Here is a 72,089-nt window from a genome sequence, read left to right on the forward strand (position 1 = left end):
TAATTAACATTATAATAAAATAATATAGTAATATAATAATATAATATTTATTTGATAATTTAATAGACTTATCAATATAAATTGATAAGTTTTAATTAATTACTTATTATAGAAAATTTAAAGAAGTATGTAAAATAATATAATTAAATATTTAGTATTAGCTGTTGCATTTTACTGAAATGCAAACTTTTCACTTCTCGGGTACAATACAATATTTAACTAAATCTAATGCACTGTTATTATTTACCCACTAAACCATATTATTTGGGGTTATGAATTTTTTTAATTTAAAATTTTATTTTTTTATATAATATATTATCATAAACTTTTATTAAATAATTTTATTATTAATTTACAAATCAAGTATTTTGTACTAGCAAAAATTTTATTTAAGGAATATGCAAACTATTTAATGAATTATTAGTTTTTCAAAAAAGAAAATAATATCGTAATGAAATGATGTTATCAATTTTGAAAACGCTTTAAGTCTTTTTTACAGTTGTATCGACTGTATTATTTATAAAAGTAATATAATAATATTTTTTTATACTTTTCAAAGATATCTGTAAGAAATAAATATGACTTAATTGATGTTTATAATATCAACTAAGAGATATTTATCGATTTTTTTTATTTACTTTTAAATGATTTTTTTATTGTATGAAATTGAAGATTAGTGTATAATGAATGAAAAATAAATTAGAAGACTTCAAATATTATTTTAACGGTATTTTTTATTTTAATTTCGAATGTGATCGAAAAATAAAATCGTTTATCGGTACCGTAAGTTTGTCGATCAAGTATCGCTTGGAGTTACTTTCTTATAAAAATAGAGACGTATCAATTATTTTTGTAGACATATGCATTACATAAAAAATATATCAAATATTTATTTTTAACTTTTCTTTTTAACTGTGAGAACGTTAAACATAATATGTATATATATATGACATAATTTTGTAGAATTTTCAATAAGTTGCAAATATTGATTGGTCATTAACTTTATTTTCTTTATAAATGGGTTGGTTATCTTTTATAAGTGCGAAGTATTTGATAATATATCGTACATTTCAATCCAAATTGAATCCTAATTTCAGAAAGCAGAAAGTACACTTCATTTTTCCATATCAATTGTATATATATATTTATTTATTTATTTATTTAGTTATTTATTATATATATATATATATAAATACATAATCGAGAATAGTGTTAAAGATTTTTTAATAAAATTGTCATAATTTTTATTCAATAATATTTTTATCTTTAATTCTAATTTATTATTTTGTTGGGCTTCGCGTTAAAAATAATTTTTACTTCATCTCTATTCACTCTAAGGCATTTTAAATGCATTTTAATAATTAATTAGCATTGTGTGCGACGACGTAAGTTTCATACAAACTTTTGATTTAAACATGTTTTTAAAAATGTTATGTATTTCGCACTTAATATCTTTTTAGAAGCTAGGATTAGACTAATAAATAAATAAATTCTAGTCTGATGTATGTCAAAATATTCGTAATTATGGTATGCATCTTTAAGTGCCAATTGAATCCAATAAGCTGTTGTAAAATCTCGTAAAGTCATAATAAGATATATATCGAATTGGAATACCATTGTCGTTGTTAATGTTACTTTGGCAAATGTTAAAAGACTAAAGATAGAGTTGTCGAGACGTGGGTTTTTCGCACTAAAGCAGGTGTGACCACTGGTCGATAAACCTTCTCGTACAGGCATATCGTAGACGACGACACAAACGCGTGGGTCATTCGCTCGACTAGAGGCAACTTCCCTATCGATCCGCTTCGCGTCACCGTGATCGCATCTAGTTCCTCGGCCCCCACGTCGCGCATCCGTCCTCCTTGCTCCGCTGTGCAAGCAATACGTTGTTAGTGCTGCTATATTAGTAAAGAAAGGGACGTAGCTTCGTAGGGATATTAGCCATCAGCACGATGGCAAGCCGTTCACAACAGTGACCACCTTACAACATGGCAGAACAATTGGTGTTGTATTGTCATGTGATGAACTCCGGAGAGCGATAGAGCAAGGGAAGAGATAGGTAGATAGATAGAGAGAGAAAGTGAGAGAGATTTGTGGTGATACTAGGCAGGTAAGTAGGTAAGTCTCTAGAAAGACCAGTACCAAACTCTTGTCGTTGAGACTCCCCGAGTCGTTTAAATGGCTGTCGTGAGCATACACTTGTATGCTGACACGAGTGTAAAGGAGTTTATGTGACGCGGCACAGTTGCTGCTGCTCGTCTTGGATTTTTTATTGTTTCGAGATCCGAGATAACGTTCACCATCGTCGTTGTTATCGTCGTCAGGTGTCGCTCCCACACAACCACTACGAGACGCCGGCATCCAACACCCACCCTGTGTTCCTCTACAAGCCCTCGCGGCAACGAGAACTGGAAGTCTACTGAGAACGAAGAAACCAGCAGAAGCAGCACTCACAGCTTCGACAGTGCCTCTGTGCATGCGTTTGTGCTCTCGCGTCGTTGCACTTGTGTGATAAAAGTATCGCATGACAGGTGTGCGTTAAATCGCGGTGATAATAAAAATATAGTTGAATAAAAATAATAATAATTATCGACGATACAATAGCGAAGAGAGGTCACGATGGCGGACATAAAGTCCCCACCATTTAGTGATATAAAACGTCCTGAGGACGTGGTGGCGATGGCAATGAACGACAGCCTCAAGTTCGCCGTTCTTATCGGCCTTATCGAGGTTGGTCAGGTGTCCAATCGGGAAGTCGTTAATACAGTCCTTCATCTGGTAAGTAAACTCATTCGTTCGAGAGCATTTACATGTATGAAAGCGAACTAAATGCAGCTGGTTGTCCGTTAACTTACAGGAGTTAGTAAGCCCGTAGTTTTAGCTGTCAAACGAAATTGTCCCCTCCTTTTCCTCAGCCCTTGATATCAACGCTGCATGAGCTCTATCGGGTAACAAACACCTTTAACACACTGCGCGATTTCATATGCTAGCTATACGGTTTTTCTGAATTAATAACAGATGAAACACTTTAAGGTTAATCAGTACATAAACCAAACTTTATTCCTTCGCTTATATATTGATTTATTAACGTTAGGCTATCTTAAACACCGGATGTGTCATGTATATTATTTCTTGCATAAAATATTATATTTGTAATTATTAATATTCCACATTTCAATTTTCATTTATGAAATGTACTTATTTATGGTAACGACAATATTATTAATGATTTTAGTTCAATCTGTATTATTAAGTTTGCTAATAAACATTTGAACATTTTTAAACAAATTTAAAAATGTGTATAGCTCCCATTAATATAATTAATAAATTTTCTTCCATTAATAAATTTATTTTGTACCACGGCCTCTAGGGAATATAAATTTTGGTATTGCTGTCCAATGCATATATTTGCTCATTTTGGTAAATACTTTAACACTATTGAATGGAACTCATTAGATTAAACAACGTTCCTTTATGATAAAAATACTTTACTTTTTTCTGTACTGCATTTAGACATCCAAGTGTATTTAATATTATGTAAAAATTTGTAATTCAAAAATATTCATATTAAATCTTTAAAAATTAAAATTAATTCAAAATATATAATTCGATTTTATTATAACATTCTTTATAAACATATAATATCCCATAACTTTGAAAAATATAGAATTCATTTTTAGTAGTTTAAGGATATATTATTATACATTAAAAATTGCTTTCTTACTCAAAATTAGTTATTGTCGATTAGCTTATTATTTTATTATCAAAGCAGAATTTTCTAAAAATCTGAAAGATAATAAAATACACTATTAAATAAAAAAATTAGATTAAATTAGTGAAAAGTAGATATGTCGCTATAAATTGATCATTTCTCGTCAATTAAATTGATGTACAAATAATAATACACAGTAAATAATAAAAATATTAAATAAATAAACAATATCATATTAAACAATGTGCTCGTTTATTATTATTATTATTATTATAGTTTTTGATCATAAATGCACGAAAAGTAATTTATAATTTATATTCGTTAATAGTTTATTTTATTAGTATATCTTCAATTATTCTAAATTTGTAATTTATTGAGTGTAAGCACAATTTAGTACAGGAAATGTCAGGGTAAAAGTAATGCGTTAAAATATTTATGATATTTGTACATGCTGGTTTTATGAAATTTTGTTAAATATTGCATTAACCTTTAATTGTTAAATACACTTCATTATAGTAGTATTTATGTTTTTTTGAACTTCAATAAAACAATTCGAATCACACCTAATATTTCATTAAACTTTTATATTTAAGACCTATTAGATTTATGTACATATAACAATTTTTGGTTTACATTAACTAGATTTTAATTTAACTCATGTCACCGATATATTATCTATTGATGAAATTAACAATTGCAATTTTTTAAAACATTTGATTTTAAAATTTTATTAAAGGAACTAAGCGCCGTATGATTAAAAAGGACTGTAAACTGGCCTACCATTTTTAATATTAATTCAGTTTTGTTATTTTTAAAATATTTTTTTTTTATAAAAGTAATTTTACATAATGTAGAAAATTAATATAACGTAATACATTATATATGTGTGAAGTATCAGATCTTCTTTATATACTTGGATAAATAGTGGTAAATAAAAATAATGGTCATTGATTATTCATATACAAATGCATAAAATTTATTAAGATAATTAACTGTTATGTATCTGTTACATATCTATTATTTCAGGTAATATAAACTGACTTTTAATCCAAAAAGTTAATATTATTTTAAAAATTGTTAAAAATTAAAGTTTTTTGTTATAATCAGCATTTATGTTATTTTGAATTGTTTTAATTTATTCGCTAAGATGTTAACTAATTCAGCATTATTTGCTATCATCGAAGAACTATAATAAAAATTTTAAGTTTGTGTAGAAGTTATAGAATCGGAATGAAACTGATTTTAACAAATATTGTTATTACACTTTTTATAAATAAGAGCTTCATTTTTTATTGTATAATATGTATTAATAAAAACAAAAAGACAAATTGTCTTCAGTGAGTTAATTGTAATGTCAAATTACTTTAATATGAATTTCAAATTTATTATTTAATATAATATTGCAATGAATCACTATTTTGAATAAAATTATTAATTAATATTAAGAAATATGTTATTATAGTATGATGTAATGGAATTTCATTTTTAATGATCAGTTTCTCATCTTTCAGTCGATATTTGTTCATCGTTGATGGTAGACTGTTTTTACACGTTTTGAATGTAGTTGAAGTAAAATAATAAGACATTGAATTAGTAATAAAAATACAACGAAAGATTGTTTATAGAATTGGATATATTTTAATTGGTTTTTCCTTTGCCTGATTTTATTTTCGTATTGTACATACATTAGATTAGAGAGTACTAAAAACTCCTGTAGAATCAAAATATTATTAGTATTTAACTCCTTAATCTACCTGTTCGATGTAATTATAGTGTTTCGAATAATAATATTTCTGAAAAATGTGTGATATTAAGTTATAATATACATCTTGAAGTGTGCCATATATTTAATTCTTAGACACATGTTTAAAAATTTATTTTCTCTTCCGAGGCCGAACACTATATTAAGCTATACACTATACTAAGCTTCTATGATATTGTAAAATACCATCTTCGACTTTACATTCTTTGTGATTATTCTTAGAATTTCATGTATTTTTTATTTTATTATAGGAATGGAATACGTTTGATCTACTGTAGGTATTATCTGAGTTTATCTTTTATCTTAAATGTATTGTCAAGAAGACACGAAACATGTTATCTAGATGCTTAGAAAAATAACTCTGTTCATCCTGTATGAGCAACCATATTTGCAAAAATCACTTATTTTCAAAAATATCTTTGCTAAATGAATAATTGTAATTGAAAGAACTTTATTCTTTTCAATTATCCATATTTATTAATAATCGTCGAAAATATGAAGTTTGTATACAAAATAACCAAATAGATTGTCATTATCCATTCATATGAGTTATTAGTAAATTACTACTAACTCATCCTCCAACTATGTTAGAACTGATGCTGTACTGTCGGTTGTCGGTACAAGTAAATTAATAATAATGAGATTTGAAATCGATGCCAATAGATAGACCTGTCTATTCTACTTAGCTTCGACAAAGAGGTTTATGAATTTACAAAAATACAAAGTAATCTGGATTGTAGTTGGGAAAGAAAAAAATTTGTTTAAGAATTAATAATATGAAAAAGTTACAATAAATTTTGGAAAATACCATATGTAAGCAACTTCAGAATTAAAATTTGATATGCATTAAGGTTTGGTCAGTTTTATACTTAAATATTTTGGTTTCTTATTGTACTTATCAATGTATTCTTCAGTTTAGGATCTTCAGCAGAATAAATTAAAGATAATTGGATTTTTTACACACTATTTTATTTATAGGATAGAAACACCTAATTTTAGTAATAATCGTTACAAGTCTGCCTGCTTTATTACTGTACAATAATGATTTTAAATTATTTTCTTAGGTTTAATTAATTTCAAGTGTAGTGATTACACAAAATCAGTTGATAATTAATAGTTTTCGATAACGTACATATTTTAAACTGTATGATACAATGTACAAAAAGTGTGATTTACTATGAATACACATTTGATGATATCAATAATATTGATTCGTGTTACATATCTTTTAGCTTTTCATGATTATTAAGAAGTTACTATGTAACAATATATTAACCATTTATTACGACTTCACTTATATCGTTGTTGAATACGTTAGAAATATATTTAGTATTTTTATTCATAAATATTCCTTTATAATTATTTAAAGATGTCTAAGATCTTATATAATTATTGATGATTTTGATTTGATATACAATTTTCAAATTTATGTGACTATTTCTCATATCATTAGTTTTTAGACAGAATTCTTGTGAATTTTTATACTTTGCTTTATTTTCTTATTTCGTATATTACGTAATAACGTAAAACGTAATGTAGTCTTCTTAGTAATGAGTTCAAGTTTTAGGTCAAGAGTCTTTTCTTTCATCATGTTTTATTTAAAGACAAAAATTTCGCGGAAATGATGTACATACTAATATAAAAAGATTAAACCTGTAGAAGAAAAAAAATATTGCTTTATCCACGTCATAATTTCAGGGGGTATAGAATAACATATCACACAATAATAATAATTATAAAATATGAAGCTTTTTGGTATTATATAAGTTCTACTATACAGATCAGTAATACTGGAGTAATTACTTTAGTTTATTTGAATCTTATGCCGCAATACAAATCTGAAAAGTGAAAGTGTCAATTTGTTTAAATTAATCCAAACATACTTTTTACTTTTTCAGATGCCACAATATTATAAATATAATTGTAATACAAAGAAATTAACATTATTTGTTAGAAAAAAACTTATTTGAAGTATAAATGTATTGAAGAATCAAAGAAAGATTACGTATTGAACGACGAAAAAAGAAATGAATATATGTTTTTAACTTCTTACGTATATTTATATAAATTTTACCCTTTCTTTTTTCATGTGCTAGCGCAAATTGTACATCCACTGAATGGTCTACTGAATCTAGTTCAAATTTCATTAAATTATTAATCTTTTAAAATTACTTACAGAAGCTTTCTTAATAATTAAAAAATTATTTTATAACAATAGCATATAATATATATATAATTCAATGTTTTTATGAAATAATTTTATAACATGAAAAAATGAGTTGCATCTGGAATATCTTAAACTTTTTTGTATATTCATAATAGTGAGTCAAAGTATACAATTTTTACTAACATTTTTTATTAAAGAATTTTTTCTTTATTAAATGTAATTTGTATATTAGAACGCATGGATGTCTTTTGACAAGTGTACGGAAGACTATAATGAAGTAATTATAATAATACCTATATTCGTATAAAGTCACCAGTATAAATTGAAAAATTCTCATACTGTTTCTCCATTTTATTTTTGTTTTTTTTTATGTTTTTATTGTTATTTCTTTACATTCATCTCATTGCTTGTTCGTTCTTTTCTTTTGACAAAACAGAGCGACATATACAGAGAACACTTTAAGAATTCGATATTATATTAATTATTGACGTTGCCGTCTCGGCAACAATGGTATCTTATTTTCTTTGTTTTGAAAACATTAGTAATAGTACTAGCGCTAGCTCTCAATTTTTATCAAATTTGGTTTTAATTATTTACAAATATTGAGTGCTACTCCAGAACTATGAAAAAACACCTTTTAATTTTACTAATGCACGTCCCTGATAAAATATGTTATTATGCATTTTCAGATTCATATATTTTTCAATTAAGTAATTTTCAATTATTTTAATTAAGCATTATTTATATATTTTATAAAAAAATCTAAAATAGTTTTATTTATTCAAAAAAATTTTGGATTATTATTTTAAATAAAATTTTCAAGAATATTTATTACAATTACATTTTTATAATAACATTTAAAAAAAACTTTACTGCATTTTTATATGAACTGATTTCTAATTTTTATGAAGAACGTGGATACAATTATAGTCCATAAATATAAAATAATAGATGTGAATAATATATAAATCTTTCTAAAATAATCTATTAATTTGATCTTTTTTGTGCCTTAGATTTCTGTGCTTTATTATTTTAATCAAATTTTATTTTAAACCGAGGAAAAATTCTAATGAATACTTTAATTTCTTTAAAAAATCTAATTTTTTATAATTTTTTCATTTTTATATTCTGAAAATATTTACTGTTGGTCGATAAGTTTAAAACTTAGTTTGGAATATTTATAAGTTGTTAATTTTTCAATGAATGTCAATTAAAATTATTATATAATAACTATGTTTTAATGTTAAAAACCTATTACAACCTCAAAATAATATAAATGAATGCACTACTACTCTCAAGCTTATACGAAAAATTTAATAAAGTAGAAAATGAATATCTGTCCGTAACGTAGGATTTTATGAATAAAGGTGAACTTATTATTGTGATTTTAATATATTTCTATAAAATATTAATTTATTCAAATATATATATACAATGTGTAAAAAATTACTTTATATTGTTTATTCAGTACCTAGAGATAAGTTTTGAATGAATAAAATCTAATATTATTTTTATAAAGTTGAAAAATCTTTGATTTTTTTTAAGTAAATTGTTTTGAACGATTTTGGAAGATAATTTGAATATAATTTGTTTTTCCCTTTTGATCAAACAAATTTAGAAAGTTATATTTTAAAAAACAAATAAACCTTTCTACTCAAGGGAGTTTGTTTTTTTCAGTTACGTATATTTCTATACGTTAGTGTTTGTTTATAGATAGTTTTAAAAAAGTATATATACTTTAGAAAAGTAGAACTAAATATTAATTGAAAACAAAAATAGAAGAAATACAAGGTTTATAAGTTTGCTGTTTTGAAGATATATATTTATTGTCATAGGTTTTTTTAATTACATACATACGAATGATAAGAATACTGTTAATATTTAAACAATGAAATTGTAAAAATATTATTTTGTGTTTACGTAATAAAAATAGTAATTTTTTAATCCCTGATGTAAAAATCTTCATAATCAACTTTCTAGAAAGTTCATGAAAAGTAATACTAAACTTATACTATATCATTTTGATTTAATAATTATTTAATGTAATTTCAAGCCATGCTATTGAAAAGTATTAAATGACTTTAATACTTATAGAAGAATTTATAATGCTATATTTCAATTTTAAGATTAATCATCAGTTTTTCATACATTTTTCAGATATTTGTATTAAATAAAATGGTATATAAAAAAATAGACCCAAGCTTGCTGATCTTTCGAAATCTGAGAAACAGCAACTCTTGTCTAATTCTTTTATTACTGTTGTTATTACGATGAGTAAAGTGTGTGTACGTTTACAAAAATGATATTTGCTGCCGTAATATCGAAATTCGATTTTTTAAAATGCTTATTTATCTTTTATATCATAAGAAATAAAAGTATATAAATGTAATTTTAAAAAATATTTTATATAGCAGTTTTATTTTTAATTATTAATATAATAATGATCTGTAATAGTTAAATAAAGAAAAATTTTTAAAAAATATATCTTAAAGAATATCTGTTTTTACCTTATTGAAATCCTTAAAGTGAATGCGAACAATACCAACCATATTCCATTAATTATTTTTAAAAACATTAAATTAAGCTTTACAGATTTATACAATACTTTATCTAGAATATTTCTAAATTCCAAATTTCTCATTAAAGTAATAGTAGAATATCTTTTGCGATATTTTATATTCTTAAATATTATCACATATGCATGTGTCCACACGTATGTATGTCTTATTGATTTATTATCGACTATTGCTTATAAACATTTTTATCAGCATATTTACTATTTTTTATATAAAAATAAGTTAAGTATTTACATGTATAAAATAATATTATGTAAAATTATGTTTAATTATATTAATAACTATGTATTATAATTTTTTTCGATGATTTAGGATCTATTTTTATCATTATCTATTTTCACAATCATTAATGTATTCGTGTCCAATTTTGTAAATATTAACTATATAATAATAAAATTTTTTAATTAAATTATTTCAAAATATATTAATTTTTTTCATTATGTGTATTTAAGTTATCGAATACATAAGACAAATTTCAATCTAAATGATAATTATCAACAACCTCACCAATCCAAGCTTTTCACGTGTTTTCATTACTGCGTGATACTAAAAGACATATTTTCGTAAATCGGCAGTCGTAGCCCCTCCACGCATATCTTCACAGGTCTATATTTATTGAAAAATTTTGATTTTCTAACATAATTCTATTCTTATAGATCTTCGAATGCGACATTCAACTAGATTATAAAGAAGAAGGAATCGTTAAAAAAATGGAGAACCTTTAATGTCTTGATATAAATTTCAATAAATTAATACATTCTTCTTTATTCGTCTAAGAATTGTCTTTACAAACACATTATAATTTGGGTCAGAGACTAAAAGTTAACTTTAGGAGTAATTGACAAATTATATCATAAGATCATTAATATAACTGATTTTAATTCGTATCCCAAATAAAATAGACTAGATCAACTTGTACATCAGTTATCAATAAGTTAATAAAATAATAAATTATTTATAATATGAATTTAAATGAAATAAATCAGTATTATAATTTAAAACATGAAGCTTCATATATTAAAATTGAATTATGTTTTTGAACATTTTGCATTAACAATACAAAATAAATAATAAAAATATTATAAAAATTATAAATGGTTGAACGATTTTTAAAGTAGATATTAGAAAACTTATTAACATCAATTATTTTAGTTATTTCAAAACATTGTTATTACTCATGTATTAATGAAATATTTCTATTTAAAATTAATTAGACCAATAGTCATTAAGATTAAAAAAATTTTAATTTTATATTTTATAAGTCAAGCTTAAATCTATTTGTTCTTATGTCTATGCAAAACAATTTAACCTTATTTAATTGAAAACTTTTTATATTTTTTATATTTTGTTTTCAAGAAAAAATAGTAATTTAATCCATAAATTATAACTCCTAATGTTTTGTGGACTAAAAATAATGTATAACATGTACTTAAATTCCAGTAAATATATTACATAAATTTTTGAAACTTCTTAGTATTCCAACAACAAATATTTTTTCTTATTATTGAGAAATTCTAGTGGTTGAAAATAATGCACCAACTCTTTAAAATAAATTTAAAATACCATAATACTAAAAAGAGATTCAAAATCTTTGTCTTGAGAATAAATGTGTTTTTGAAAATTTTTATTGACACCAATATAATTAACATTAAATTCGAGTGTTTCAGAAAAGTACAAAAATTAGTTCGATACACGGATTTGTACAATTTTATAAAATAATTATTTATTTAGGTAATAAATCTATAAAAATATCTGTTTTCCAAACTATTTAATAAAGCTAACAAATATAGAATAGTTACTTGAAATTAAATCTAATGAATAGAGAGAGTGTTCAAATTTTTAATTTTTATCTCACTAATTACTATCGAATGAACTATAATAATATTTTAATGAAAGAGAAATTTAGTTTCTTTATTTCAAACATGTTAACTTTTTTCATTATTATAATTACTATTTGTTCTTAAAAGGGTATGTTTTGTAGTTAAAAATCAACGCAAATATTTCTTCAAGTTTTTATTAGAAAGATTTGAGATAATAGTGTGAATATTTTGTTAACGATATTTTTGATCGAGAATAAATAAATATACTAGAATTAAATGTATAATTTATTTGCGATGAAATTTACATAAAAATAATTACGCAATTGAAATACTTATAATTGAATTAAATTGCTGATTTTTATTTGTTAATTTTCGTAAAAGATTTTCCTTTTATGTAGTTAACATTAGTATGTAGTCAAATGTTTCGAACATTGTGCTTCTCAGAAATTAATTGTTACATTTGATGAACAGGAAGAGTTTAGTATCGGATTAATATTTGTTAATTAATTATATTAATTAATAATATAAAACAATTAATAATATTTTAGCGTTTTTAAAACAACGTGTAATGTCAATGATCATAAATTCTTTAAAGGTTCGATTACTTTCTATTGGATTATTAGATCTATTTCTATTTTAATCCATTATTGTAGGGATAATCTAAATAAGAGATTCATACAATACCACTTTATGTTTGGCGCTCGTTTTGCAAATATATATAACTTCGAATTAAAATTTTGAATATAGCAACTATATAGTGATTTAGTTCGTATGAGCATATAGTATCCAAAAAAGTTTTCATTTTTACAACCGAAAGTTTATATTATCATTCTTTAGAAAATATACTTTACTATTTTTACGACTACGACAATTACCTTCGTCAGTTATTTTCTCCAATACTTATATTGTTATAAATAAATCTTTTGAATTTCAATTTTTAATTATAAATTAACGATGATTTATATATATTATTAGAAATATTTAATATTTAAATTATGGATAAATTAATTGAAAGATTTTCAATACTCTTTCAAATGTTTTGTGATATGGACGCTATTAACAAATTTTTTTGTAATATATATCTAAGTAGTGTTAATATATGTTTCAAATATATGTTAAATTCAGTAATTTTACAAATAATTCATAATATGAAAAATATCAAAAATATTTCGATTATTTTCTACTAGCTATAAATACTGTGCTTGGTATCTTTGACAACAGAATCAATAATAATTTATTACAAATTTATAATGAATTCATAATTGCATAAAACCTACATATCTATAATTTTACAAATATATTATCATTATATATATACAGTGACGATTATATCTTTATACCCTTATTATTTTTTAAAGAACTATAAGCCAATTCATTTTATTTAGCACAAAAAATATGACAAACTCTATTGCTGTTGTTCATAGTTGCAATTTAAGTGTATGTATTTCACATATCATAATTATATCTTCTTAATAAATCGAAAACGACTTGACACATCAATTTAAATTATTTCATTTATTAATTATTTATAATTGTACATGTGACTATTACTGTATAATTTCATAACGAAATGAAGCATCTCTACATTTTCTATGTTATATTGATTTGAAGCCATAGCTACTGAACAATTTCAAACAGTTCATCAATTTCACTAGTTAAATATATAAATATGATGGATTTCACAGTGTGCAAAATTTCAACTATCTTTAAGAATATTAAGAATTTCTATAAATATCTTTATACCTATTAATATTGAAGCTAATAATATACACTATACTTTGGAAGGTAATAAATTTATTTAAAATATTATTATCGATATTACTAATTTTTTTTAATATCTAAAAAATAAAAATTTATTATATTAAGCATTGTAGGTTTTATATTATCCTTATGTTTCTATCTTACACTTATAACTATAATATTATATTTGTTTTACATTGTAAATATATATATATATATTTTTTTTTTTTTTAATATATTTTTATTTATAAAATATATTTTTAATATATGGAATTATAATTCGGGATATAATTAGGAAAAAGGATGTTAGATTTATCCAATTACACTTAGTTGTCTCTCAACAGTCTTCTGCTGATCTCATTTGAAAATATCACAAACAAAATATATTTATTCATTTTATTTAGAAGGTTTATTCTCAGTGCTCTAAAAAAAGTAGTCTGGTAGAAAAAATGGATTTGGTAAGGAACGAGGGGTCAAATGAACGGCGAACTTAAATATTTTTCATAATCGGAGTAATGAGGTATCGCAATAATTATGGATTTTCTGAGACTAAAACGCAAAAAAAAATCCCTTCTTATAAAATTATGTAAAATAATGTTATAATATATTGTTATAAATATTTTCTTACAACAACAATATTTGCAAGATATATATTCAAAAGTTACATTTATTTCTTGTCATTAGATAATTTATAAAGTAAAATATAAATTAAAATAATAAATTATAAATAAATATAACATTTTTTAAAAATACTTACAAATTCTATAATTATTTAATAATTTAAATGGTTTAACATTTTTTCCAGCTTGTAGGAGGTGAATTTGATATGGAACTAAACTTTGTAGTACAGGACGCTCAAAATATCAGACACATGTTGGAACTTCTCGATCACTGTCCGTCAAACTTACAGGCACGTATAAGTTATCATTTAATTCAGTTTAGGTTCATTACCAATATATATATATATATATATATATATATATATTCTATACATTTGCTATTATCTTATATTTGTATGATACGACTTCAATTAATAATTGTGATAACATACTGATTGGTTATGACCATGACTTCTAAAAGATGTAGAGTTTCAGGCATTACAGACGCATAACTATAGGTGCGGAACTAGTAAGTTTTCATACTCTGATTATCTAGGTACTTCGTTTCGAAAATCTTTTTTATCATTTTTATCGTAAAAATTAAATATAGTAATTATTAATTTCAATCAGTTCATTACCAATAATAGTCATTTAGCAAGGAGCAAGAAAATTTTATAGCACGTACTAATATTCTAATATAATATGAAATATAGTTCTAGTTTATTACTACATATTCAATTATTTGATAAATTTCTAAATTTATTTAAATTTCATAATTTAATTTTTTATTTCACTTTCTTTGTTTTGTTTTTAAATTTAATGCAGAGCATTAAAAAGTAAGTTTTAAATAACTGACTTAAATGTAATAACGTTTTATTAATTTTTTTATTTTTAATCATCTTGGTGTATAGCTGATAATAATTAACGTTTATATTAATATAAGATTACATATGAAATAAGTGGCCAGCAGTATACACTCATAATTCAGCGAGTATTTCAGAAACGGTGGATTGAAATGACGTTGATCGTAATTGACTGCTTATTTAATAAAATTTTTGTAAAAAACATAGTGGTAGTTAAACAAGTACTGTAAAATTGTAGTTATTATTCAAATATATAGTTATTTTTTACGTCCTCGGCTTAACTATATTCATCAACCATTCAATTTTGGAATAAGTTTTTTCCATCAAAAATGTATTTGGTTATGTTTTTAGATGACCTTAATACTAATATTATCGCTGCATGTTGCAATAAAATAAATTGTTAAACATTATTTTTAAAATTATTGACAATTTTTTTAATAAAAACTGTCTTTAATATGAATCTGAAATCAATAACAGTTGTTCAGCTGGAAATAGTAGAAGAGCCCTCGTGTTTGAAAAAAAACAGAAGTGCAAAACCTATCACTATATATTCATGAAACTTTGGTTAGTTATTGCAATAAATATAGTAGTATTTACTACATGGAAATTCATAAAATATTTTTTAATTTCGTACGAAGAGAATTGTTTAAATAACAAAGCTGAAATCTTGTAAAATACAAAGTCTAATATTTATTTAATTATAATTGTACTCTAAATATTTCATTTTAAACTTTAATTTGAGACTAATATTTTTAATATAGTTATTTGTAATGTATGAAAACGAAAATAATGTTCACAGAATATTCGTATTTAGTAAATATGAGAAATTTGATTTCTAATGCATTGTTTGCTTGACTTATATTTTTATTTATGTTAATCATTTTTTCACACACTATATTTCTGGTTAATCGTAATTTAATTTACTTCTCACATACAACTTTACAAGGAAAAGTACTTTTTTTATTAAATGAATTATTTAGTGACGAAAATTGAAATTTAATTGAACTGAAACTTAACACAACTATAAGGTTCTTTTTATCACATGTTTTTACCTTATGATCAATAATTTTTGGAAATACATCTTCCGTCAATTGTTGTTTATAACGCTTTGTCTCAATATAAGTAAAAGGTAATGGTATACGTGGAATAGTTCATTTTTTCTGAAAAGAACTATAAAATGCTTTTCACCAATAAAATAGAATTTTTAATTAATTATTTGGGCAAAGTAACCCGTTTAAATCTATGAATATTGGAAAATCGTTTATTTTTTAACAGTTTTTACATCGTTTATATTTGATTCTCATTCTTCATATATGCACAAATAAAATAAAATAGCCTAAAGTAAATAAAAATGTTATTATCCAGCTTCGGTAGTAAAAGCAAGACAGTAAACACTCTGACTGAGCATACGAAGAAAGAGATGGTTACAACTATTTCACCTTTACTACTTTTTCATTTAATGTTTTTACATGAATGAATAGAATGCAAATTGATATATTGAAATAGAATTGAATTGAATAAGATAAAATTAAAATAGAATGAAAATCGATTACACAAAAAAGTGTGAAGCAGAGTTGATAATATACTCAACATTTTCTGTTCATAGGCTAATATATATTTTTCATAAAAATATCAAAATTTTGTTAATGAAATTAACTCATTTGATGTAATACATATTTATTATTTTGATTAAATCTATTTCGAAATACTATTGTGATATATACAAAATAATAAATGATAATTTGACTAAAAAAATTCAATTATCAACAAAAATGTGTACTTAATTTTTATGTAGTAAAGTGTAAGATAAAAAGTAAGTTAAAAACGACATAATTTTAAAAGTAGTCAACAAAATATTATAATCATACAGTCAATATATACACTACAAAATATAAAGCAAGTAATAATATAATTAATTCACCAATATTTTTATTATTAAAATTTATATTTATGATTCAACCAACTCTTTCGCATTCTAAATAATAATAAATTTCATTTATATATTATGATAAGTTACATTTAAATCATAACAGATAATTTGTATATTAAAAAGAAATTATATATTTTTGAAATCTGTATTTGTCGAATGTATTGGTACAACAACAATGATTAAATATAATTTTAATCAATAAAATTAATAACTTTTAAATTAATTACAAACAATTATGAAAATTTGAATAATAATTTTAGAAATGAAATTGAATATCTTATTTTAACATCTTTATTTAATTTCTATTTAATAATTAATTTAATTAAACTTATTAAAGTATTTTTATGTTGATTTGTAAAAAATTGATTTTTATATTTTTAATTAGCTAATAAATTCAAATTTAGTAATAAACCATAGTTAGTTGTATATCTTTCAACCAATATATTCAAAACTTCACGAAAATAGTCATCTTAATTTATATACCATTATAAGTTTCTGAAAATAACTTTTGACATATAATTTAGAGAAAACTATATGATTGTTGTAAAAAAGAAGTTTAGTTTATAATAAATCGTAAGAAACTATCATTTATAAATATTACTGCCGTATAAATGTTAATCCATAACTTTTAATAAATAGCATATTACTAATGTTGTTAAAAATATGATTGAACCATGGCATTACTTGTATAAATATTGTAAAAACCTACAATTATATCAGTTACATCACAAATTTACAATTTTCATTTTCTCATTAATATTTTGTAAACTATATTGAATTTATTATAATTAATTAATATATCATGCATTAATACATAAATAAATTATTTAGTTTACTCAATTAATTTTTTAATTTTTTCTTAATTGTAATAATATATAAACCATTTAATAGCATAATAAGATTTTTATAATGAGAATAACGTATATCTAATTTTTATTATTACATATGGAAGAATACAAATTATGAAATTCTCATGTATACAAATTATACAAATATGTACAAATATATACATATAACTTATATAATAAAGAAAAATGGATAAAAAATCTATTATAAACAATTTATATTAAACTTCATATTCATACCGTATTTATATAGTATATCATAATATATTTTTTAAATTTCGAAATACAAACAAATGAAGAAAATGACTAATCTGTAATTTTTATTAATTAAAATTTTCTGACATAATATTATTATGATAAGTTATTATGATACTCTTTTATATATGTGATTGTTTTTTTATTACAGGCTGAAATTTGGAGTGTCTTTATAGCCATATTGAGAAAAAGTGTTAGAAATCTGCAGGCTTGTACAGACATTAATCTTATTCAACATGTTCTGCATCGGTTAGCGAGAGCAGAAACAATTGTTGCGGGTTTGTAAAAAATTGTTCAATAATTAAAAATGTAGATATTTATATATCATAGTTAATAGGAGTATATCATTATTTTTTATAAATAGATCTGTTAATTGACATGCTGGGTGTGCTGGCTAGCTACAGTATAACAGTGAAGGAATTAAAGCTATTGTTCGGTGCAATGAAGACAATCAAAGGAAAATGGGTAAATCTTAAAAGTGTATTTAGGGTTTTAAGGCATTGTTTGATAAAAATAAAAAATTTATAAAATTTCTTTATGTAATCTTTTTTTTTGACAATTTTATAATTTGTAGCCAAGGCATTCTGCAAAACTTTTAAATGTTTTGCGGCAAATGCCACAACGAAATGGCCCCGACGTCTTTTTCAGTTTTCCTGGGCGAAAAGGATCAGTAAGTTAATAAATTTGCACATTTTTATTTTTTCATTTTATGGTTATTATAGGAATTTAGAAAATATGTTTGAATTGGAATTTTAATGTAATTTAGAATCTCATATTGATAATTCTAAAAATAATATCGTTTAGATAAATATAATTGTTGTAGACCATTCAGAGTAACTTATAATTAAAATATTTTTAAATTTAAATATTTAATAAATTTTTATGTTATTTATATAATAGTGCTATGAATTACTAAGAATTTAGAACAGATAAATTTGAATAATATTGTAGTTATTATAAATATACTAAGTCTGTTTACTTGATTATTATCATATTCAATTTTATAAAATATTTTAATTTTTGCGTGCAAGAATTATATATTTTACAAAAATAATTACAATTATACGTCCTTTTACTACATTTTGAAATTTTTAATCTCTTTCAAATATTATTTAATTCATAAATTTATTTAATATAATAATTAAATCTTAATTAAATTAATTATTTAGGCAATCGTCCTTCCACCATTAGCGAAGTGGCCGCATGAATGTGGTTTTACATTTACAACATGGTTTAGGTTAGATCCTATTAACTCCGTTAATATTGAACGTGAAAAGCCATACCTATATTGGTAAGTATATTATTATTATTATACAGTATATCAGTCGAACTTTTATTTTCCATTTAAAATAATTTTTGTAATGCTTTATTAAATAGGTGAATATTTTTCTAAACTTATAAAATTGAAAATAACCGTTTATAACAGAATAATAGAATTATAATAGCATTGTAATAGAATGTGGAAAATTATATCGAAGTTTCTATTAAAAATAATATTTATAAACTAATATATATATACTATAATAGAATATCGATAAGTCTTTTTTTGTAAATAAAATTAAAGAATAAATTGTATTAATTAAACATATGTAACAATACTATAAAATTATTAGCGGAAATTAGTGTCAATATTCGTATCGATTGAGATATGTTTTATTGAGGTAATAATTTAGTCCTTCTTTTACTCTGAATAATCGTAGGTTGAATAGGGACTGGATGAATGGTAAAAGAGACACTTTTTCTCAAAACAAAGAGAAAATTTTGTTAGGCGTTTAATTTATATATTGGCAAATAATCAACACTTATAATGACGATGGAGTTATGGTACATTGATCTTAAAAATTATTGGTTTTTCTATTTTATAATTATATCAGGCTGCGTTTATAATGTACAAGTCATAAAAGATTTAATAATTATACAAATACTTGTGTATAAGTAACTGACGGCTTTAAAAGCTTTTAGGTTAATAATTTTATCACTAGTATCACGAAAGTTGAAAAATTGTGTACTTCGTGAATGGTTAGTAATACTATGGAAAAGGCAAGGAGATTTGAAGATAATAACGAGAGGGGTGGGAAAAAAATTTAAAGGTAATGGCAAGAGAAACAGAGAGTAAGTCAAAAGGAACGTCAAGAAAAATGTAAGGTACATTGAAAGAGAGTGCTTGGAAGTAACGGAGAAAGTACCCAGAGCCAATGCTTAAAAAAAAACAGGTTAACGGATAGCGACGTTGAGCAGCACTCATGTTCTTTAAGGGGTGTTGCGATTGTGAGGTAGCAGAGATTGTACGAGGGGTAGTAGCTTATCGCAGCTTATACGGGGAGCATTTATGCAGGTTATAAGAGGAATATCAGAATGTATAATGAATCGCAATCAGGTATGGGTATACAAGACAGGAGCAGTACTTATGGGATCTTTACAAAGTGATAAAAAAAATGATAGTAACTAGTTTGTAGATTTGTATTTTTATATTGTTTCTGCATTATGTTTATTTAAATCATGGTAACGAACATTGAAAATTTCTTTTATAAATTTTTATTTTTATCGTATTATTTTTCTACACTTTATAATATTCTTTAAGGAATGAAATCAAATAGGTTAAGTAAATACTGTATTATTATATATTACCAGCTAATTTATTTATATGAATATACATTCTATCTTCTTATAAACACTTGTATTTTGCACTGAGTAGCCGTTCGAAGTGTATTTTTACACTTTTTTAATTTTTACCGCCTTAAGACAATCATTTACAGTATAATGTATCCGTACAACATTTTAAATAATAATTATTTATTAATATATGTATATATAATAAATTATATATTCTATTAATTTATTTAAGTTTTAAGCCTATATAATAATTCTTTTTTAATTAAATTTTAGTTTTAAAACTGGTAAAGGTGTGGGATATTCGGCTCATTTCGTTGGCAATTGCTTGGTTCTTACATCAATGAAAATAAAGGGCAAAGGCTTCCAACATTGTGTCAAATACGAGTTTCAACCTCGAAAGGTATCTCAATGTACACTTGTTAAGATTACTTTTTTACTAATTTTACCATTATTTTATTAAAAATTTACTTATAGATTATTGTTAGAGTTGAAAGTTATATAAACGTCAATTAAATTACATTTTAATGTGCACATTTGTAAGTGTCGATTAAGTCGATTAAATTAGTTAGTAAAAATTTATGAAATAATACGCTTTTTTCTTAGCATGTTTATGTCTATGTGTAATAAAAAAATCAGAAATATTAATTATTTGATTTCATCATATATTTTGACATTCTCTTCATAATTTCGTCAATGATAAATATATAATTTTACGTTCTTTTATTTTGATATATGGATTAATTTTCGTATAAAAATGATTACGATTTTAATATGGTTTGTACATTTCTCCTCATTCGCTCTTCTTTTGTACATTAAAATTTTATTACCATGTATCATATATATAAACTCATAAATTTCATTTTAAAATTTAATGAAATGAGAAATTTAAATATAAATTATATAAATTACAATTTCAAACAATTTCAAATTGTTCACATTTAACAATTAATTTTTACATACAAAATAATATGTATGTTATATATAAATTAATGATAATATTAAAATACATTGAAAGAAAAATAAATTTGTTTAATTGTATAATATATTTTATCTACTGTGAATTAATTGCATATATGATTTACAGTGGTATATGATCGCTGTTGTGTATATATATAATAGATGGACGAAGAGTGAAATAAAGTGTTTGGTCAATGGTCAACTTGCCTCAAGCACAGAGATGGCATGGTTCGTTTCAACGAACGATGTGAGTACATTATATATAAATACTTCATGCACTTAATAAATAATGCACTTCTATTTATTCTTATATTTTTTAATTTGTAATGTTCAATAGCCTTTCGATAAATGTTATATCGGCGCAACGCCAGAACTGGACGAGGAGCGCATTTTTTGTGGACAGATGAGCGCAATTTATCTCTTCAGTGAAGCTCTAACAACCCATCAGATTTGTGCAATGCATCGATTAGGCCCTGGTTACAAGGTAATACGGGGCCGATTATAATTATAATAATTTAAATTTAAAATACTTATAAATTTATTAAGACTATATAAGATATTCTATGAAAAAAAAATTTTTTAACTTCGAAATTGTATTTCTGTAGTTCACAAATTTTACATAGTAAAGTAATAAACATTGCAGCGAATTTTCAAGAAAAGTTACAGATAAAAAAAATCATCTTTCAACTATTTTGAATAGACGATTCTACATTATTTAAATCTTTACTAAAAATTATAAATTTTATGATACACAAATAGACTTTAGTGAACCGGTATTCATTTTTACTATAGTTTCAAATACTATTATATGAATGTTTTATTTATATTATATGAAGTTTACAATTTATAATTGGCATTCTTTGAAAGTAAATATATATATATATATATATATATAAGTAAATATTTTATAATTCGAAATATTATTAATTAAAATAATTAATTATAAATTATTATAATGAATGTCTAGAGAAAGAAAATTTTCAATTTTAATTGTTGATATTTGAAAAACATATTTTTATTATTTTATTAATAATATTGTCAGTGACCAAAATTATGTTAAGAAAGAGTAAATAAAATTTGAAAATTTTTAAAAATGAATAAAATCTTTTAAAAAGCGCTTTAATTAAACTAAAATATATTTAAAATTATTTTTTAGATTTAATAATTTGTCGCATTCGATATTTTAAAAATATGTAATTAAATTATATTTTAAATAAATAAGAAGTCATTATATTAATATTTTTTCGTTTATAAATTTTTGTATAATATATAAGCTTTTTTTCAGAGTCAGTTCCGGTTCGATAATGAGTGTTACTTAAATCTTCCCGATAATCATAAAAGGGTGAGTGGTGAGCAGGAACTCACAAGCATGGTGGATCAAAGTATAATGACTGTAAGCATTCTATTTTTGTTTTTGTTTTATTTTACATTTTGACAATTACTATTATTTGACATTTATTTTTATTAATATATCTGTGTCTGTTTACTACGTTCACCTTCATTAAAGGTAAATACTCAACGAATAAAATATTTTATTTTTAAAATTTTTTTTTGATGTTTTTTTAAAAACATCGTTAATTTGAGCTACGTGAAACGTATCATTTTTATATTTTTATTACCTTTATACATATTTAAAAATTATTAATTGATTGATTAGTTTTTTTTTTTTAAATATTATTTCTTATTATTACTTATTTTAAGTGGCTTAGAATAGCTAGAGAACTATGTTGATGTACTGTAATATAATAAGAGATTAGGCTAACGTTGGTTGTTAATTTTTAATTTGCTATTCTTACTTTTATCATTTTTGTTGTAATTATATATTTTTTATGTTTATAAAAGCCTGTATTATAATATCAGTTTAATGTATTTAGAATGGTTTGTTCATTTCAAGCATGCATTTATATATTTTACATGATTTATTTTTAATCTTTTTGTTTCTTTTGCTTTACATATTAGAATCCTTTGATTTTTTTATTACTATTTAATATGTTAATAGAAATTACTTTACTGCAGGTACTGTATGATGGAAAATTGTCTAATGCGATTATGTTCATGTATAATCCGGTGGCAACTGACTCTCAATTATGTCTTCAGAGTTCACCAAAAGGAAATGCATCTTATTTTGTACATACTCCACACGCTTTAATGTTACAGGTCTAATTAAGTTTATTGTGCTTAATAGTAGTAATCAATACATTATTTTAAACTATTAATTAATACAACCATATAATTGAAGAAATAAATTTTAAATATTTGCATTTAAATAATATTTGTAGAAATTTATATCTTTTAAATAATATATTATTATAAATGTATGAGCTATAATAATACATAACTACCAAAATATTTAACTTTTTAATGATTATTCCTTTTTATTCTACTTAATTTGATTTTAATTTTTATAAAATGATTATTATTCAAGATAATTAATATATTTTCAGGATGTTAAAGCTGTAATAACACACTCCATTCATAGCACATTGAATTCCATTGGTGGAATTCAAGTTCTTTTTCCGTTATTTTCACAGTTAGATATGCCTTATGACTGTATTGCGTCTAATGATATAAAACGAGATCCAACTTTATGGTAATAAAGACTTAAAAATAAAATCTATAATATGAATTTACAAAGATAGTTTTTTTTCTTTCAATAAACTTTTTATTTTAAAGTTATTATTTTATGCAATTTTAGTATTGATATATTTTAGAGTAAAAAAAAATTAAAAATTGATATTGTATAAAGATTCTGTAATGTAGATTCATAAAATTCTTTAAAAAAGTATTTATCACCAAAGTAATGAACATATTTTATTTAAAATAAATGATTTTTTTATAGTTCAAAACTATTGGGATTTATTTGCGACTTGGTAGAAAGTTCACAAACAGTGCAACAACACATGGTGCAAAATAGAGGGTTCCTCGTAATTAGTTACATGCTTCAAAGAGCGAGTCGAGAGCATCTTACTATAGAAGTGCTTGCTTCTTTTTTGGAACTCACAAAACATTTAGTCACATGTCTCAGTGCTAATAGTGATCTCTTATTGAAACAGGTATTTTATATAAATTTATTTTAGGCATGTAGAAATTTTTTTATTTTGAACTCAGATTATTTGAATAATAAAAATTAAGAATATATAGCATTTGTTTGATAATTAATTATGTAATCATTCAAAGATAAATTTATCATTATCTCAAATCATAATTCAATTTATTTTATAAATATTTTTCAATAAAATTTTTGATATGTGATACTGTAATAAATTTTTTTATTTTGTAATGTATAAGAAATTAATCATTACATTAATATTATTCAATTTGGCGATATGAATCAAAGAACATTCACAAATTTTTAATATATAAATATTCAGTAACTTAAATATCTAAATCAGATTAATTTGATTTATGAACATATAGATCCATATCGATATAGTCTTTTTATTTTGCATTCTTGATGTGGCAGTTATTGGATCATGTCCTGTTTAATCCAGCCTTGTGGATTTATACGCCAGCACCCGTCCAGACACGTCTTTATTCATATTTAGCTACTGAATTTTTAAGCGACACACAGATATATTCCAATGTTAGACGCGTTTCCACCGTATTGCAAACAGTCCACACACTCAAGTACTATTATTGGGTGACAAGTCCTCGAAGCAAAAGTGGTATTACGCCAAAGGGATTGGGTAAGCATATATCAATTTTATATTTTGCTTATTACTTTTATATTATAAAAAATATTACACCATAGTTATACTTTTACAATATTTGTATTAAATAAATTGATTATTTTTTAATCAGTTTTGTATTTTAAAATAGTTATATAACAACTTAATTTTTAAAAATTATTAAACATAATGGAGAAAACCGTGAATCAGCAATCAAGAGCCAATTTCTTTCATAGCTTGAAATTGATGAGAATCGTTTAATTGATTCCATCGAGGCATTCAGCTTTGGTTCAAATTAAAAATCAAATTAAAAATCAAATTAAAAATCATTATATTAGTTGTGTTATAAATTTAATCGTTGACAATTGATTAAATATATATTATGTTCCTCATATTAAACATATTTATTAATTATTTTAATGTGTTATTTACAATTAAATTTTATTCGTAAAAATAATTTGTTTATTATATTTCATTAATAATTTATAAAAATTAATGTTTGTTTACAAAAGATGGACCAAGACCTCAACAGAAGGATATTTTGACAATACGATCATATATTTCACTTTTTTTAAAGCAACTAATTATGATTGGAAATGGTGTTAAAGATGATGAATTGCAAAGTATTTTAAATTATTTAACTACAATGCATGAGGTAATTTTGCAAATTTCTCTAATAAGATGTAATACTAATATATTATTTTTTAATGAAAAATTATTTTACAGGATGAAAATTTACATGATGTATTACAAATGCTTATATCATTAATGTCTGAACACCCATCATCTATGGTTCCAGCTTTTGACACAAAACAAGGCGTTAGAACCATCTTCAAACTTTTAGCAGCTGAAAGTCAATTAATCAGGTTACAGGCATTAAAATTGCTTGGATTTTTTCTCAGTCGCAGTACACATAAGTAAAAATTAATAATTGACATGATTAATTATTACATTCTTATTTAAATTTAAGTGCAAATTATTCTTTTGATTTCCAGAAGAAAGTACGATGTTATGAGTCCTTACAATTTGTATACGTTACTGGCAGAAAGATTACTTTTGAACGAAGAAACCCTTACTCTACCTACATACAATGTTTTATATGAGGTTAGTAGATCATTTCTTAATATGATAAATAAAATATCGTACGAAGATTAATTTAACAAATCTTTATTATTTAGATCATGACAGAACACATTAGTCAACAAATTTTATATACAAGGCATCCGGAACCGGAGTCACATTATCGACTAGAAAATCCAAGTACATTATATACTTATTTTTATATTTTCTTTTATATATTTTTTTTATCTTTTATACACACACACACACAAACACACATATATATATATATATGATATGATATATTATTTATGATTTATATATTTTCAGTGATTTTGAAAGTTATTGCAACACTCATTAGGCAATCAAAACAAACGGAGCAACTGCTAGAGGTAAAAAAACTTTTCCTGTCCGATATGACTCTTCTTTGTAACAATAATCGTGAAAATCGCCGAACAGTCTTGCAAATGTCTGTTTGGCAAGAGTGGCTAATAGCAATGGCTTATATTCATCCAAAAAACACAGAAGAACAAAAAATTTCAGATATGGTTTATTCTTTATTTCGAATGCTTCTTCATCATGCAATCAAACATGAATATGGAGGTTGGCGTGTTTGGGTTGATACGCTGGCTATTGTACATTCAAAAGTGTGTAAAATAATTAAATTATTTTCCTTAATTAAAATATATTAATAATTAATAATTACATGCATGATACTACTTGGATTCAAAACTATAAATATTGTTCATATTATTTAAAAGTAAATTAAAAACAAATAAATTTAAATTAATTATTTATTATAAAAATTTGCTTTTATAGGTATCCTATGAAGAATTTAAATTGCAATTTGCTCAAATGTATGAACACTATGAGAGACAGCGATCGGATAATATTACTGATCCTGAAGTTAGACAACAGAGGCCAATTAGCACGATATCAGGTTGGGATCAACAGCATTCAGTGAATAATGGATATACTCGTTCAACTCATTGGTTAAATGATCAATCTCAAGAATTGCAGCATGTTAATAACAATTACAAAGTAATTCACATATTTATTTTTATAAAAATACTTTATTATTATTATTATTATTATTATTATTATTATTATTATTATTATTATTATTATGTATAAATTACAATAATAATACAATATAAATATGCAATTTTAAAATTTATTTACAAATATTAATAAAATATACTTATATATCTATATATTTCACTACATATAAAATTAAATAAAATTGTAATAAGTATATAATTAATAATATATTGTTAATATATCGCTACACTTAGGTTTTCAAAAATCCTATCAACAGAAGTTTTTTTATTTTTATACAAAAGAATGCAGTTTTTTTTTTACATAATTTACAATAATTTTTTTTTTAATTTTCTAAGTTGCCTTAATGTATTTTTAAAATTAATTAAAGATTATAATTCTATAATTATATATTAATTATTTATCAAATTCTTTCAATAAAAAACGTACTTTATTTTTATTATTTAAATTACCAATATTAGTAAGTTTATGTAGATTATATATTTTTTAAAATTTTTAAATGACCTAAATATGTTTAATAAAAAAATCTAAATTTTAAGTTAGATATTTAAAAAGATTTTTATATTAAAGATCAACTTTTTATAAAATAGACAATATAATCATTTGCCTTTTAATAAGTTAGCAAAATGACTAAAATTGAGATTTCTTTTTTATAGGAGTATAATGTAATAGAAACAAATGATCGATTAGATGAGTCTTGTAGTTGTGATCTAAACTCAGTAGACAATACAGAGAGTGATGGTAGTCCAGCTATAATTTTTCCTCGACATGAAGTAATTAACGAAGTCCAACAAGACAATATGATAGCATCCTCAGATTCACATTTGAATGATGTACATGATGTTACATTAACTACACTGAATGTAACCACTCATATAGATTCAATAACTATTTTTGAAAAGAGTAACAATGAAATTTCACTACAAACACAAGAAACAAATAATTCAGCGTCAATCAATAGCGCTAGTGAAATTTTCAACAATCTTCAGAAAGTCGAAGAGTCGAATTCGAATTCATTAATTGATGAAAAATCAAAAAATGAAAGCATATGCAAACGAGAAAACAAAAATAACGTGCATTCATTAACAACTGTTAAGGACAGTACTAAATCAATTCAATTATCTTTTGTTACACTTGCCGTTGAAAATGAATGTAATCAGACAAATTTGGAAATAAGTGAAAATAAGTCACAAGATAATAATTCTACCTTAAAAAATAAGGAATCTACTACTTCAAAGGAAACTACGATAAGGTGTTCTAAAAAATCAGAGATTAAAATATCTGAAGGTAGTTTTAATGAAGTTTGTTCAGTGTTACCTAAAAAAATCATAGAAGTCTCAAATGAAAATAAAGATACCCATGCAAAATCTGTTACCGGTACCGAAATTAATGCTACTGGGACGAGTATAGAAGAGATATCTGAAGATAAAAAATTAGAAACATCTGAAACTGTTGATGAAATTAATCTTACTACAGTTTCTAATGTCTATGAAATTGAATCCGAAAATATAAGTTCTATTAAAGATCAGGAAAATAAAATAAAGGAATTCAAAGAGGAATTAATTGAAGAGGTAGTTTCAATTCCAAATGCAATAGAATTTGATAAAAATCAGTCTATTAATATAAAAGAAGAAATTGAAAATTCAAATAGCTCTATTAGCTGTACGATAAGTAGTAAAAATATAGACTTTTCAAATAATGAAATTGAGAATGAAAATACAAATATAATTACAACAAATGATTCAATGATAAATGATGAATATGTAGCAGAGAAAAGTGAAAACAAAAGTGCTGTTATTGATAGTACTGACAATGAAATCATAATTGAGCACGATATAAAGGAGCCGTCCATAATTTCTATTAATATAAGTGATAATGAGGAAGAAGTGATCTCGACTACTTTATTACAGACGACAAATGATGCCGCAGTTGTAGATTGTAGTGAAGTTTGTAGTAATAGCAGTGTTATTGAAAGTTCTCTAGAGAATACGGTGAAAGTGCCAAATGCCAAAAAGCAAATTCCAACAATATCAACAGTTTATGATGCGACAGCAAAAATCTTAACTGATGGTATTGTACCTCAAAATGCCGATACCGACGTAATTGTCAATGAAAATCCGTTGATAACTAATGGTGTTTTTGAGCATGTGATAACCACCAACTTGAATAGACGTAGATCTAGTTTACCTAATGTATCAACGGAAAATTTGAGTCGAGAAGACGATAGCGAACATGCCTCCGTATCTCAAAGGAAGAATTTCTCGCCTCAAAAACGACCAAGGAGTGCCTCTACATCGACGCAAGTTGAATCAAATCATTTTGGTAGGAGTTTAGTATACTTATTTTATGCATACAATCATTTTTAGGAATTATTTATTTAAGATTTAATATAAATATTTAATTGATTAATATTACTAAGATATCAAAATTTTAAATAAATTTATGAATAATCATTTTCTTGAAATTTCGAAATAATTGATTAAAAATTATGTACTTAAATTTATATCAAAATTATATATAATAATTGAATAATTGTATATTTAATTCTTATTGAATAATTATGTTAATTATATAATTTATAAATAAATTCAACAATTTTTGCGTGATAATATGTATTTTTTATCAAAAGAGCCTAAAAGAACGATGAAAACAAATCCCTCCACAAGACCTATGTTTAGTCCAGGGCCGTCGAGACCACCTTTCAGAATACCAGAATTCAAATGGTCCTATATTCATCAAAGATTACTATCTGATGTATTATTTTCTTTAGAAACTGATATTCAAGTTTGGCGAAGGTATAATTTTGATAATTATTGCTTTTAATTTTGTGAAAAAAAAATATATATACATATATACATTCAAATTGTATCACCATTTTAGCCATTCAACAAAATCAGTGTTGGACTTTGTTAATAGCAGTGACAATGCAATATTTGTTGTTAATACTGTGCACTTAATTTCACAATTAGCTGACAATTTAATAATTGCATGTGGTGGACTTTTACCATTACTGGCATCTGCTACCTCACCCAATGTATGTTTCTAATTTTTAATATATTTAAGATAGATTGTATTATCTTGTTAACAATAAATATATATTAACTTTGTATTTACCAATTTAAATATACTCGTTATAAATTAAATTGAACTATTTACTAATCAATTATATAATAAATATTAAAAATTACTAATTAAATAGATATTATAATTTTTAAGAGCGAAATGGAGGTAATTGAACCTACACAAGGGATGCCAATCGAAGTTGCCGTTTCTTTTCTTCAAAGACTTGTTAATATGGCGGACGTACTTATTTTTGCAAGTTCTTTAAATTTTGGGGAATTAGAAGCTGAGAAGAATATGTCGAGTGGTGGAATATTAAGGCAATGCTTACGATTGGTTCGTACTTATAAATAGTATTCACATTCTTTTAGTAATAGAATATAGTACAAATAGTTTTAATACGAAAATATTTATTATTTTGATTCTTAATACATTTAAATAGTATTTGGTTATTGTATTTTATATTTTAATTATTGCTACTACTATATAAAATAAATATAAATAAAATAATTGTTAGAAATAAAAAAAAATACAGACAAGGATTACTTATCAATTAGATTTTACATAATTTAATATTTATTCTTATCTTAAATTATTTCTTTTAAAATTGTGTAAATATATTACAAATATTTATTAAACTAATAAAATAGACGTATAAATAATTCTTACTTCAAAGCAAATGTAGATTATTGAACTTTTAATTAATTTAAATATATTAGTTAAATACCATTACAATAAGAAAACAAATATATACATTCTGTCTTAATAGATTTCTATTCATTATAAAATAATATGTTTAGAATTAACTTGTTTGTACGTCAATATTCGATAAAAATAACTGCTTATTTAGGTCTGTACATGTGCCGTTAGAAACTGCTTAGAGTGTAAAGAACGTGGCAGAACTTACAGCATGTTAGGTCGACAAATTGGTACTAGTAATAAATCACAGCACATACAATCACTAATTCGTGGTGCTCAAACGTCACCTAAGGTATGTTAAATACATACAAATACGTCACATATTTTTATTAAAAACTTATATTACATATAATTATATTAACATTAGTCGTAAAGAGATTTGCCTTTCATTTATTTATAATTTATTAACGATTTGTTTCACACTTAGTAGCATATATTTATTAAATAGAATGTATAGTTATAAATCATAATAATAGTGTATTAAGTAAAATTGCTAGAATTAACAAAGTATTTTCTTAAAATTTTATGTAACTGTAATATTAGTTATTAATGTTGAATTTTAATAATAAAAAACAATGTTTTATATTTTCTCTAAAATCTTAATTAATATATTTATATATAATTTCATCCCTTTTCAGAATATTGTGGATAATATCACTCACCAACTTAGTCCTGTTAAAGATCCTGAAAAACTTTTACAGGATATGGATGTAAATCGTTTACGAGCAGTCATTTATAGAGATGTTGTAAGTATATTATAAATAATATATATAATGTAATTTATAAGATTATTGTAACTAATGAGTTTATTACATCAATTTTTTATCTACTATTTTAATGTTTTGCAATTTCTTCTTATTAGTTTATCGAAATGAAATATCTGGATATATAAAAAATTTTCTAAACATTATTAATATTATTAAGTGATCAGATATATATTGAAAATAAAAAATAAATATATAGATATAAAATACCTATCTACATTTATAGATCAAAATAGTAAATAAGTAGAGCTTAAGTATATAAAGAAAATACTTTTGTAAATAAAATGATTAAATTATACAATATATCATTCCATATTTTGAACAATGTTTTTATAATTAATGTAAAATGTAATAAGCAGATTATTAAATTAATAATACAATTTCTATATAGTACATATCTTTATTCTATTTAATATATGTAACAGAACAGATATATTTTAATAACTTCTACTAATACTTGATTTTTTTCAATTCTTTACCATTCTATTCTATTTATTCTATTCTATATATTTTATATTAATTACCAATATTAAATAAAGTAGATGTGCTCGATTTCATTCTAAATGACGAAGCATTTATATCTTACCAATGCTAACTTTTATAAATTTATGCAGAATTTAGCTAAGTATTAGTCGTACATGTAATAAGTATGTTAAGCAAGAAAAAATTAAATAATCAAGGAAAGCATAACCATGTGCAAACTTCTTATATCTTCATGTATTTAAGATATAAGAAATAAGAAGTAAACGCATAAGTATTCAATATCTATTACAGCATGTATTCTTACTTTACGCTATCAAAATATCTAAATATTTAAAAAATGGTTGGATAAAATTTTACAAAATAATTTTAAACTTTATTTGCAACCTCTTCATTATTTTTTACCGATATTTTATGGATATTTTACCTTCACATATATCGAATATTAAACTACATCGAATATTTATTTGAGAAAAAATTTTTTTTTACCTTTTTAATATAAGAAATTTTACAACCCATTTTCATAATTCTACAATTATACATTCTCTCTTCAATGTACATCAATTTGAATCTCGGTTGAAGCTTCAGTTGTAATTGTTTGCTAAATTTAAGCTTACGTTAATTCTTATAATTATTCCATTTTTTTTATCTTGTTCATTTCATTTTCATACTTAGTTGTTTTTCACGATGTATATTTATTGCATAAAAATTTATGAGACGAATTTCCTAAAAAAATATCCAGAATAAAATTGTAAGATATATAAATTTACTGATAGAAAAAAATTAAGTATTATTGTTATTAGAGTAGATAAAGATTTCAATGTTAAGCAAATTTAATTTTATTTAAATTTCTTAAAAAAAGCTATGTAACCAAATATAATAAAGTATTACAGTTATATAATTATAATATATTTTTTATTTTTACTTAATTCAGGCAATTCAAATTCTATTTTAATAATTTGATTTTTTTATGTCAAATTAATATTTAAACAAATATATAGTAGTTTTAATAATATTATTTTAAAAATTATATAAATGATAATAACAAATTATAATTATAACTTTTGATACTTGAATTGCAAGATATTATTTACCTTTTCACATAATACTTTTTGTTTCTGTTCCGGATTGTATCAATGCATCAAAAGAAGAGATGTAATTACGCATCATAAAAATTTAAGGTTTATTACAGATAAGTCAAACGGTCAATTAAATGTGAAAATATATTTCCTGTTCGTAACCGGATGTGTAGATGCGGAAGAATATTTTTACATTGGCCAAAATCACTGTAACGAGTGATTTATATAACTGAAAATTATTAAAGGAATATTTATGCTAAGTTAATTTATATTTATACTATTTATTACCAATTATAAACGTTAGAAATTCAGTATTTAGAGTTTTGTATTTATTAAATTTTTTTATAAGTATTCTCTACATATGTTATTACTTATTTTACATGATTATATAAGATTATAGCAAAATTATTAATTAAAATATGACCTTTTCATATTTATTAAAAAAAGAAAGAATACAACTATTATGTGTGTAATTATACAAAAATGTAAATAATCTATAATGTACTTTGTAAGACAATATTTTATTAAAACTTGAATTAATTCGCTTTCTATAGTTTTGATATTACTGTAAATTATTGAAAGGATATATACCAACATATCCAAAAATCCTTTCAAAGTAAGAAAATTAGTTTAAAATAGTTAATTGTTAATTTTTCATTAACTACATTTTACAAAATATTTATTTAAATGATGTTAAAAAAGATATACTTTATCGAATAAGTATCATCAATATTTAAAGTCTATTATTATATATTTATGAAGTTATTTTAGTAGGTAAAAATACCTATTGACAAATAAATAAATGAAATCAATTGTCGTGATAATATTGAACATTATATAGATTATAAAGAAGAGTTATAATTAGTATACTGCAAAACATAGTAAATCTTCTATATTACATTAATATAATTCTGTTTTCAAAATTTACAGGAAGAAACTAAACAGGCTCAATTTTTGTCCCTGGCAATAGTTTACTTCATTTCTGTATTAATGGTATCAAAATATCGTGATATATTAGAACCACCAGTTTCACAACGGCAACCTTCTAGTCCTATGCAGACAGTACAAACTAATGAAGAAAATGTAAGGCCTAGTAGCCCACCAGGCAAGTAACACTTTCATTAATTTTTTATTTATAATAATAAGTAAGCATTTATATTCATTAAAGTTTATTGTCTAAAAAATTTATATCAATTCAAACTTTTTTTTAATTTTTAATTATTATAAGTTCGGTCACGTTTCAGATACTGTTACATTAACATCGTTGATTGTAATTATTAATTAGACTAATTTAATTTATGCTAAAATAAAATAATTAAAAATATGTTGAAAGGTAATGTATATTACCTTGTGTATCTAATTTCCTATAAAAATTATTAAATTATAAATAATGAAAATTGTAAGATCTTTATATTTGATCAAAGTATTGAGTTATAATTCGAATAACAACATTTGTTTCCTGTTAAAAATATTTGAATTAATACTGTTCATAATTTTTACTGTTTTATGAAATCGTTTAAAATAATTATACAAATATCAAAATGAAATTTATTTAGTCTAATTTTTTTAATTATACTTAAATATTTCCAATAACAAAGAAATTTACATTTCATAAATTTAGATGTTTGAAATCATAATTTATTTTAAATTAATTAATTACATTGGAAATTAAAATTTATCTTTTACGTTTATTTGTGTATATTGAAAAAATAAATAAATGTATTAGGTTACAAATGAAGTATAGATTTGTATGAGTTGAATTTTAAATTCACTCAATTTAAAAATTTAGTATACTTAATACCAATTTATGGTTATTGATTATATAAACATTGTTTTAATGCTTGGATATGTACACAATTTTAAAGGTGAATATATATATATATATATATATACAAATAATGATTATTTTAATAATACCTACTATGAAGAACTAAATTTTACTAATAATTATTTTAGTTGCATATACATTTCAATAATGATAAATATATATGAATAAGTAAGATATATTTTTAAGTTTATTTTTAAATACAGTTTATAGTTTAAATAAAAATTTGTAACAATAAAATATCGTTATTACTGTAATACATAAACGGCTTTCAGTAATTTATCATATCGTGTTTCTTCCCGCTCTAGAACATTTATATAATTAATATAATGTATGATAGATGTATTTGGTATTTTCAATATGATTTGCATAAAATATTAAATATAAGATAATTATTAAAATAAATTCAATTATATTATATGTTTAATCTTTTATATTTATTATTTCAGAATATTAATAAGTTTTTTAACTTTAATTTATTTCTTTAGAAATATATTATATTTTTCTAATAACAACAATATTAAAAAATAATAAAATCATATGTAAAAAAAATTTCAATACGTTATAGTATATAAAATCAATATATACTATTAAACAAGCTTTGTGACTAGATAAATTATGTTGGGCACTTATTATGTTTAATTTTAAAGTTATATATATAATATATGAAATATTCATTATATGTAATATACGGAAAATCAACTATATGAAATTATACTTTAGACATTTTTCAAATATATTGATGATATTATAATTTCTATGAATGAAAGTTAATTTATAATATCTAATAAACTACAAAGATTCTTTTACATTTTTATTTGTATTAATTTAATATAGTTTTAATTAATATTAGATGTTGAGATTTATGATATGTAATTCACTGAAATTTAAATTCTTAATTCTTTAAATTCAATATAAATTTCAATGAAAAATGTAATATAAATATAAATATAAATTTATATTATATCAAAATTTCATTTATTTATATTTATTTATTATACTATTTATACAATAGTACAATATAAAATCTATATAGCGCTGTATAAATTTCAAAAATTTCATTTGTAGTTTTAAAAATAATTTGAACTGAATTTATTATTTTAAGTTGCAATGTTTTGTCCTACAATATTAAATAACACTTTTTTACGAATTTTTAATGGTACTTTAGCAATAAAAGAGTTTTACTGTTTATTATACTATTATACTATTATACTATTTTACAATTATAGCATTATAATATTCTTATTTATTATTTTATTATATATGAAAGGATTAGAATTTCTGTAAGTAGAAGAGTAAAATGTCTATCTATCTGATTTATATATATATATTTTTTAAGGTATGTTAAAAGAATTATTTTCATTATTATTATATATTCTGAATTAAACGTTTATCATCTATCATTATGATTACATTTAAAAGGATATTTGTTTTAATTTTAAAATATTTTTATATAGTGTAGAATACATTAATAGAGAAGTATATAAATTTTAAAATATTCATGTATTTCCTTTTTTAATATTTTTCAGAAATGTCAAAATTGTCAATATACTACATTTGTTACTAAGAACAAGTTTATTATTGTAGATCCACTCATTATTAATATAGAGAGTTATTAATTATCTATTTTTTTCTAGATTTTAATTAAATTATTTCTGCAAAAGTATATTTAAGTAATGTTTGTTAACAGTGTTTGTAATGTATGTTATAAGTTTTTTAATATATAATATATGTAATATAAGTTTTGGTTTACAATAATACCAGAAAACAATATTTCATAATAAAAGCTTGTTCTTGTTGTTAATTTGATATCTGTATGTGATAGCATTTAATATTAAAATACTATTCTTTTACTATTGATATTATTTTATATTTACGGGGGAATAAAAATTAAATAATATACATACATATATATATTCGGTGAAATTTTAATGAAGTTTTTAAGTTACCGATGCATACATGACATACCATTGATAAAGTAATTATTATAGTTGAATTGAATTCTCGCATGAGAAAAAAATTTTTTTTTAACTAATTAGCCAGCGTATGGTAACGTAGTTATGATTGTCTACAGCAGACGTGAACGGCGGTGGAGGAGGGCGGCCTCTATTTCCACAATGGTCGCATCACGTGTATCCTCAGTTCCTCCCTGGTTCCCACCCCAACGCGAACGCGAATGCCAACCATCACATCGGCCAGCACCATCACGAACACCCACCGCTACCACTGGTCTCAGAACAAACACTCCGTCGCCGTCGACAAGCGATTAATCCCTCTGTCGCCAGCTACTACATACCTAATCATTATAGCAACCATTATAATCATCACTCTAACAATTATAGTTATCATCGTCATCATCATTATCATCATCATAATAATAATAATCATCATCATGCAATACAAAAGCATATCGATCATTCCCAAAACATCTATCATAGAAACTCTGGTTACGGTTCGCAAGGTAATTAAAGGCTCGTTTGAATTATCTTTCTATTACGGAAGTTATCACGGAATGCGTTGCATACTCTTTCAATGTGTACTGTCATTTTTAAAAATATTCCTTTTTGTAGTATTCATTTTATTTGCCAAACTGTATAGTTTTAAGATTCATTATTTTAGTATTGTCTTTTTAATTTCATCTAGACTTATTTTGTTTGAAATATTCGTAATATTTTCCATTGTATCTTTCTTAATTTTCTGATGTTTTCTAGAGGCTATAAATCTTTTATTTTTCCTAAAATTCATTCACAACTGATTTTGTGAATGATAATTAATTAAGTATTTAAAAATATTATTATATTACAGCTGAAATATTATTAATTTATAAATGTTCTACAACAAATTCAAATTTTTATAGGAACATATAATAAAAAATTTTCTTAACTTTTACTTCATTAGAATTTCATTGCTATGCATACATTTTAAATTTTTAATTTAGATTAAAACTTTGGAAAATTATAAATAATAAATAATTAGCTTCGTGCGATTATTTTAAAATAATTTCAATATCTCAACATATCTATTCTTTTATTATTATCGATGTAACATTAATAATCTATAAACAAATTAAATATGACTAATTAATTAATATTCTGAAATAATAATAAAATGTTCATGTTTTTATTTATTTTTTGTTTTTAATAATATAAAATAAATTTTAAAGCGACATTGTCTGCTTTCATGAAAATTATTAAATGTGATGTAATAAAGTTAATTAATGAAAAATATATTTATAGAAATATAAGAAAAATTGTTTAAAAATATGAGAATATTTTAAGATTATGATAAATAAAAGGTAGTAGTTTTATATTTTATCAAATTTTAAAAGCTCATTAAAAACTAGAAAATTTTATAACGAATGCATAACTGCTTGGTGTTTTATTGCTTGTGAATTAATTTAAATAATTATAATTACAATTTTATAAGCCAAAAGCGTTCATTTTGACATTAAAATAAAAATGTAAGAGATGTATATCTTTATGTGTAAAAAAGCATTTTTAAAAAATCTTTTGTAAAATATGTTTGAATAAATTTATAATTAAATGAAGATAAATGTGTGAAATATTACAATATCATTTATTATTAATATTTTTATTGATTGAAAAATAATTTGGGTTTATAATTAAAATATGTTAATGAAGTTTATATATTTTTAATTTCTAAATGTTTATATTTACTATTTGAAAAAGAATTTATATAATGAATTATAATTATTTTATTAATCATTTCTTATCTTATATGATTAGACATTATTATTATTTATATGTAGAGTAATACATTTGTTCAAATGAAACCCTATTTATTAATTTTTTTTTCGTTAACTTTTCGTTACCGTGCTACATATATTTCTGTATTTATAATATTATTTAGATTATGTAGATTACGATAGTATTAATTGTGAACGTTCATGCTTGCATGTTGCTTAATAAATTATTTAAACCCCATAATTACTAATAGCTTCCCGAATTCTTATAAACTTGGTAGTGTAATAAATATTAAAAAGAAAATATATAAAGTAATAAATCATATATTTTTAATCTAAAATAATGTTCTTTTGTTATTATGTAAGTAATGTAGGAAAATAATGGTTTTTATCAAATTATGTAAATATAAAAGATTTTATAAATAGAAATAAATATTAAATCCCGTAATGAAATACCTTATTATCATTTTTAAAGTATTAAACATTTAATTATAATATAATTATAATCAAGAATTTAAAAAATTATATTTTATCGAATAAGGGGAAATATTTTGAAATTTATCAATAGGAATAGCATGATAAAATTTCATTATTTAAAATTTTATTAAATAAATAGTTTGAATCAAGTATTAAATATATATTATACAATCATGAATTGTCATCGTCTTCTAGAAAGCGGAGGAGTTATTAGTCAATCTGAATCTCAAGATGATGGAGAATACGAAGTTATTATTGTTGATGAAAACAATTCCTCTATTTTGGCCGATCAAGATATTCCATCTTCTGGTCCACCTTCCACAAAGGTAACGTTTATTATTGTTTGTATAAAATATACTTTATTCTTCATATTTTGTATAATATATTTATATATATTATAATATAATATAATTGTTTTGAAACCAAATACTACATGTAAATATTTAAAATATAAGTATTTAAAATGACATTTGTATAATTTTTAAAGTGCATATATCTATTTAAGTATATTAAGTAATCAAAAAGAATATATATACATTTAGTAGAATTGCACGTTGATAAGAATTTTGTTTTTTATATTTTCTATACTACATGAATAACATTTTTGCGAGTGAAAATATATTAATTTGGTTGTTTTTATTTTTTCTTAATGCATGTATTGTAATTTAGAATAAACAACGTAATAAGTACTATCAAAGTTTATGATTATTTTATTATACTGTTATTCTTTTTAAATAATGTTTGCATGCTGTATGAAAATATTATTGTATTCATTATTTCAATACAATATAAGCTACAATATCAATGTGAATATTTAACATTTTTAGTACTATATTAGAAAGTAAATTCATTTATACACTAGATTTGAAATAATTCTAAAATTACTATAGTTAATATTTTAAAACAATAGATGATTTTTATAATTATTAAATTTTATTTTAATCAAAATCGCACACGAGTTCGTAGATCTATATCAATAAACAAAATTAAAATTAAATTGAAAAAAAATCTTTCACGTCCATATGAATATATATTATAATCAAAGGTTAATTTATAGTATTATCATAATAATATTTTTAGAAAATTAAATCTCTTATTAGTTTGTAAGTATTATCTAAAAAATAGTAATAAAAATATTAATAAACTTTCGTGTTTTCTTATATTTTATGTCCATAAATAAGTAACATATTTTTTTATGAAAAATCGTAATTAATAGTCAAATTCTAAATTTATAAACACTTATTTTTTCAAAATAAAAAATTACGTGTTTACGTTTCATTAATACATGTATAATGGATATACAAAATAATACTAATTTAAAGACTTATATATAAATATTTTAGATTCGATTTTTTAAGAATTATATTTATATACATTAATGTACAAAATTTTAAAATACAGTAATTCTGAAATAATATTAGAATAAATTTGAAAAAAATAATTATTGTAAGTAATAAGTTTATTATAATTATTTATTCATACATTTATTAGATTATATGTAAATTTAAAATATGATATAATCTGTTTTATTAGTTACTAAAAAATAAAAAAATCGAAATTCGAGTAAAGTTTTGTGTGTTGTTCTATTACTTAAATCTTTACTGCTACATATTAAAACAAATAGTTTTTATTAAATAATAATAACTAATAAGATAGAAATATAACAAATACAAGCAATGAAAAATAATTAATTTTGACAACCATCATATTAAAAAGATAATATTTTTGAAATCCTAGGTAGTTTTAAATATTATGATAAAAAGAATGGGGAATGAATTTAAATTAATAATTTAAGATATGTGCAAAATTTTCTTTTGTATTCTTCATATAAAACTATATTTGTACTTAATATACGTACAAACATCTGGTACTAAAGGGTGGCCACAGTGGTGTACCTCTCTCAAGGACAATCCTCGAAAATTACACCTTGACGGAAACAACATTTTGCTCTACCACAACAATTGAACCACTGCCATGCAAGCCACAGGTAAACTACGGGAATCTGAATGATAATATTATTGAAAATGCACATACAATCTGAAGTGCAGAAATTTATATCCACATTGTTACATTATTTACAAATATTTTTTCAAAGAAATTAATGTTGTACTTTTTAAATTAAAAATATACTACCAAAATAATTATCAATGCCCGGTGATTATACCTTTTTTTAATGGGTATATGTATAATGAATTTCTTTTCTTTAACTTATAAATTTAAATTAAAAATATTAATATTTATAAAAGTACAATATTTTTCACATATCGTATGAAACAAAATTAAAGATTTTTGTAATAGAAAACACATATTTTATGGTTAAGCACCTTTAACTAAATTAAAGGTATTCATGTAATATTTATTCTACCTTTTGTAAGCCAATAGATGTTATTTCTTCGTCTACCTGTCTCTCTCTCTCACTCACTCACTCTCTCCCCCCCCCCTCTCTCTCTCTCTCTTACTTTTTTACGAGAACTTTAATAAAGTTTTATAAACCCTTAAAGTGTGATCTTTATATTTAAAAGTATTATGTTTTAGATTTATTAATTTTTCTACTATATACAAATGATTTGCATTTTCCTGTAGTATATCTTTAATCTGATTATACTTTATTTTAATTATTCTCATTGCATGATCATACAATGATAAATGGATACAAGTTTGAATATATTAATAATATTTGTAATATTTGTAGTAAATTATTTATATAGTTTTCATAGAAATAGAAGTTTAGACACATTTTAATAGCAAAGTATGGTAATGATTTTGCACTTATTTAAGTCAGTTATTAATGTAATAAATAACATATAAATAGAAATGACTAACATAATTTAATAAAATAGAATATAGTTAAAAATGGAAAATATACGCAGGCTTATTTTTATTTCGAAAGAGTTAATGTAATTAATTAATAAGGCGAATAAAGTTTTACAATTATAATTAATCGTATTCTTCTTTTTAATAAGAACATTTAACAAATTACATCGTATCTAAAGCTTTATGATTATCTACGTATTAAAAATAAACGAAATTTTTTATAAGATTTTACAGTAAGTCCAATAGAATATCATAAACCAATTTCCAAATTGCAAATAATACTTTTAGAGCAATGATTCAAGTGAAGAAAGTATGCATCGTAATAACGCCACTGCTGATGGGAGTCCATCCGAAATAACAACGGATAATGAAAATAAACATAATTCATCAGAAGAAGCTTGGACTGATGTAAACCTTAATGAAGAAGGTGATGCTGTTATGAATGATCGCGATGACCCAAGAAATATTCATAATATCGTCCATTCAGAAGGTACGTAATGCTATAATTATATTAAAACAAAAAAGTAATGAAATAATGTTCACCAAATATGTTTTTTTATTATTGATCTTTTAAAAAATTAACGTTTAAAAAAATACATTTGTAATTATATTTTATAATTATAAATCCTTTTATAATAATATTTTATAATTGTTCAGCAAAAGAAATCCCGAAATATTATAAAAATAAATGTAATTATTAAATAATTTTTACATCCATTTACTGATGCATACGTATTCAGTCAGACAGCAACTGTATTTTAAAAATATTATATTTAGAGATTATGAAATTTGATTGAATATAACAAATTTTAATTATAATTAATAATTAAATCACAAATTTACATGGAATTCTGTATTTTTATCGTAGATGTACTATCAAATAATGAGGATAGTATACCAGTTCAAGAAATTCTCGATAATTCTGAACGAGGTGAAAAACCTACAGCGGAAATTTCGGTAATGCGTGTACCAGACCACCTGGTGACAGTCGCATCCTCACGTCCCGATGATTTATCCATCAAAAGTTTGGAAAATCATCTACCAGTGCCGACACCTTCACGCGAAGCTTCTCTGACCCAAAAATTAGAGATGGCTCTAGGTTCTGTATGTCCACTTTTGCGTGAAATTATGGTTGATTTCGCTCCTTTTTTGTCTAAAACACTGGTTGGCTCGCATGGTCAAGAATTATTAATGGAAGGAAAAGGTAATAATAATATGAGTGTCATCATAATTTAAATGTGTAAAATAACTATCGATTATTACATTAATTTATCCGTACTCATAAAAATTTAAAGGTAATAAGATCGGCATATGTCATACCTACATATACATTTTTATTTTCTACAAAAATATTTAGAGTTTGTCATTTTAATAAAATAATATTATAAAGATACATTGAATATCAATAATATATACATGTGTGATAATATAATTGAAAATTTTTTATTCATATATTTGCATAGTTAATTTTTTCAATTTACCTAATTGATCTAAATTAACTCCAATATTTAAGTAATTATTAGCATACGATCAACGATAATAGTTTCTTAGTGAATTTTTGGTTAATACATATATTTTATGTAAAAAAATTACAGTTAATAATCAAAATTTACAAAGGTATCAACAAATTTATCGTAAATTTTTCTCGATAATTTTTAAAGTATTTGAATATTTTATCAAAAGTTTTCAAATAAATAGTTAAATCAAGATTTTTGTAAACTATAATAATATAAACATAAATCTATACATTTTATAAACGATTAATTGACTGTATTAAAGATATATTTGATATAAAATATATATCGCATATAATTTTAGAAATGAACTATTATTTGGTTATAAAATATTAAGTTATTATTGGTTACTTATATTTGAAATGTCTTTATTAATGTATGCATTAATAATGTTTCCAATAAAGATCATTGAATTGGATTTTGTAAGAAATTTATAACATAAAAAATAATAATATTATTATATTCGCTTCAATTTTTTATAGATAATTTTTTAAATAATTTTATTATTCACATTTAAGGTTTAACGACGTTCAAAAATAGTAATTCTGTCGTTGAACTTGTGATGCTTCTATGCTCTCAAGAATGGCAAAATTCTCTTCAAAAACATGCTGGACTTGCTTTTATTGAACTCATAAACGAAGGAAGGTTAGAACTCTTGAATATTCAAATATATTTTTTAAAATAGCATTATACGAGTATTTTATTAAATAAATAATTTTTAGGCTTTTATCTCACGCAATGAAAGATCATATAGTACGGGTTGCTAATGAAGCAGAATTCATTTTGAATAGAATGCGTGCTGATGATGTACTTAAGCATGCTGATTTCGAGGTATAACTTTTAACATATTAATATTAGTATTATAAACTATTCTATACTTTTGTAAAAAGTATAAACACTAATTAAAATTTTCGATAAATTAAGAAAAAATTGCTAATTGTATGAATACAAGGAATAGGATCAAGTTTTAATTTAGTTTTTTTTTAATTTTTTAATCATATATTTGTTGTAGACACAATGTGCTCAAACTCTATTAGACCGTCGTGAAGAGGAACGAACATGCGACCATTTAATTACTGCGGCTAGAAGGCGAGATAATGTTATTGCTAGTAGATTACTAGAAAAAATTCGTAATATTCTTTCGAATAAACACGGAGCTTGGGGTTACATGGATCCCATTGCTGCTAGGTGAGGTCTTTTTGTAATCTATTCAACTAAAAAAAACAGACTTATTTTTATAGTATAGTATTTGTATTTATATATAAAAGTAAAGTGTTCATATTTAATTATTTGATAATTAATAATATGCATAAAAATATATATCATTCAGATTTTTAAATGTATATATTGATAATAGCTTGAAGTTGTAATTAAAAATTTGTAATATATATTATAATGTAAAAACAAATTTTTTTTTTTAATTTCATTTCTAAAATGACCTATATAAACAATAGCACCAGGAAACCTTAATTATGTATGAAATTAAATTAAACATTTATTTTATATCGAACATATATACTATGTTTATAATCATTATAATATTTATTTATTTATTTATATTCAATTTAATAGGTTTAAGTTAATATTTATTTATTAACCTATTCATGTTTTGGAATTATAGACTATCAGAATACTGGAAATTGGATGCTTGGGAAGATGATGCCCGCAGGCGGAAAAGATTTGTGCATAATCCATTAGGCTCGAGTCATCCTGAAGCAACTTTAAAAGCCGCCATAGAGCATGGAGCCCCCGAGGATGCAATTCTTCAAGCCCGTGAAGAATTCCATGCACATCTTGCTGCTTCTAGAGTTCATCAACAGCAACTGCAATCTACGGATCTTATGGATGATAGTGAACTATTAACCGATGACAGAGATCTTGATGCTGACCTAGTCGGTATGGAAACGAATGATTTACTATTATCCATTTATTTTCTTTTATGGTAATTAAAAAATATTTTAGTTCTATTTTATTCATAAAAATTAAATGAAAATGAAGTTATTATTATTGTTAGATTATGTTCTTAAAATCATTTTAATTTTCAAGATAATAAAATTATTTTCTTATTTTCTTAATAATTAAAATAATAAAATATATTAAAGTAAATATAATAGAGTTGATAACTGTTATTAATGCCACGTATTTCTAATTAAATATATAATCGAAACTGATATGCATAACTGCTTTTAATTGTCCAAAAACTATTTTATACAAAAATTCTCATAATATTTGGTATTTAAAACAAACATTTGAGTAAACACCTATTAAAAAAATTACTGTTATTTATAATTTATTAAAACATTAGTATAAAATCATATTATTGGTAATTATAGTCAAATTCAAATATTTTTAAATTCATACATAGTATTATATAATATAACATTATATGTATGTATATATATATTTATATATTTATATTTCGGGTCAGGTCCAGTAAATATTAGTACAAAGGGAAAACTTATAGCTCCTGGAATTGTTGCACCTGGAATAATTTCGGTTACATCATCAGAATTATATTTTGAAGTTGACGAAGATGACGTAGAATTTAAAAAAATTGACGATGAGGTAAGTTTTTATAATATGTATCAATGCGATTAACATTTATAAATGTTTATACATTAATTTTTACTGTTAAAATTAATGTAGTATTTAAACATAATATTCGCCTCGATACGCCACAAATTGTCTACACTTCTAGTTTAATTAATTTTTTAGAATAACCAATTTTACGCTACTGCTCATTAAAAATAACTACAAAAGAATATTTGTTTCATTAAGATAATTTAATTTTAAAGTTTTTGAAAGTAATCAGATTAAAATGTTGACTATCTCTCTAAAATAGAGTCAATTGTAGTCACATATGTATGTCGTATATTGTATTTCTTCTTTTTTTTTTTTTGTTAACGTATTGCACTGTAAGTAATTTAGTGTTTTGGAAATAATCATGGAGATATAAAGTTTAATTTTTTTACTACTCATTTTATTATTTATAGATATTAAAATGTTTTTATTTTCAGTAAAATACAATAAATTTTCTATTAATATTTGCCTTAAGAAAACGAAGTGTATTATGCTTATTATCGCTATATGAAAATTATTCATATTATTAAGAATTATTATCTTTTGTGGTAAATGAAATAATGAATAAAAATAAGATATAAAATCAATGAAAAAAAAGACAGATACATCGTTACCAATACATCGAGTGTTTATTAGAGTACACTTTGCACTTATTTTTATGAGGCTCATTAGTCGAAGAAGATCAGGTAAGGAACGCTTCAGGGCTCGAAGAGAGACTTCGTAGAATTTGTAGCGATGGATCACTGGAGGGCTAGTATGGGACTTAAGCGATCGTAATACATATACAAGGAAAAGATACGTATAAGAGTTCTGGCCCCAGGGAGGCAACGAATGCATTTATATCAGTTCGTATCCATTTGACCATATCTGTTTCTCGCTCTCTACCTCGCTTTTAATATCGTATTTCTCTTTCTTCTTCCTTTAATTGTTTTTTTTTCTGGCTCGATTGAGTCCTTTTACTCTTCTTCTACATTTCTACATTCTGTTCTCTCTTTCTTTCTCTTATGTATATGTAACTTATATGAAAGTGTATTAGTATATATTCGCGATGTAGTGCAGACGGTTTCTCTCAATCCACTTCTCTTTTTTTTTATATACTTCCAGGCAAACATATTTATCGTGATTTATCGTTAACACGAACCTTCTGTCTGTCCTCTCTCTCTCTCTCTCTCTCTCTCTCTCTCTCTCTTTCTCTCTCATACACATATATGCATATTTGTATAAAGATTAGATAGAGTGCTGTATGTATTGAGTCCGCTATGCAAACTGTTGAGTTATTAATTATTTAAGAAAAATATCAGTAATGAAAAATAGACATTTGTGCTTTTAGATGAATCACTGTATTAGAATATTTAATGATTTATGAGTTTTTCAAAATATTACGAAACATTTTCCAAAGTTCTAATGGCTATCTCAATATTTACACAAATATGTATGAAATATATACAAAATTGAGTTAGAAATACTCGAAATAAAACATACTTTTATCTACACAAGAATTTTTAAAGTTGATTCTGAAAAGATGACTAGAATATGTATGTTAATAAATAAATCTTAAATAAAATTTTAATATTTATGTTTCTTTTAATAAAAACATCTGAATATGCATAACTGATTACTTAAAAAATATAAATAAATTTATTTGAATTTGAAAATAGTTTTATATAAACATTAATGCATTAATTATATAGCCAATCAATGAAATCTTGGAATATTTAATATTTATCTTTGTATAACCCAATAAAAACTTTTTTAATTTTATTTTGAATATTTGAATGTAACTATTAAAATTTTTTATATATTCAATAAATAAAAGGTATATTATTTAACAAATACAAATATTTCCTTTAAATTTATTTTATTTTAATACTTGCCAAGATTTAATACATAGACATTTGTTTTGACATTATTTAGAGTAAAAAATAAAAGTTAAACAATTTAATAAATAGATTGTAATTTTTATCATAGTTTATTATAGATAATATAAAATGTTTCAATTTATATTAAATATTTAATTCAATATTATAGAAATATACGGTATAAAATATAATCATAGTCGTTAAATAAAAAATTATATATATAACTTTAACAAATAAGTTATAATTATTATTTATCGTTTAACACACAGTGGAGAATATACATATATATATATTTATGAAATTATGCAAAGAATTAATTTTTTAAAAGATTATACAAAAATCCAATTTTTAGTTTTTGAATTATTTAGCAGACATTTTTTATTTATTTACAAGAAGTTGTCCAAAGTAGCAAGTATTGAAGTTTTAGCGTCCGAGTGTTTGGAACAATTAAAAAACGTTGAATAATAATTAAATTGAGTAATATATTTATATAAATATTATCTTATCTTAAATTGGCCTTATTACTAAATATATTTTATATGAAAATTCATTTAAAATTAAAAAAATAATCATTACTTTACAGCTACGTCGTAAAAATAAGAAATGTTGGAATTTATATATTGGCATTTTTGCGATTATATATTATTTTTTGTGTTATCAAGAAATTGAATTTTACATTGTTTATAAACGATCATTAATTACTTCACTTTCAAATTTCAGTTACAACTTAATAATTTTAATAATAAACTTCACCAATGATTTTCCTCAATTATATAATTTTAATTATATTATTTAAATTATCGTTACAAAGAAAAAATAGCCTTAATAAATTTAATTCGAAGTCATTAATTCGAATCATAAATATATTATTAAGAGTTAAGTACATACTAATTTTGTATTCATAATTACGTTGAATATGGCATTTTTCATAAAAAAAATTATTTAAAATGATAGAAGAATCCGTTCTGCACTTGCTGATTATAGATAACTTTTGTTAATGTAATGATCATTATTTTAATTAATTTTATTTTGACAAAAACTTTAAATATGTTATGTTTAATTGTATAATTAATAATATACAGAAATTTTTTTTATGAAATTGCAATTGTTTTCTTTAAATGCTGAAACATCATTGCAGTAGTTAATATGAATAATTATTTTGTTGTTATTTGTTAAATGGTTATTATTAAAAAAAGTGTAACTGAAAAATAAAATATTAATTTTTAAAAAATATTTGTATAATAAATAAAAAATAAAATTATAATATTTTATATAATACGATGAATTTTTTAAAATTGTTTTTTTATTAAGACTTTTTTTAAAAATATGAACCACACAAATAATTCATAATTAAATAATTAAATATTTTGTTATTATAAGTGAATAAAATTATAATTTGTTTTCATTATCTAAAATAAAAGAAGTTCAATTACTTCAAGAATTAATTTATATATATATATATATATATATAGTATTGTGTAATAATTTTTATTACATTACAATTATTTTGTGATATTTGAATATATAATGTATATATGCTCATGTGCATAGTTGTACATCAAAATAATTAAAATATATATATTTGAGTTCTAATAATATATAAATTAATGACTACTTTTTAATTTAGTATGACAAAAGCACTTGTTACATCTATAAATATTTGGCAAATATAATTTTTTGTATCATTGATTGACAAAGTAATCCTTTGTAACTTTGTATTAAAGAATTTATTGGTAACTTATACATTTAGATATTTAAATATAATAATTCATTTATTTCAAGAATTAATCTATTATATTAAGTAATAATTCGTTCTAATCTGTTATATCAAATAAATATATATAAACACTCCAATTTTGAATTATTAGGTATATAGTATATTTTATATATCTTTTATACTCTAATGATTATAATTATTCAATATTAACATTAAAAAGATAAATCTTTGGTAAATTAATTATTATTTAATAAAAATTATTGCGATTCTGAAATTTTTGTTTTTATATGTAAGGTTTTGGTTAAAAGAATTATTCAATGCTTATTTCGAACATTACTGATATTATTGTCAAATTTTTTAATATTATTTAAGAATACATCAGTTTGTAGTATTTAAATATAAAATAAATGTTTTTAATCATTTTTCAAATATAAAATTTCGTCAATTAGTATCTTGAAAATTAATATAATTTTTCAAATTTTTCACTCGATTATTAACAGATTCAAAAGCATTTAAAAATTATATATATAAATAAAATTACTGCATGTGTGTATGTATATACATACAGTACATATGTTGCAATACATACATTGTAATACGTATATACAAATGCATGCATGTAGATAGATAAATAGAGAAAAAGAGCGATTAATGTTTCCGTGCTTTTAGAATTGAAGAAAATATTCGATTATTTGAACAAAAATGGAAAGTAACAGAAGCGATGGTAACAAATACAAGAAAGAAAGGCATTGTAACTACTTGCCTCCCAACCCTTTTAAAAGTGTAAGTGTTCCGTTTCAGAGCCAGTTAACTTTGGTAATCATTCATCAATTGGAGGAGGGTAAGAACAGGCGGGACTCTGTCTGCCGATCTTTTTCCCTCCCACTCCTCTTGCCAACATATACACACATACTCTCTCTCTCTCTCTCTCTCTCTCTCTCTCTCTCTCTCTCTTGTTCTCTCTGTCTAGATCTCTCGATCTTTCCCTCAACAAGGCAGAGTAATTACTGCTATTAACACGGACATTTCGCCGGTGGTCCGGCAATCTTCCTAGCACTCCGTCATACGGTTCACGATGCATAGTCTCGGCAAAGGTTTTCTTCTTAGTTGCTGTATATACATAGTGTATACTAAGTAAAGATTGTATATGTACCAAAGTATATGCAGGTACTGCAAATGTTTAACGAGTATCAAACTTTATTATTCTCAATATATAAGTTATTGATTTGAATTTTGCTCTTCAATTGTATTTATGGAAATCCTGAGAAACAAAATATTTCAGATAATTAATGTTCAATATTTGCTTTTAAATCTTAAAAACAATGGAAATTCAAATTACATCGAAATAAATTTAATTGATGAGGAATATTCTTATCAATAAAAATATGAATGAATCAAGAGATTTAATTTAAAAGAATTACTTCAATAGACATAAAAATTTTAAATAACATCAATCTAAATTTAATAATGTGGTATATATTTAATTATCTTTTCTAGATTTATATATATATATATATATATATAAATCTCAAATTTAGACTATAAAAAAGAAATATAAAAATAATTACATTGTAATAAATTTTATACCTTTAAACAATTATGAAAGAATCTATTAAAATATTCTTGAGCACAATTAATAAATTTAAAAATGAAGAATTTTCAATTTATTTAAAACAACTCGTATTAATTTATTTAATTTTAATTCTGTTTAATTATTTCAAATCAAATATAATTATAATTTACATTATGAATATAAAATGAAACTGCCAGAATTACTTATTGAAAAACATGTGTTGTATATCGATTGAATTATTAATGTTATATTGTTACTACAGTGTGTGAAAGCTATATCTTTCTGGTTAAGTATTTTTAATCGATATACCAAATACTTTAACTAAATTATTTATGAATAACATAATACAATGAAATACCATAAGATTAATAAATTTTCTGTAAAACCTAGATTTATAAATTGAAGTACAACATTTTAAAACTTTATTGGAAATGTTAATTTTTAATTTTTGAATCAACATTAAATAAATACTGTTAAAAAATAATTCGTTTTTAAATAATTAGTTTTTAATTATGTAACTTAACATGTTACTGGAATTTATACGTAAATAACTAAGTTTAATTAATTTTATTCCTCGGTACATGTTAGATACTTAATTTGTGCATTTGTGTGCACGATGTATACATACGCAAATTTTATTATGCATATTTTACGATAAATATTCTTGGTTACACTTGGAACAAAATCTATTATTTTGTAATGTGGTCGAATAATAAAAAATGTTGAAATACAAGAAATAACTAATACAAATTCATGTATGATTTGTTTTTGATTTCCTTTTGCGTGAATTTATCACACACGAGCACACATATTTGTTGGTATATGTTTGAATATTAAAAATACATACGCATGCACAATAAGTTTTGTTAGAGAGAGAGAGAGAGAGAGAGAGAGAGAGAGAGAGAGAGAGAGAGAGAGAGAGAGAGAGAGAGAGAGAGAGAGAGAGAGAGAGAGGGGTACAATAAATATCTGCCTAAGCAAAGAAAAACGAAAGATAAATAATACGTGGTACATATAGTAGGAATTGCAGCAGCAGCGATGGCGGCGCTACTTACGCCGTCAGCGGTAATGACAGGGTGCACTCGGGCTGTTTGCTTAGCGAGGAGTTTAGTGAATGAATCCACAGGTGGGCACCATCCGTCACAAAATCTCAAAAGAGAGAGAGAGAGAGAGAAAGAGAGACCGAGAGAGAAAACGAGAGAGAGCGAGTCAAGGAGGCACCTTCACCACGCCTATAATTCACTACAACGATAGTCCAGCTTGTTTTCTGTATATACATGCATACTCTATCTCTATGTAGCCCTCTTTGTATATACATTCCCTGCAGCACCATCTAAAAAATTGTTTACTTTTTTACTACTGATTCTATCAATCTATAACTTGTATTAATGTGTTATCGAAATTTATTTATTATCTTTCTATGTGTTTTTGTTTTTCTAATCTTATATTTCATATACTTATTGGCATTATTTTTGTTTACACTTTGTTTAAATGTTATATTATTTTATTAAATGATTTTAAGTGAACTTCTTTTCTTATTGTATTTAATTATGATATATTCATTAATTCTGAAATTATACATTAAAAGTTTAATAACAATTATTTTTACCTTTATATTAAGCATTACATTTATATTTATTTTATATACTTTATAAATGCAAATTATTTAAAAATACGCAAAATTATTAGTTTATAATTAATTTATATATACTAAGTATAAGCAATGACTGTATTTGTTTTATGTTCAATTAATAAAAATATAAAATAAAGCAAAATATAGGAAAAATTATTAAATATAAAAAATAATATTTTTATTAGTTCGTACATAAAACACAATTTGAATAAATTATATAATCTACATTGTGATATTTTTCACCTTTTACGAATTCGTACATAAATTTACACACACGCATACATACACACACACACAAGTTTGTTTAAAATGCAATTAAGTTTGTTTAGAAGTCAAATAAATTAATCTATCTATTAAAGCTTCGTTAAACATTATAGAAGCTATTAAAACGGAAGTACGTTTTAAAAAATAAAGGAAGAAGATTCTTGTTCTCCTTGAAAATCTACCTGTGCACCTGCCGACAGCTAAGACAGACAGCACAAGACGATTGCCTATGATATCCATCATCCATGCTTGCTTATTTATTCACTCCACATCTCTTATTCTAAAGCCGTATAATCGACGATCACGCCTATTATAATAGGTCGCCGAGTATTTTACTTTCTTTTTCTTCTATTTTATTAGCATTCTTACTGAAAAATCCCTTGACTACCGTGTCGAAAGTATACTCACATACGCCTCTGCATTTAAATGTGTGTCGACATATAGGTACTTGAAGATGACAGAAAGTTGGAGATGCTAATTTTGTAATTAAGTACGACAGTAAGTCATTAATAATTTTGAACTCTCATCAATTTGATGATTAGCTACTTTTTTTATTCTAGCATATGCGTACACACTGTAATGAAATAATATTAATAATAACGATAGGAAAAATAACATTGCCGATGATACTAACTGTAGAATAACTCTTTTTATGTTATAGTGATGTTTAATTATTTGTTTATGCTATGCTAGAATTATTCTTAAAATATAAATATTTAAACAAAATATAAATAATTTTAATTAAAAACTTCCTCCGTGTTTAGTAGATATCTGTTTTTTTATTAATTTTTATTTATTTTTGTAAAATTAATTGGTTTGAATTCTTTTTTTTTAACACTAAATTACTTCATTTTATTTTTTAATTACACTTTGAGTTATTATTAAGTTACAAAATTACAAAAAATGCAACGAGTCTAGATTTAAATCTAGCATTTTATAATTTTTTTTTTTCATAAAATGTATTATAATAATTTATCAATATTATGTTGCTGATTAAAATAAAATTTATTGATTATTATTTTATATATTATTTATTGTAAATTCATTTGAAACTTGAAATAAGAAAAATGTTTACAAAGAATAACACAAACTTAAAAATACAGAAGTGAAGATATAAAGAAAAAGAACGATGTGCTTGAATAGCTTGTGAATGATTATTCGGTTGTTGGAGCCTTGACTTCGTGGGAGGGGGTACACTTTTTGACTTCGTTTTATACATTATATAGCTGCCACACGCGATGTAAACATATATTCTCTTTCATTAAATGTTACCTTCTTCAAAATTTCCCATTCTTATCAGTGATTTAATGCCTACATTATGAGAAAAAATAAAATTTGATAAGGTATAATTGAGGAACTATCTATTTTATCTAAAATGTTTCATAGTACTTTCAATTTACAGTAATACAAATTTCCTTTTGAACTATACATTTGTATTATAACCTATCTAAATAATGTAGAAATCTTTATTATTATATAAGTATATTATTTATATTTATATTTTTATAAAGCTAATTTATTGAATTACAATATTCTGTATCCGAAGTATAAATTGTAAAATATTTTCAATTCTTGAATATTTTGTTTTCATTTGTCATATTTTTAGTTGAATTCATTTATTTTAAAGCTCAAAATTATATTGAGATAAGAATTATTTTCAATTGTACGAGTATAAAAATGTTGATGTATTTAATAGTTTATTGATTGGAGTTGTTTATAATATTATACTTATGATAATAACAAGTGATTATTTCAATTTAAAAGTAAAAAATACGATACTTTGCGTTTAAAAATTATTCAAAAATTGTTTATAATTGTTAATACATATGTTTATGATATAAATGTATCCGAATAGAATTTAAACAGTATTTTGATGTGTACTTAGAAAATTGTATATAGTGATATCATTACGAATATTATTAAATGTAATATAAAATATTTTAATCATTCTATTTATATACAGTAATGTTCTAATTAATAAGTATATGAATTGTTAACAAAATAAAAGCTAAATTAAGGCTTTGATAAACCTGTTTATATTCAGTTTTATTGCGGTTATTCTAGCCAAAAATGAAAATTCATCAATATATCATTGATAAAATTTATATTAAATATTATGATATTAAATATTAATTATTAGTTGTTTAATATTTAATTTCATGATTTTAATAAATATATCAAATTCAATTAAGATATCGATATTTTATGTTAATGATCCTTAATATATCACAGCTAAATTTATAAGATACTTAAAATATAAAAATTTAAAAGTGTTTTAAAGTAAGCCTTATTTTGAGAACAAATAAATACTTGTGTTTATCCTATATTTAAATGAAAAAATTAAATATATAACAGAACATAATTGTGAAAATAAAAATATCATTTAAAGGTATTTTTTGCAAAAAGGATGAATAAGTTTATACTATAAAAAAAATTTTATCGAAAGCTTAAGTTCATTGATAAAAAAGAATGGTCTAATCTAAATAAAGTATGCGCGTTAAAAAAACAGGAGAGGATACAAACGAAAAAAAAGGCAGAGAAAAAGCTGAGCCACACAAATGAAAAAAAAAGGAGAATGAGGAGGAAATAGGGATGAACGAGGAGGGATCCCTCGCGCTCGCTCTGCCCGCGGCTGGTGGCGCGACGTTCGTTGAGTTATAGTGCAGGTTAATTATACAAAACATTCAATTATACCTTCCTCCAGTGAACACACCCGCGCGCAAACATGCATTCGTGTGTGTATAATCTTTTCGCTTGATTCTACAATGAGGAGCGAGCCTTATCCTTCTTCTCTTAAGTACTTTATCCTTTCTTTTTTTTACGTATACTCGTCAATGACGCTTACTTCTATTTTAATTTTAAAGGAAATCGTCTGTACTAATATGCTTAATAATTAATATTATCTCGTTGTCCAATAATTTATTTCCTTAAGGCTGATTAATAATTTCAAATTAAAATGAATTAATCTACCGTATTAATGTTAACAAAAACATTAAAAATGTGTCACCTTAAAAAAAGAGAATCTCATATCTCTGCACCTTTCTTTTTTCTATTGGAACAACCAAACGTTACGCATTCACTGTGATTTTCTCATCGTGCTCGTGCCATTCGCTCATTTCCATAAAATGCCGCATCCTTCCAGGAAAGCCAAGAATTATACGCATCGAGAAAACGAGTCCATGGGCTGATTTAAGAATTCCGTTCCCAAGAGCGATACGGCAACTTGATTCTAAGCACATGAGACACCGCCGATGGGATCTCTCGCAACTACGCGCAAAACCTTGTCACACTAAAAGCGCGCGGGGAGCATCTCATCGACGGCTCGATTATCAGGGTCTCACGCATACTCAGACAAGCGCACGCTCTTTCTTTCATTTTAAGTCTTTTTTCTCTATCCGTTCTTGTCTTGCATAATAACGTAACATCGTGTCAACCATATAGGGAGAGGGACAGGAAGAAGGAGAGTCTGAGAGATAGATAGAGAGAGAGGGGGGCTTATAGGAGGCAGGAGGTAGCATTTATCAAGCTCGCCAGATCCACGGAATGTCTTGAAACAAAAGCTACGAAAGAATTTTCAAGTTGGATCCACATTCAGCTAACTAAGACAAAGGAAAGAAACAAAAATTTGAGTGAAAAAGAGGCTATAAAGATAAATCGAAAAAATATTCTAAATGAAGGCAATTACATATTGTTATATCTTAATAATATGGAAATAGCCTTAACTAACTTATTTAAAATTTGTATTTCAAAGTACATGCTGGTTTATTTATACTTATCATTGAATTGAAAATACCTGAGAATCTTTAATAATGTTGTAATTCATGAAAGAAACAGTATAAATGAATTCGTATTTATATTTTATAATATCAATATATTTTCAAATTTATTCTATCCAAAAATAAAACATCTTGTTATAATGCTATTATTATTAGTACCTATATTGTCTCGTTCGATAATATAAATATTATAATCTCTAAAATGTTGTATAATTTTCAGTATTTAAACATAAATATTTATTGAATGATTTATAATTATTAAGTTTCGAAAATAAAAATACTAATACAGTTTTTAAGTTACTAATTGTGTTTAGCATTTTTATATTAAACTTATATTTTATTGTTCCTATGTATGTCATAATTCACGAAAGGTACAAGAATTAAAATATTCGTAATAACTAGCAATCTGAATTTCATTTCATTTTTCATATTTAACAGTGTGAAAGTCCCTGAAAGAGAGTCTTAACTTGACAGAAAAAAAAGATTGAAGCGAAAGAGTTACAGGGAGAAAAAGAAGAGATAAACTGCGGGAGAGATAGATAGATAGATAGAGAGAGAGGGAGAGGGAGAGAGAGAGAGAGAGAGAGAGAGAGAGTGGGAGGATGGGAGAGAGTTACAGACACGTGTGGTGACTGGTGGTCCGTGGAAAAAGGTGCTCGTAAGTCCCATCATAACGCAGGGACTTTACGCGCTGGCGCCGGTGCCCCCCCGCGGCCACAGACGCCGCCTCGCCGCTGTATAAACTATTCGTATGGGATGCTCCGCCAGAGTACCAAATCTGTATATATTTCGGATAAAGGGCTTATGAGGGAAACGAATTGAGGCTTTGAAAGGCAATCAAATAAGAAGGAAAATACAATATCAAATGTACAAAGTTTGCACTTTACAAATATTGAAAACAATAATTCGCCAAATAGAAAATTACGAATGTGCACTAACATTATTTCCAATAGTGTAATTATATATATGAAGCGTAATATGGACTACCTCGTTTCATTTGCAAGCTAATTGATTATTGCAACAAGAATTTCGAAGTTTGCTTGCGTGATTGGAATTCTAAACTAGATAAATAATTATTTTAATGTTATCATCTACATTGTTCTAAATAAATAAAATAAAGTAATGATATTTTCAATACAAAAATCGCCAATAAATTAACACAAATTATTAGTAATATAATAACAAAATCTAATCAAATACATATGTGTGTGTGTGTGTGTGTGTGTGTGTGTGTGTGTGCGCGCGCGCGCGCGCGTGTATATATATTTATAATACATATTCTAAAAACTAAAATATAAAAAATAATATCGAAACCAGATTGAAAACGAAACTATTAAAGTTTGATCGTTGTTACCATGATAACTGCTTTCATTTATTTGAGTCCATGATTTTCATGAACCGACAATTCTGATTCCCTCTCCCTTATTCGAATAATACTACGTTACGCCATTCATTTCTGAAATAGTATGGTTATTTCAATTCATACTTTTTACATTTCTTAAACTTTTACATGATCTGAATTTTCAATCATATCTCTATTTTTCTTTATATTAAAAATAAGTATTTTATAAATTATTATTAATTAAAAAATATCATTAAATTATTGCTAATCATAATTATAATATATTTGTTAATTGTTAGGCATAATATAATCAGTGTATATGCTTATGTTAATTTTGTAAGAATAATAAGACTAATAAAATCAATTTTTTGGAGATTTCTTTGTCCCCATATTTTTAAACCGGAATTTATAAAAGAACGTGTAAAATTTTAATTCATGTACGAAACATTTGGATGAAATAATAAAATGAAATAAAATAATTAGAAAACAATATCGTATTGTCCTTAAAATATATGTTTTATAAATATAAAAATATGATAAAATGCGATTATAATGTGTGTATATACAAGAAAATAAAAATAGGAGCCAATGTTTTATCTTTTTATCCTGCTTTTTACGACACTTCCAAATTGCACATCCAACAAATTTCACATGAAAGTTTGGTTCCTACGAAGCCCTAATGAGATTATACGAATAATTTCATTTAAATGACTTTCTAATATTTGTACGATTGTGCGTGACGTGCCTGTCTGTTTGGCTATTTATCTTTTTTGATCTCTCTCTCTCTCTCTCTTTCATTATCTACTTATCTATCTATCTATCTATCTAACTATGTAAGTACGCAAATTTCTTACTTAGCACAAAATTATTTATTAATCATTATTTAGTAAAAATATTTAAAAAATAGTGTAAAAATAAAATCATAAATGCACACACATTAACCGCTATTTTAATATGCTTAATAATCTAAAAATTAATTGTTTTAATACGATATTCATTAAAAATTATTAGAAATCTCCTAAATTTATTTTTCTTATTTTATATTATTAATAATTATTCTAACCGTTACCGAATAGAAAATGGATATTGATTATTTTATTTATGTCGAACAATTAATCAATATATATTGAAATATTAATTATTTTTTTATTTTCTAACTAAACGTGATCGAATTTTTAAAGATATATTTGAGCCAGAATGTATTATGGCATCAAAAATATTCAAATTTTAAATTATTAAACAAATTTTTAGCCTTAATTTTGTGTGCCCCATAAAAAATTAAAATTATATACATTTGGAAATTATAGCAGCAAACAATTTATTTTTAATTTATGTTTACATTTACAATTTTTCCATTGCATTTATATGCTTCATACTATTTATGTAATATTATATTTTATTATATTATGACAAATTATAATATAGCACAATACAACGTAACTTGTATTGAATAAATGATTATTTAATTCCAATTTTTCGTTTTGGATCAATATGGAATCGATATTTTTATAAAAAATTAGTGTACGCAAAAAAAATCCATTAGCTACAGTAATCGATATTTTATCCTTATTAATGATATCTATGTATGAATTGAGTTTTAAATCAAATGTTTAAAAAAAAAAACATTAAAGATATGGGAGGAAGAAAATAGGATTATCATCCGACATTGTGCTTGCACGTTAGCTTGGTCGAAACCCATAAACGTCTAGCGGGCACTTGTGATATACTGGTGAGCTGTATATTACGCAGATAACGCGCGTCGATTTTCGCTTTTGAACTTTTTTAGCGGTATTTGGCGCCTTAAGAATGTATCATGAAACGATTTTTATCATCGTTGTGGATTGTAATAAAAATATTAATGTCGGTCGATTTCTTGTGGGGAAACATAGGGCTAATGTATTGGTATTTAAAAGGTATAAGGGTATTGTATACCTGTCTGAGTTCTAAGAAAGTATTTTTCAACTAATTTTAATTGATTGTACATAGTGTTTTATGTAGAGATGGTTAATATAAATAACAATACTTTTGTATGGTTATCGAGTTTTTTTTTTTAATTCTGTTTATAGTTTATTTGCAGTAGTTAATGATTATAATTATCAATATTCTTTATAAGTTATGACTGAGAAAACTTAATTCTAATATATTAAAATTATTCATATAATCTTGTCTTTCTGAAAAAATATATCTTTTTTTTATTCATAAAGTATTTAATACCATTTAAAGTGTTAATACATGTATTCTATATAACAGTCAAATGATTTACTAAAAAAAATGTAAAAGAAATTCAAATTATATCTAGAACATATATTAATATGTTATGACTGAAAATAAAGAAACGTATTTGAAGGTTGATATAACATTTAAAATATAAAACATTTAAAAAACAAATACTTAAATTTATATCCTTTTACTTTATTTCCTTTTAATTTATATTCTTTATTAATATCTATTTCCATAATGAGGGATAAATTTATAATATCCAAATATAAATAGAAATCGTAAGATCAGAAAAATTAATGACAAATTAAAGTACTTGCATTTTAATTCTCTAATATTAATATTAATGCAATGTTGAAAGCACGTATATTGTAAATATATTTTTACTATTCAATTAGAGAATCGAATATGATGGGTTCATTAAATATAGTGTTCAAGAATCTATTTGGATTAGTTAAGAATGTAATTAAATGATAATCATTTATGAAAGTTAAAAGGTATATCTCGGAAATTAATGCAAGTATACAGTAGTAATGAAACAGAGTTAGATAAATACAAAGAGTATAAGAATAATGAAGAATAGAAGACAGAAAATCTAGATGAAAAAAGTAATTCGTGATACATAAGAGGTATCATACGTACATACGTAAATTAGGTTGGGCTTGCCGAGCAGCTTCTCCTCTCTAATAGGAACATAGTTTCTGGTTGCCGCCATCAAACTTTTTGGTTACTGATATTCATTCGCTCTCAGTCTTTCACGTTCGCACTCACTCACCCTATCTCGCTCTCTCTCTCACTCTCTCTCTCTCTCTCTCACTGCTTCTGTTTATATCTCGAAGAAAAGATGAATGTGTTTCGAAGCGGTGCTGTCACCTGGTCCAATGGACTTAGTATATTCTGAGCTCTGACAGTTATTCATTCTGTTTTCTATGATTTACATTTCTATTTTTATTTTCCTTCAACTTTTTTATTCTTCATTATTAGAATATTTTTTATTTAAATATGATATTTTGTAATTTTATAGTTACTTCAAAATACTGATTTACTTTTTTAATTTATTTATGTCCATAAAAACGATGATATATTTTTATCAGTAAGACATTAAAATTTTCAAAGCACTGCATATAATTTACGTTAAATTAAACATACGATGCAGTCCAAATTTTATTTATACTTTTGACGAATTATATCTTTTAATTAGTAATACACTGTACTTGGTACTTTATTCATTGCTAGCATATACTATCAAATAATATAATGAATTTATTTCTAAGAAAGTCAATATAAATTTTAATATTATTTATACATATTTTGCGATAAATAAAACAAAATAACTACAATCTCTATAAAAAAAAATTATAAATTTTTTTAAATAAATATAGTTACCAAAAATATTTTCGAAAATTTTATTTGTTTTTCTACCTGTAGTCATTGAATTAATTAATTAATTTTATTTTCTGCTATTAATAATACATCCCACGAGAGATTACTATAATAATAAATCATGGATTTCACGTCATAAATATAATTTTGTTAAATTAAAAAAAATAAAGTAAGAAGTGGACACTATCATATCTATATTTCTAATGAATTGAAAAGCATCTTCAAATGAAAGTAATTATATAATATATATAATGTATATAGTATTTGTAAAGTAAAAAAATGAAATCATTATAATGAATATTCGGAAACTTCGGAGAAAATGTCATTTTTTTGTAACTTTAGTAATATTTGTAAATTTTTATTTTGAACTTCATATTTTATTTTTAGTTTATCCAATTTACAAATATTTTTCATCTATCACTTTTGTTATATATTGTATAATTGTTATTCTTCAATGCTTATGTATCTTTATTATAAATCATATTATACCAAATTACAACTATTTTCAAGTACAAATTTTAAAGTTTCTTCTAACTATTTACAACAAATTTTTATTTAGTATTATTTTATACATTATAACGACGAAAAAAGTCCTATTCAATCTAAAGTCATAGTTATTATTCAAATAATAAAAAATAAGAGTTAACTGAAACATATAATAAGTATAATAATAAAATATAATTAATGTTATAATATTTTAATATGATTAATTCTAAATTGTATTTTATTTTATTTTTTATTGGGTTCAATCTAAATATAAATGCCATTGATTTTTTTATAAAAATATATTGTAATACAATTAGATAAATATTTAGTAGTTTAATAAAATTTTCTTATGAATTTATAATAGAATCAATAAGAGGGAATACAGAAGTTGAAAGTCTATAAGTGTTTATAATATAATCTAGAATAGAGAGCCATAATTACAATGTTATTATGGATATAGTAATGCGGCATATAGACACCTATAGAAATGAACAATAAAAGATATATAATAGAAAAAATTGTAGTTGTTTTTCGAGTAATTCTTAAGAAATTTTTATATTAATTTTTAATAATAGAAAAATATATTTGTCTAAAGTGATTTTCATTTTAGGTATCAAAATAGAATATTTTTATAAATACGTTAGTCGATAAATTTAACATGTAAAGTTAATTCTTAAAACTCCATTATTATAATATCCATTATTCTTTTTCAGTTAATTTTATCATTACGGATTAACTTTTTTATATTTAATTTTAAACGGAGATAGTGAAAAGGATAATCAGATATAAAATGAGTGGGAGAGAAGGGGATAAGACACATTTTCGACTAGCTAACCTGTTTGGTAAATTAGAGTTTCATTTTTATCTGCAGTACTTATCTTCACGGATATTATGTATGGTAGAGAATAAGATCGAACAAATGCATATTCAAGTGACAGGTTCGAAAAGATGATGAAAAAAGAGAGCAGACGTAGGGACACAAAGAATGAAAAAACTTCGTCCTTCAAAGATATTCTCAGAGCTGTCTTACCGGTCGTAAATGTCTTGTTGTTTCTGTAGTAACAGGATCAGATTACCCTTTTCGAAAAACGCAGGTAAATCTTTTACTCTGTTGCGCGCCTAAAGATCTTACGACATAAAATGGCCAGCAAAACTTTCAAGTACTACGGGTTTCGACCTTTTGTTTCCCGATATATTTCATTCGAAATTTTATGTATAGGTTTATTCATTCATACATCTTTGTGTTTTAAAATCTAAATGCAGTATTCAATATTACAATCTATACGGTTGCAATTCATTTGATTTAATATCGTTGTTTCATACAATAACAAAAATAACTATAGCGTGACATAAAAAAGTAATTGGCGTAAACTAGTTAAATATCAAGAATAAAATAATTAAAATAATAGAACTTTTTGATATCACATTAATATATTTAATATATTTTTTATATTAATTTGCAAAAAAATCTTTTAAAATGTAAATTTACAACACAAACAAATAACAATATAAGACACGAAAAGTAATGAAAATATTAAAAATACTGAATATATTGAAAGTATGTTACTAAAATATTTTTTGTTCCAATATATGTTCATAACGTGTTTCCATATCTGTTTATGACAAGCAATTATGCTTCGGATATCACACCTTCATACCATTTTTATTCATTATGTAATAGATATATATTACAGAATATAACAATGCGAGTGAATCTAAATCAACTTCTGGACAAATGAATAAAAATTTAGCTTATTATCTAAGAATAAAGATTAATACTTTAAAATGACGACGAAAACTATTTTGTGATAGATTTTTTTGTATGAATAATGCCAACATGTGTAAATCATTACTTAAATATAATTTAATCATTTTAATATTAATATTCCTTAATTTCTATTTTGAGATTCTCTATCGTTTAATACTAGAGAAACAAAGCTTCTCAATCAATAATGTTTATACTTTAGTGTTTAAAAACGCTGGTATTAATTATTTGTGATAAACTAAACAGATTATTTTTATAGATATTGTATCATTTTGAAAATTTCATTCATATATTTATTTATAGCGCTTATATTTATTATAATGTCAATTGAACTGTGGATATCGATGACAAGCTTTGGATTAAACTGAAGGTATAATAAATAAATGATCATTTCTGTAACAGATGCATGGTAAATATATTTGTATTAGGATTAAAATACACAATTTAAAATATTTAAGATTAAAATTAACTGTTGATATAAAGAAAGAGCATATACAAATTGAAAACTACATCAAATTTATTATCAATGAGTTATTTTAAGATAATCCAAGTAAAAAAATATTTACCGTATTCGCATTTAATGCCGGCATAAATGATTTATAGTATTATAATTTCATTTTCAGTTCTTAAATTATTTATAAATAGATATTCGTTTAAGCTTTAATTCATCATAATAAAATTATTTTATTGTGCCTTATAAATCCTTTATATTTAGAAAAGCATTTCATACAAGTAATTTAAGTATACCTTGCAGATCGGCGTGAAATATTTGCATCTTCAAATTCCATTTATAGTTGTTTTTCTATTGACTTAAAAATAAAGTAAAGAAATGCTTTCAGCTAACCTCAAAACTCTTTGATTGCTCTGAGAGTCCTTCTAGTTGAGCATTTATGATGTAAAGTCGAGAGCGCATTGAGCCGATGGGAGGCAAATAGTTCGTAAGTTCCAGCAGCTCCCTTCACGTCTTTGTCTTTCCCCTACATAAAACAAGCCATGACATCCTGTGCTCAACGAAGCGACGACGTGTAATGGGAAAAGAGAGAGATGGATCTAGATATAGAAGGAGAAAGTGCGCTTGTTTCTAGTTCATACCATCGCTTGTACCATCTACATCCGTCATGGCCGTTGGTCTGTAAAATTGGCGCCACCTGCCACCCTCGTATTTCTCCTCGTCACCGCACCCATCGAGCCATATCTCTCTTTTTTTTCTCTTCTCTCACTCTCTTTCTCTCTCTCTCTCTCTCTCTCTCTCTCTCTCTTTCTCTCTCTCCCTCGCTCTGTTCCATCTGTTTGCATCTTTCTCATTTTCTCCTTTCCTTTCTATTACCCCCACCGCGTGCCCATTAACATTGACTTCGTATGGATTGTCTATACGGTTAATGCATTTATAATAATAATAATCAATGACCCTTGACTTCAAGACGACGAGGCGACGGACTGGAAGTTATTGTGAATTGACTACTGTCACTGTAGATTTCGTTGGCTCATCTTTTGATATTTAAATTTCAATTACTATGGAAATTGTATGATCTCATTTATTTTACCAACTTAGATGTTTCGTGCAAGTATTAAGCTTAATGATACATAGATTTTTACTAATCCATGAATAACGGACAATTATTTTGGGCTTCATGTAATGTCTTTTTGCAAAAAGTAAGATTTGTAAATTTGTATGTCACATAAAAAGCATGATAACATTATTTGAACAAGGTTCGAATATATACACATGTGCGCTTGCACATACACATACATATATATATATATATATATATATATATATATATATATATATATACACATATTATTTTGCTATCCGTGCGTGCGTATGTGTTACTTATTTTTAATATATTCTAATATATTAAATTATATTAAATTATAAAATATTTCAAAACAATTATTCATACCTTCATATCTAATATAGAAATTGATTTAATGGTTTATTACTTTTTACTTTGTCAATTTAATTTTAATACTTTAATGAATTTCTGTATAAGAAATTTTGATTTACTTAAATTCTAAGTAGTAATTATGCTTAATATAAATCACACATCAACGTACATAAAGAATTATCGTACTATAAAGTATAATATTTGTATCCTTATCTAAGCGTTTATAAGTATAATGTTCATTATATACAAGAAATCATATTATATGAGAATAATCATTAAGCTACCAGCTGCAGTGCTTTTTCCTAACTTTGATGATCGAAATGTGAGCACCAAGAGCCACGATGCAGTGTTGCGGCGGAGGGGGATACGTGTGCGTAATTTGATTGTTTCCGAGCGAATTGAATGGGTCGCAGTTGCTCTTTGGTGGGGAGTCCTACTCTGATGACTTCATCCACCCCATAGTGGACATGAGTTGGTTATGATTGCGCAGGATTTCATTTTCAGCATTAGTATTTTGTCCATCACTGCTAAAGAGATAGACCATTGACGTTCGATGGAGTGGCATTAACAAGTGTTAGCGGCAAGTAAAACATAACAGAGCAATGACAAGAGCAAAGAAAGCTGCAGTGTTTTGTTAGACATTAAATAAAGAAGTGCATATAAAGCATCATATATATATATATATATATATATATATCATATAAAACATTTTAAAAATTTACAATTGAATTGAAGTTCTTTGAAAAAAATATAGTTCCGAAGCTACCATTATCGATAATATCAATATTAAAAATAAATTATTATAATAAATATCTATGCACATAATAATTAAATCAAATTATTGTATTTTTCTTATTGATATTATGAAATTCAAAGAGAATTTGTTAATTCCTATAATTCTTGAAGAAAATATCTGATTTTTTAAATAATCACTGATAATAATTGCAAATATTAAACTATTCCTTAAGAATTTTTATTTATATTACTATAATTTTTTTATATACTTATATTAACACTGTTAATACTATTATAGAAACTCTAAAAAATAATACTAATAGTTATATAAAAGGACAAATAGTATTGCAAAAGAAATGAAAAATTATTGAACATTATATGTCATATTTTTATTTGCTTATTTATACATATATTAACTTTTGAAATTTATTTATACAATTAATATTATGTTATATATAAAATAAATAAGATCATGAATTTTAATAGATAGTTTCAAATCATACTCTATAATCATAATCTTAATTTATCACAAAACAGTTTGTAAAAATTATGCTCTGACCAAGTATCGGGTACACTTTCATTGAAATTTTTAAATATAAAATATAATTGTATCCTTATAAATCTTATCATAATTGATAATGAATGACACTAATAATTTAAAAAATGTTGGTTACATTGATTACTACAATCTATAGAAACAAATAAAATAATATATAATATATCCAAAAATATTAATTTGATTCGTTTTCCAATCAAATGTACTTAAAAGTAAAATAACAATTTTACTAAATTGAAATTGAAATTTTAAACAAGTAGCAAATTGAAAAACTTGTTTCTATTTAAAGAATAAGATAGTGTCAATACCATTTTGCAATATAGTATTGTGAAAATTTAATAATTTCGTAAAAACTATAATTAATTATAAGATTAAAAAAAAAAGCAAATATCAGTGCTTTATTCTGAATTTGGAAAACAACTTTTAATTCGATTACAGTTCTTATTTCATTTTTATTTATGAAGAGTTTATATCATTGTATGTATACTTATATTACATTAATTAAAAAGTATTTTGTACAAACAAAAGAACGTTTGTATAAAATTATCGGAATTAGAACATGTCAATTAAATAGTAATAAATTACATCATTGTTTGTACTTTAACCGATTTATTATCTTCCTTTCGTTGACTAGTCTTGAACGTAATTTTTTGCCTGGAAGAATTTTAAATACATTATCATGCATAAATATCTGTAGATTTATTAAAATTTCTTGTAGAAGTATATTTTGAGTTTATATTTCTTTTCAGAATTCGGAGTTCTTTTTTCATATTTGTATTTAAGAAAACCAAAAAATAATCCTTATTAATAACCGTGATTTAATTGAATGTTGAGAATTATAATACAAATGTACAAAAATGAACTTTTTTTTCATTATTATTTTTTTATTATATTTTTCAGTCAATGCAGATAAGTTAATGAATACAAATAATATCAAATTGAAATAAGTATTATTTTTGTGCTATGTTATTGTAGATACATGACTACATTATAAAAATTATATATAAGGAGTCTGACAAAAAATCTTGAATTTTGAAAATATTTACACAAATTTATCATAATAATAAATAATATAGAAATTTTTTTAATATTCAAATGTTGTTTGAATACATCAGTCTCTCCGTAATATTTATAATAATGTATTTATATTATCAATTTAAAATTTAATATATAAATTTAAAAAATATATATTTGTGAAATCGTATTCAATAATTGTTGCTCATATTGTGTAATAATAGAATAAAACTATACTTTCTTTCAAGTTTAAAGGTTTTATGATATTTGTAAATCCATTCATGATTCCAATACTTTATTTACATATTGAATGCTATTATCTGTTTATGTATTCAAGACTATCATTTAGAAAAAAATGCGATTAAAATATTGAAATCATAAAATTTTCATGTAACAAATATTTATAATTTGATATGGGTGAACTATAGAATAAATAATTTAAAAACTATTGTATTATAAAAAAATATATTTCAATAATAGTAATTAACCAATTATTTCACTATAAATTTTTATTTGAAAATTAAAAAAATTGTAATAGTTAATAATAAAATTTATCTAAAACTATTTAGTAAATTAATTTAATTTTTATTTGATATTTCTATATAATGATTATAAGATTTATATCCGGAATACTTTTAAATCTCTATAAATAAAAATTTCCCTTAAATTTATATAAGATATAATATAACTTTTAATTTAATATTAAGTTATATTATATGAATGAAAGTAATAAAGTTACTTTGAAAATCTTTTTAAAATACATTAAAATTAAATTTAAAGTATGTATTTAATATTTATTTTTATTCAATATTTATTCATCTTTACAATTAATTATTAACAATTATATTCCTATAATATATATTCTACATTGTTCTTATATTTTTATTCATAGATAGAAGGTATCAGATCGGCGCATATTGACACACGCACATAAACGTATACGTACAGTGATGAAATATAAAATATATTTACTAAAATATTTATTCTATACTATTATATTCAGTTATTCATGAGATAAGAATACAAATTACATAAATATCATGCCATTAAATCTGCCTATATCTTCTTCCCCAATTGTATTTAAATTGACAAAATTTTATATCTAAATATCTTGTTTCAGGTGAGTATATATACGATGTTCTATTTCGCATATAAATTGTAATTTGACTCTACATATGCTTCAAAAAAATGGATAAATAATTCCCGTCATATTTCCACATAATTTCCACGTGGTGGTAAGTATTATTGAATATTTACGCTTGTAGGCGAGTTTATATTAATTGGATTTCTGGGTAATGACGAAACAAGATCACAAAGCTGCCATGTTTATTTTCAATATTTAAAAAAATGTATAAATATTTAATACAGTTAACAACAAATCATTAATATGATTTTATTATGTTATGCAGTATAATTTTATTCTTATTTATATAATTTATTTATATATATACTTCCATAATATAATACTTATAGGATAAATATATAATTTTATAAAGTTACATAGAATCTTATGGAATAAGTGTAATTTGTACATTTTCGTAATTGAAACTATAAAAATTCAAATAGTATATAATATAATGAAATTTTTAAGTATAAACGATTTTATACTGGTTTAAAAAAGATTGCATTTTGATGCTTTATATAATATTATATCATATCAATCGGATCAATTAACCTAATTAAAAGTAATGAAGTACGAATTTAATAGTTCTCAATGATTATAAATACATCACTATGTACTATATTTAATATAATAGAAAACTGATACAAAATTAACATTTTGTGGAGAAAGTTTTAAATGTTCAAGTGCATTTAATATAAATTCTTTTAAAAAATATTGCTATTGATTACAATATATTTTTTTTTAAATATCACTATTGATTACCATATTATGAATATTTCAATGTTTCAATTTTTATACGTAAATGTAATTTTAAACGTAATAAATTATAATTTTTTTCTTTTATAAATATATGTATAAACCATATAAATGGGTGTGTGAGTGCGTGCACGCGCGCGCGCGTGTTAATATAATCTATTTATATGCGTCTGTATATTCACACATACATATATTTTTATTGAAATAAAGTTTTTTTAATTAATTAATATTTTCAATAAATTCTATTAGTCTATTTGTACTTTAGTTGCAGATAACATTTCGAATACTAAAATAATACTAGTTTTTTAATATAATTTGGATAAAATATTTGTTAAATATCTAAGCACGTTCTTTTTAATTTATTATTTTACATACAAGCATTTTTATTTTAAATATATAAACTGACAATGTATTAACGAAAATAATTTGAAATTATAAAAACCCACTATATTTTATAAAATAAAATATTGATCTCTTATTTATATTATGTATAATTATTTTTAGATCAATCAAATTAAATATTAACATCGTACTTTAATTGAATCTGGTATTTATTACTGAGTATAGGAAAATTACATTAACATAATTAAACAATGAAATACAATTACATACATAAACTTTTCTGAATTATAACTAATTTGTCGTTATATTATATTACAAATAAATTACATATTATTATGTTCAAAAAATTACTAAATTTGATAATAATAATGAAACCTTTTACTTATAATAAAAACTAATAATTCATTTTAGTGTTATATAACAATGAATCTATCCAATAATATACAATTTTGTACTCATAAATACAATTTGGAGGAATATTTCAGTCTTCATATTATACGAAATTAATTCGACTAAATTCACACATGATTTTTTTTATAAATTACTTAACTATGCAAGGCTACGTTTCTCTTTGAAGTTATATGAGTGTAAACAAGTGATATACTTAGCACACTCATGAAAAATGTATTTGAAAGAGAACCAAAATAAACAAAAAATGAATGTAAATAGAGATGTGGGAGAAAATAAGATACAGTTAGTAAGTAGAGAAATATAAAGGAAATAATAAAAACGATGGAAAAAATGAAAAAATGAGATGCAAAACAAATTAAAAAAAACTATTTAGAATAAAAAATCATTAAACTGTTTACAGTATTAGTGTAGTTATAAAAAGTTATTACAATATCTTTACTAGATATTAAAACGAAACTTGTATATTTTTTTTTAATTTAAAAGGAAGATAATATTATTTTATTATAACGTTATTGATATATCAAATAAGAAATGATATTATCAATATGTAATTAAATTTATAATTATACAATAATAATAAAAATATTTATGAACACATATTAAACTAGCAAGCATTTTTTATATATTA

General features: G+C 23.5%; 3 protein-coding genes across 3 annotated transcripts; 2 read left to right on the forward strand and 1 right to left on the reverse strand.

The window, feature by feature from the left end:
• Positions 1–1,790: 1,790 nt before the first annotated feature.
• LOC105363401 (uncharacterized) lies at positions 1,791–2,494 on the reverse strand. The gene is made up of 2 exons (XM_011501077.1): positions 2,143–2,494; positions 1,791–1,870 (listed from the first exon to the last, which is right to left on the reverse strand). The coding sequence occupies exons 1-2, from the start codon at positions 2,476–2,478 to the stop codon at positions 1,826–1,828; spliced, it is 381 nt and encodes a 126-aa protein (XP_011499379.1). The 5' UTR covers positions 2,479–2,494; the 3' UTR covers positions 1,791–1,825.
• Positions 2,495–2,604: 110 nt separating this feature from the next.
• On the forward strand, positions 2,605–16,850 carry LOC105363527 (neurobeachin-like). The gene is made up of 3 exons (XM_011501258.1): positions 2,605–2,778; positions 14,583–14,691; positions 16,846–16,850. Exons 1-3 carry the CDS (start codon positions 2,620–2,622, stop codon positions 16,848–16,850), a joined length of 273 nt encoding a protein of 90 aa, XP_011499560.1. The 5' UTR covers positions 2,605–2,619.
• Positions 16,851–17,843: 993 nt separating this feature from the next.
• rg (A kinase anchor protein rugose) lies at positions 17,844–46,599 on the forward strand (the record flags this gene model as incomplete). The annotated part of the gene is made up of 36 exons (XM_011501259.1): positions 17,844–17,855; positions 18,421–18,547; positions 18,634–18,734; positions 18,844–18,939; positions 19,439–19,560; positions 21,156–21,282; positions 21,967–22,086; positions 22,177–22,323; positions 23,125–23,232; positions 23,856–23,996; positions 24,284–24,429; positions 24,679–24,892; positions 25,303–25,525; positions 26,020–26,162; positions 26,234–26,424; positions 26,503–26,611; positions 26,686–26,767; positions 26,897–27,213; positions 27,386–27,607; positions 28,282–29,947; positions 30,255–30,420; positions 30,506–30,659; positions 30,842–31,021; positions 31,536–31,676; positions 32,023–32,130; positions 34,638–34,812; positions 37,607–37,993; positions 39,908–40,038; positions 41,589–41,699; positions 42,815–43,016; positions 43,395–43,730; positions 44,559–44,685; positions 44,763–44,871; positions 45,053–45,228; positions 45,662–45,936; positions 46,469–46,599. Coding segments are annotated over exons 1-36 (7,323 nt in total), but the record flags the coding sequence as incomplete, so codon positions are not given.
• Between the last annotated feature and the right edge of the window lie 25,490 nt (positions 46,600–72,089).

Source organism: Ceratosolen solmsi, unplaced genomic scaffold (assembly GCF_000503995.2).
Source record: "Ceratosolen solmsi marchali unplaced genomic scaffold, CerSol_1.0 scaffold57, whole genome shotgun sequence".
In the NCBI taxonomy this organism is placed as follows: Eukaryota; Metazoa; Arthropoda; class Insecta; order Hymenoptera; family Agaonidae; genus Ceratosolen; species Ceratosolen solmsi.

Excerpts from the sequence above, each read along its gene's own strand:
- LOC105363527 (XM_011501258.1), top strand. The coding sequence starts at position 2,620 with ATGGCGGACATAAAGTCCCCACCATTTAGTGATATAAAACGTCCTGAG. Across the intron at positions 2,779-14,582 it reads TTAATACAGTCCTTCATCTG|CTTGTAGGAGGTGAATTTGA; the intron begins GTAAGTAAACTC and ends CATTTTTTCCAG.
- LOC105363401 (XM_011501077.1), bottom strand. The coding sequence starts at position 2,478 with ATGCACAGAGGCACTGTCGAAGCTGTGAGTGCTGCTTCTGCTGGTTTC. Across the intron at positions 1,871-2,142 it reads GTCTCAACGACAAGAGTTTG|CGGAGCAAGGAGGACGGATG; the intron begins GTACTGGTCTTT and ends TTGCTTGCACAG.